The 72,089-nt window shown below is 36.9% G+C and overlaps 4 protein-coding genes across 8 annotated transcripts; 2 read left to right on the forward strand and 2 right to left on the reverse strand.

Moving 5' to 3' along the window:
* Positions 1–31,650: 31,650 nt before the first annotated feature.
* Positions 31,651–33,125, reverse strand: LOC110778163 (uncharacterized). Its single transcript, XM_056833698.1, has 2 exons — positions 31,772–33,125; positions 31,651–31,676 (listed from the first exon to the last, which is right to left on the reverse strand). The coding sequence occupies exons 1-2, from the start codon at positions 33,123–33,125 to the stop codon at positions 31,651–31,653; spliced, it is 1,380 nt and encodes a 459-aa protein (XP_056689676.1).
* Positions 33,126–34,857: 1,732 nt separating this feature from the next.
* LOC110778168 (probable pectate lyase 8) lies at positions 34,858–41,115 on the forward strand. 2 transcript variants are annotated; one of them, XM_021982737.2, is made up of 7 exons: positions 34,858–35,168; positions 35,546–35,599; positions 37,289–37,360; positions 38,897–39,539; positions 39,632–39,735; positions 39,906–40,044; positions 40,196–41,115. In XM_021982737.2, the coding sequence occupies exons 1-7, from the start codon at positions 35,071–35,073 to the stop codon at positions 40,415–40,417; spliced, it is 1,332 nt and encodes a 443-aa protein (XP_021838429.1). In that variant the 5' UTR covers positions 34,858–35,070; the 3' UTR covers positions 40,418–41,115. The 2 variants fall into 2 exon arrangements, with proteins under 2 accessions (XP_021838429.1, XP_021838428.1); XM_021982736.2 differs by having other exon boundaries at positions 34,884–35,168; positions 35,540–35,599.
* Positions 41,116–45,800: 4,685 nt separating this feature from the next.
* Positions 45,801–56,217, reverse strand: LOC110778164 (inosine triphosphate pyrophosphatase). 2 transcript variants are annotated; one of them, XM_021982730.2, is made up of 8 exons: positions 55,936–56,215; positions 55,770–55,834; positions 55,617–55,680; positions 55,456–55,465; positions 54,789–54,820; positions 54,585–54,697; positions 46,271–46,347; positions 45,801–46,193 (listed from the first exon to the last, which is right to left on the reverse strand). In XM_021982730.2, exons 1-8 carry the CDS (start codon positions 56,066–56,068, stop codon positions 46,076–46,078), a joined length of 612 nt encoding a protein of 203 aa, XP_021838422.1. In that variant the 5' UTR covers positions 56,069–56,215; the 3' UTR covers positions 45,801–46,075. The 2 variants fall into 2 exon arrangements, with proteins under 2 accessions (XP_021838422.1, XP_021838423.1); XM_021982731.2 differs by having other exon boundaries at positions 46,072–46,212; positions 55,936–56,217.
* A 5,685-nt stretch (positions 56,218–61,902) lies between these two features.
* On the forward strand, positions 61,903–68,185 carry LOC110778165 (LRR receptor-like serine/threonine-protein kinase RGI1). Of its 3 annotated transcripts, XM_021982733.2 has the most exons (5): positions 61,903–65,116; positions 65,202–66,166; positions 66,255–66,359; positions 67,228–67,328; positions 67,398–68,185. In XM_021982733.2, exons 1-2 carry the CDS (start codon positions 62,248–62,250, stop codon positions 65,723–65,725), a joined length of 3,393 nt encoding a protein of 1,130 aa, XP_021838425.1. In that variant the 5' UTR covers positions 61,903–62,247; the 3' UTR covers positions 65,726–66,166; positions 66,255–66,359; positions 67,228–67,328; positions 67,398–68,185. The 3 variants fall into 3 exon arrangements, with proteins under 3 accessions (XP_021838425.1, XP_021838424.1, XP_021838426.1); XM_021982732.2 differs by having other exon boundaries at positions 67,228–68,185; XM_021982734.2 differs by lacking the exon at positions 67,228–67,328.
* The last annotated feature ends 3,904 nt before the right edge of the window (positions 68,186–72,089 follow it).

Genomic DNA, 72,089 nt, shown 5'->3' on the forward strand with positions numbered 1-72,089 from the left:
CGCCAAAATTCGGGGGTATTTCATGAAAAATCCGTAATTTTAAATATAAATTTTAAATTTTTATGCGATTCGTTCATAAAACTTGCACGCACGAAGCAATGGACGCTTCGTGTTACCCTTAAGGGGTGTTGTATAATGCGGGCATGCGACGACGAGCAAGGGAGCTCGTCGCCCGTGCGGCACGAATGCAATGAGCAAGGGCGTAGTGCACGAGCACAAGGCAGCAGCCCTGCCTTGTGTCGTGTGCCACGAGCAATGAACGAATGGGCATGGGCGAAGGGCGAGCCAAGGCAGTCGCGTGTGGGCAGCAAGCGAGCTGCGCCACAACGCGCGCTGCCTCGCACAAGAGCGCGCAGCCTCGCGCGCAGCGAGCGCAAGCTCGCGTGCCACGAGCGCTGCGCCCAGCATTACTCGCGCGCACAGCGCGCGATGTCGCCCGCCCAGCGAGCGATGTCGCGCCCCAGCGAGCGATGGCTCGCGCGCACAGCGAGCGATGTCGCGCGCCCAGCGAGCGATGTCGCGCGCGCGCACTGCGAGCGATAGCTCGCGTGCGATGAGCGCTGGCGCGCGCAGCGAGCACCAATGCGTGCGGAGGCTTGCGATAGGGAAGCAGCAGCTATGCGACGAGCGCATGGGCTGCGCGCACATGGCCAGCAATGGCTGTGTGCGTACGGTCCATGGGCGTGCAACGCGTAGGGTGTTTGCGTTACGATTAGATCGTTTTGAATGTTTAATTTGAAAATTTCAGTTCACGTAATTTTAATTAATTTTAAAATTAATAATTTGAATTATTTTCTTGGATTTTAATTTTGAATATTATAATTATAATAAATGTTATTTATTCTAATTATTTTACTAAAATTAAAATCATGAATTAATTTAAATACGACTGAAATTAAATTAAATTTTTGGATTCAATTATAAATTGATATGAGCTTTAAATTTTAATTAAATTTGTATGTTTCCGGTTGGACTAGAAATACATTTTTATGTTTAAAATTGGTAAAGCATATGAATTTATTGGTTTAAGTGGGAGCGCTTTTTAGTCATAAACTCTTGATTAGGTCTACAAATCCTTAAGGTTAAAACAACTTGATTAGAATTAATAAGGACTGAATAATTGGTAGATTATTGGTGCCCTTGATTAATTGCTGCAAATGTTTACGTGACGCATAATGTGTTTTACTAACCAGCTATGTGGGCCATTCATGATAATGAATGGGTGAATGGTATATATTGTATATGTACTGTTTTGCAGGTTATGAAGTGACTAGTATGGCCCAAATAGGATAGAAAATATGGTCTGCGTACCATTAATTTGAATGTAATTGGTCTAAAGTACCAAAGTTATTTTTCAATTCAAATATGGTCTGCGAACCATCAAATAGTTGTAATTAGTTATAGCTTATCCTATTTGAAGAAAATGGTGCCTCCCACGGAGATTTTCAAGACGGACTTTGAAGTCAAAGCTTCAAGATGAAGTCGGGCCATACTAGATCACAAATATCTTATGCATGTTTTAAGTTATTTATTGCTTTAAATATGTCTTAAAATGCATGAGATCAAAAGCTTGATTATGTTGCATGATTAAGGATTTTAGTTCACTTAAAATCTAACCAACATAGTAAGAGCCTTAAGTTCCAAACTTAAAAATTGAGTTAAAAGGTGCCATGCCAAAATATACACTTGCTTGGATATCCTTTACATCAATCTAGTAATAGTTTTCGCTCAGCGAGGTGTTACTTATTGGTCCTAAAGGGGCAAGGTACACAAATAATTGTGAGTACATGTTAGTTTTGGTGAAACTCAACGATATAAGTAAGGAGTCCTTTTATGTCGTGGCAAATTCGATAGGTTACCTAATAAGTTCTTAGACGTACCTATCAACCAAGAATAGTTTCTAGACTATTAGCAAAAGGCTTTTGCTTACCTAAGATGTTCTAGGATTAAGTCGACAAACTGTGCTTAGTTCTTCAATGATTTTAGGATCTTGGAATCATTTTATTCACACCTGCCGGAACAATAAATTCGAATAAAATGCTAATAACTTGTTGAAATTGCATGATTGCTTTAATTTTCAAGTTATTATTCATGATAAATGTTTAGACTTTGCATGCTTCAATGTATGTTTTAATTATTGTTTATAATTAAATATCTTGCACTGCAATAAATCCTTTTAGAAAGGTAACAGTAAATTTCCTCGATTGGTAGTGAATCCAAGAACGATTCACGGAAAAGAGAGAAAGTGAGCAATTTAAAATGTACGCTTCTTATATCGACTTTTATGGTTGTTTTCGAATATCAAAATCGAATGGCAAACCGATTGGTGCTTGTGAATTCAAAATACAATGTAGTTTTGAGATCATAAAGCATTGAGTTTAAACGCTCAGCTTTACCAATGGTTAACAACCTAATATCTTTGTCCATTTAATTCTCGAATAAGTCTAGTCCCTAGACATTTGAATAGATCGATGCTTAGAGAACTTTAGAAGCTTCTGGTAAGATCATCTAGTTGAAACAAAATATTCAACATAAATTAAATGGTAAGAACCTTGTTGGGGTGACATTGGACATGTCTAACAAAGTATAAAAGTCAACACTAAAGAATTCAATTCTTTAGACTATAAGAAAGGGTACAAGAAATAGGAAAACAAAGGAACAAATGAAAGGAATTTACGATTCCGTTTCTACCTATAAGTTTATGTTTAAAGAGAAGTGACCTAGCAATCAAACTTCCTTGGTATCATATACCGCTTGAGGTTCTTACTTCGGTAATAACTCAAACAATGGAAGCTAGGATACACTAATGACCTACAAGTGGGAAATGAAGCATGGCAATGCTACATTAATTGTAGGGTCATCTAAGTTTGTTTTAAGTCCTTTCAAAGGCTGGAACTTAATGGCTATTTTGTTCCATAATCAGCATACCTAAATTTCTGCTTCAAACACAGAAAGACTCACATTCAGAAGAACAAAAACAATGCTTGTTTGTTTGTTTATTTGAATGAAATGGTCAATTACTGGTTGAGTCAATATGCTTGATTAAAACAAACAACTCTTTAAAGAACTTTACTAGGTTCAAATCAAACCCTTGATTTGAGTTCCATTAAATCTTTGGCATTGTTGCTTAGACCATATAACCAAGTTAACATTCATAAGCTCTATTTTGATGGACTTTTGAAAGTTGGTTGATTTCTAGATCAACTTAAGACAAGCTAGTCTTACTTGTTGAAAGTAACAAAGAATATGAACTATTGTTAGAACGCCTAGACGATAGAGTTCAAAGCTAAAGAAAGGTTTTATGACTTTATTATTTCACATGGATTTGAGTGAATATAGGTTTATTTACTCAAATGTGATATAAGTTGAATCTGTTTGGCTAGTTCAAAGATTCAGAAGTATAAAATCCACTCGGCAAGAAATCATAAAGATCTAGGTTAGATCATGTTGATGATTACTTGAGACCAAATATGATCATCAATGATTGTGTGTTGTAATTTCACAATCTAGCTCCATAAGATATGGCATATCTACGTTGGAATGATCGAAGTCAATTAGTACTTGATTCGATCAATGATGAATCATAAAGACTTTTCCTATAATTTCTAAAACAAAATGCTCAACTACCACCAAACTAAACCAAATTCGTCAAAGCTATTGAAAAGTAATTTCAGGATATCTTTTCAATTATATATATCTAAAGAGTTGCTAAACTCAGTGGGAGCTTAGTGTTTGTTATTCAACAAACTAAGGCCCAAGTCTAGATATATGTTTCATTGTGATTTATTCAAATGAGACACAAGGGTATTGTTTCTACCACGAATTTTTGAGAACATAATGTTTGTTTGCTCGAAATGATGTCCTTTTGGAGATTCGTTTCCAAAATGACAAGTGGGAGAAAATAGACCTCGAAAGTCTTCGAGACGAACAACAAACATAAACGGACATTCCGGAGGCTTTTCGAAGTGCTTCAGAAAATCCGAACTTATTCTTTAAAGACTTTAGAAGTGGCTTTAAAGAATAGACATCTCTTAGAAAACTTTACAAGTGCTTCAAGGAGAACAGAATATTCAAAGGACTTTCAAGTGGCTATTGATATTCTATTGTTTGATGTTCTATACCCTAGTAGGCATAGAGTTCAAGTCACTGGAACTATGAGATTCTTCTATTAGATAGTGAAGAAACATGGAGTTCAGGTCACTGAAACTATGCAATTCTTCTATTAGATAGTAAAGAAACCTACAACTTGCAGTCAAACTAAAAGAAGTGACTTGTAAGAAAGCTATGACGAAACCCAGATTCCCTAAAATGGTTAGAGGCCATATATAGACTCAAATGTTTTAAGTGGTTAGAGGCCATAAAACATACTCAATGTTTTGATGACAAAATTGAAATTTTGTTGATTTGCAAGAATAGGTTCACACCTATTGGTTGCAAGTTTGTTTTAAGGATAAAAACCATCAAACATGAATTGTGTTCACACACAAAGCTAGATTAGTTGCTAAAAGTTACAAGCAAATTCACGATGTGGATTGTGTTGAAACCTCATGCAAAATCGTAATGCTTCAAGTCTATAATTCAAGCAATGATTGCATATTGGTAAATATGGCAATTGGATGACAAAAGTATTCCTCAATCAAATGTTGGAATAAACTATGTACATGGCATGTCATAGGATTTGTGGATCCAAATAAATGCTTGAAAAGGAAAGCTAGCTTATAAAATCTAAGTACAGATTTAAGCAAGCAATTGGGAATTGGAACTGTATTTTAAGTGAAGCTAATAAGCATTTTAGTTTCATAAAATATACATGATTCTTATAGATGTATAAGAAGTTTAGTAGGAGTACATAAAAACTTATTTGGTCCTATGTGTATCACACACATATCTCTCTATTGTGAAATAACATTCAAATGCTAATGACTTAGATTTGAGATTATTCATCAATGATGGACCATGGCGAAACTTAGTACATACTGGGTATTAAGATCTATTTACAAAGATCTTATGATATTATTTTGGATTAAGTAATGGCATTTACTAAATCAAACACGAAAGTCTCCATTGGAGATATTCGACCCATGTGAATAAATCTAAGTAAAGGATGTTTGAACTATGTATAAGCATTTACTAAGTTAAACATCAAAGAGTCTAAATAAGATTCTTAACCTATATTATATGTCAAAGAATTTAGCTGGATTCAGTATCTGCTGAAATTGAATGAGCTAAAATTACATGAATAGAATTCAATTGGGAATTATTCTGAAAAAGAATTTATCATGTATGATATAATATGAGGATCGCCAAAAACGTATCGTATGACTTTAGCCATGACGAACATATACCAATCTCTATTGATCTAAGTAAAGATCAACTAGATTGAGATCAAGAATACTTATGGTACTTGAAAAGGTACATAGGAATAGTTCTTGATTCAAGGAAATAAAGATATGCTAAATATTGATGCTACACGCATAAACACTGGCAAAGGATCAAGCAAGACCCTTTGGAGTTAACCATTGATAAGGACGAGCTATAGAGCATCGTGTTTTGAAAATGGCAACATGGGTTGGAGACCATGAGTTGTTGCGTGGGAAATTAAAATAATAATTTCTATGTTCTAAGATATAGTTGGAGAATCTTCCACATATCTATGAACTGCCTGGATAGGTAAATCCAAACAAAGCATCACTAGCAACCTATACAGTTGAAGTAAAAGTAATTATTGCCTAAGAAGCAATAAAACAGGGTTGTTTAAAGTTCTTCACTGAACTTGGGTAGATCACCTATCTGCTGGCTTGATGGTTCTTCATTGAAAAATGCGTAGAACCACTCTTGAAGCAAGAAAAACGTCTGCTAACTTGATGGTTCTTCATTGCAAAATGAGTAAAACCACCATCGAAGTAAAAAAGACTAGATCACATAATAAACAAACTCGAAAAGATCTTATCATCATATCTCGAAGAACATTCGATGAAAAGGATATTAAGATTGGCAAAGCATGATAACTAAACCTATGCAACAAGTGAGAAGCAACACTCACGTTGTAACACTGGAAATCAAGCATAGCTTTGAATTCCATGAATTGTTTTAGAAGATGGGTTTGAGGCCCATGGTTATAAAACATTGGGGTTGAACATTTATCATATATGAAATGTATTTTCATATTCCATTTAATCTTGGTTTAGTATTAAATGATGAGTCCCTTCAATTTGACGATATATTCAAGATAGACTGTCAGGACCAGTCCTGTGACTAAGAAATGTCTATCAAGTGAACTTGAATGTCAAAGGTTGAAAATGGTCCCTAGTCGGAGTTTTCTATAAAATTGGACGCATAGAAAACGTTAGACGATTAGAATGCAAGATGACTAGTAGTTCTGTTTCTTGAACTATGTGGACATGGCAATGTCATAATCATTTGCATAGATACTTACTTTGGGAAGACTAGTATCGGACAAGACCTATGAAACTTTACTGTAAGAGATGAAAATCTGTCATAAGTAAATTTCATTAAAATTATTAGACACTAAATCCTCAATACCTGAGTGATTTGAGATTACTTGTTTGAGAACTGGTTGCTTTGACGTTGACCAACCGTCGCACCGTAAAAGGAGGCTATAAAGGCAACGCTCAGGTAATCACCTATCAAACGAAGTCTAATCTCAAGATCGCAAGATAGGGATTGTCCTCCCATAAATCGGGATGAGATGCTTAAAAGTTGTACAAGGCCACTCGGAGAGCTAGAAACTGTGAAATGCATGGCCGTGCTCGGATGAATCATAGGCTATGATTATCTGTTTATTTGATCAGTTAAACTCTAAAACCGAGGAACACCTCTGGACATAATAAGGATGACAACTCTTACCTTATGTTCAAGAGCAAGCATCGAGCGACAAAGGAATTAGGAAATGCACACTTGTCCCTAAGGACAAGTGGGAGACTGAAGGAAATAATGCCCTTGGTCCAAGTATGCATTCTATGTTAAGTCTAATAAATGCGGTTCAGTATTAATTAACAAGTTAATAATTCAGTGAGATCAAGTGAGATGAATGCCTAGCTAGAGGCCGCTTCAGTTCAAGTGGAATTAATGATATTAATCCACAGCTTACTCTTGACTGAACCCGTAGGGTCACACAAATAGTACGTAAACGGATCAAGTATTTAATGGCATTAGATACTCCATCTATGAATATTCGGAACCGACGGATCTTGGTTTCAGTGGGAGCTAAGATCGTCACAGGCAAGAAATGAATACTCCGGAAACGATGATATTTCCGGAAACGGAAATATGGATCGTATCGGAAATATGAATATTATCCAAGTCGTAGATGTTGCCGGAAACGGAAACATGGTACGTATCGGAAAATATTATTGGAAATGGAAATATTACCAGAATCGGAAATATTGCCGGAAACGGAAATATTGTCAGAATCGGAAATATTACCGGAATCGGAAAATAATTCCGGAAACGGAAATATTAAATATTTGTTCGAAACGGAAATTAATTCCGGAATCGGAAATATTAAATATTGTTCGTATCGGAAATAAATTCCGGAACTGGAAATTTAATCGGAAGCGTATCGTACGAATTAGCATCGGACGAGGCCTACCGGACGAAGGCCCAGCACGAAGCCGGGCCATCGCCCAGCAAGCACGCGCGCCACAAAGCCCAGCCAAGGCAGCGCCCAGGCCTACCGCAAGGCAGGCCCAGCGCGCGCCAAGGCCACGGATGCGTGGGCCGCGCTGCGTGGGCTGCTGCTCGCACGCGCATGGGCAGCCCTTGTGGCTGCCGTGTGTGTGTGAGTTTGTGCTCATGCGTGATTCCTAAATCTACAAGAGTTAGTGTATGATTAAATTCCTATTCCTAATTGGATAAATTAATTAAATAGAATTCATGTAGGATTCTAATTTCAATTAATTCGTATCCTACTAGGATTACGATTCCTTTTCCATAACTCTATAAATAAAGGCCTAGGGGTCATTATTTATATACAAGTTTTAAGTATTCAAAACTGAGATTTTTAAGCAGAAAAATCAGCCAATATTCTTGCCTACCTAACCGAAAATATTAGAACCTTAAGGGCGATTCTAGTTGGTCAATCTTAAGGCGGATCCGGACGTGCTGTGGACTATCTACGGAGGGACGACACTTGGAGTCCTAAAGACTTGTTCTTGTTCGGTTCGGGCGCAGCTAGGGAAGGCACGCAACAAAGAGTATGCATCTAAACTATGCTAAATGATTATGTGTAAATAATATGTTTCCTGGCTTTATGGTTTTTCCGCATGATTTATGAACTGTCATATGAATCATAACCTAACAGTTTTCACGTTAAAAACGCGGGCAAGTTTAGCGTACGCGAGTTTCGAATAACAATACACTAAAACTTACTTACCCAATTAAAAAATACAAGGAAAGTTAGACGGATCAATACTTGTAAGTTTACCAGTAGACAAAGTTTGATACGAGTATATACTAGTACTCAGTACTCTATAATTAACATATTTAAGCCCTTAAAACTCGCAAAATTTCACATGCACTCGAGAGTACCTTCCTCCTGGTACTCCCACGCGTCAAAATAATGTCTTTTACGCTAGATTTTTGTGAAAAAAATAACATTTGTTTTGTGAAAAATATCAAGGAAGAGAAAATAAAATATATTTATAGAAAAATAACATAAGTCTACAGGTAAATAACATAGATTTAAAAGTGGTTATCTCTAAATTTTAAGAAACTTATATAAATATATTTCACAAAATTTATAGCCAATCTGAATTAATGGAATAAAATATGATTTTGAGAATAATAATTTTAATTGTGGTTATATACTACTCTTTTTTCTATATTTTTTTGGTTATATGTTCTTTTGTTTATTAATTTTTTTTAATAAAGTAACATTGGAGTTAAATAAAAATAACATTGCATAAATAAAAAAAATAACACGTGTACTATATGAATATAATAAAAACTAACATTATTTGAATGGAATAGTAACTGTTAAACAATTTCAATATATAAAAAAGGTTAACGACCATAAATCTATTAACGTGCTTCTTAAATATACGATAAAGCAATATAATATAACATTTTTAAAAGAAATATGCTAATGAAAATTAATAACATGTTAAAATAAACAAATAACACAATGATACTAGAGAATAAATTTATTAAAATGAAATCATAAGTTTACATTAGATTGCCTCTGTGGCTCATTTGCGCCAAAAAAAATAGTTTACATTATGGACCTAAAAGTATATATTCCGTAACACTTTGCTTCATTTGTTACTTTAGAAAATCTTTAAATTGTTTCACCTTTTGATGAAGATTGAAGAAATGTAAATGGAGAGGAGAGAGAAAGCTCACAAATCGCCCAAAAAATGACGGTTTGTGGCAGTTGTGGAGTGAGAAAGTGGAGAGGAGAGAGAAAAGTGTTGAAAGGGAAATGAAACGTTCTTCTCTCTCTTCATTTTTAAGTCTATTTATAAGTTATAAATTGACTGTTATGTTATGTTATTTTTTCATTTCCTATGTTAATTTTTTTATATTTCGTATGATATTTTAATTTCTATGTTATTTTTGTCGTTTCATATGTTACCCAACGTTATTTGGTCGCGCGCGTTTTATTTTGTTTTCATTGCCTTTTACCCCGGGAATACTAAATGGACGGTACTCTCAGGTGTATGGTTCAGTAATTGAAACATGCTTACCCAATTTTTTTTTTTATGAAGGAAATGTACACATATCTTATGGTCTCCCTATCTCAGGGAAAGACCAATAGATAAAGAGAAATACAAAAGAAAATAAACTACATGAAGTAAACTAAAAAAAAAACCAAGCTTCTCATGGAAGCTCTTCATGTAGTGGTGTCGGAAACCATTCACCAGGCAAGACCAGCAAAACGGAACAACTCCTTGGAGACGGGGCAACAGCGGCAGCGATGAACCACCAACTGGGTCAAAAATCTAGTATTCAAGGCAGACCACCACTGAAGAGAGATCGGTCAAATAACGACACGGCGGGGCGGTGGAAGAAAACCACCTATCCACAGTCGGTGTCGGCAAAGGAAACCGACACCGAACAATCAATCAAGCGAAACCCAAAACACCGGAAACGGACACATGCAAGCGGTCATGGGAGACGGGTATGACGGCAACAACGACGGACCACCAACATATCAAGGGTCATAGCTCTACACTTCACGGCGGCAAGAGATCCGCACCACCGATGAAGAGAAGACGAAGACATAGAAAGAAGACCAAAAAATAGCCAGAATAGAAGAACAGAGAAGTAAATCCAAGAAATTTGCATAAGGAAATTACTTAAAGGCAAAGAAGAGAGGACTATAGGAGGATCTGGGAGTTTTCTGAAGGGGTGGTGGCTGCTATGTTTTCTCTAGAGCGGTGGCTGATGAGATTTGGGGCTAGGGTTTCTAGAGAGAAGGGAGAGCCCCTCTCTCTAGAAAGCGTTCTCTCTAGAGGCCTTTAGAAAGCATGATTGCTTACCCAATTAAAAGCACCATAAAACATGCTTATCCAACTAAAACACCATAAAACTTGTACTTTGTAGGTTTCTTTTCGTTAGGGTAAGTAAAAGAGGGGGGTAAATTCAAAAATAAAAGCTACTCCCTTCATTTCTTATTAGTTGACTTTTTGGTGAATGGATATTAAGAAATACTTCCTCCGTCTTTTAATACTCGCAACGTTTGGACTTTTCCCACTATTCATATAATCTACTTTGACTCTTCGTAGTGTTTTTTGTATAAGATAAAACATAGTCATGTGGGATCTTGTTAGATTCGTCTCAATGTGTATTTTCAAAATATCAACCTTTTATAATTTTGTATAAAGAGAATTTAAGATATAAATGATCAAAGTTGTGCGTTGGCATGCGTGAAACTAACAAACGTTGCGAGTATTAAAAGACGGAAGAAGTATAAAAAGTGTGTAAAAAAAACAATGATTGTGAGTGTTTTTACGGGGGATAAAACGATTATTGTTTATTGATAAAGTACAAATAAAAGAAGATGTGAGATGAAAAGTGGCAAAAGAGTAGAATGTTTGTTTTTTGTTTTTTGGCGGATGGGACGACATATTCTTTCAGTAGACGTGATTCGATCTCATATCTTGAATACCACCTCTCAAAACTTTTGTTAGGTTATGATACATATGACAATTCATAAATCATGCGGAAAAACCATAAAGCCAGGAAAGCATATTATTTACACATAATCATTTAGCATAGTTTAGATGCATACTCTTTGTTGCGTGCCTTCCCTAGCTGCGCCCGAACCGAACAAGAACAAGTCTTTAGGACTCCAAGTGTCGTCCCTCCGTAGATAGTCCACAGCACGTCCGGATCCGCCTTAAGCTTGACCAACTAGGATCGCCCTTAAGGTACTTAGAATTTTCGGCACATATAGGCAATTGTATGACTGAATTTTTGCTCTCAAAAATCACTTTGAACACTTGAAATCTCTATATAAAATAATGACCCTAGGCCTTTATTTATAGAGGTATGGAAAGGGAATCGTAATCCTATTAGGATACGAATTAATTAAACTAGAATTCTAATAGAGTTCTTATTTAATTAATTCATCCTTTTAGGTTTAGGAATTTAATCATTAGTTGAAACCTGATAGCTTTAGGATTCGTACAGCACACCAAAACACACGCACGCACAGCAGCCCACGAGGGGCGCCATGCGCGCGCGCGCAGCCCGCGAGCTCGCAGCCCATTGCAGCGAGGCCCACACGCTGCCGCAGCCTTGGCGCGCGCTGGGCCTGCCTTGCGGTGGGCCTGGCGCAACCTTGGCTGGTGCGTTGTGGCGCGCTGGCTTGCTGGGCGATGGCCCGGCTTCGTGCTGGGCCTTCGTCTGGCAGGCCTCGTCCGATGCTAATTCGTACGATACGCTTCCGATTAATTTCCCGATTCCGGAATTCATTTCCGATACGGACAATATTTAATATTTCCGATTCCGGAATTAATTTCCGTTTCGAACAAATATTTAATATTTCCGTTTCCGGAATTATTTTCCGATTCCGGTAATATTTCCAATTCTGACAATATTTCCGTTTCCGGCAATATTTCCGATTCCGGCAATATTTCCATTTCCGATAATATTTTCCAATACGTACCATGTTTCCGTTTCCGGCAACATCTACGTCTTGGATAATATTTATATTTCCGATACGATCCATATTTCCGTTTCCGGCAATATCATCGTTTCCGGAGTATTCATTTCTTGCCTGTGACGATCTTAGCTCCCACTGAAACCAAGATCCGTCGATTCCGAATATCCATAGATAGAGTATTTAATGCCATTAAATACTTGATCCGTTTACGTACTATTTGTGTGACCCTACGGGTTCAGTCAAGAGTAAGCTGTGGATTAATATCATTAATTCCACTTGAACTGAAGCGGCCTCTAGCTAGGCATTCAGCTCACTTGATCTCACTGAATTATTAACTTGTTAATTAATACTGAACTGCATTTATTAGACTTAACATTGAATGCATACTTGGACCAAGGGCATTATTTCCTTCAGTCTCCCACTTGTCCTTAGGGACAAGTGTGCATTTCCTAATTCCTTTGTCGCTCGATGCTTGCTCTTGAACATAAGGTAAGAGTTCTCATCCTTATTATGTCCAGAGGTGTTCCTCGGTTTCAGAGTTCAACTGATCAAATAAACAGATAATCATAGCCTATGATTCATCCGAGCACGGCCATGCATTTCACAGTTTCTAGCTCTCCGAGTGGCCTTGTACAACTTTTAAGCATCTCATCCTGATTTATGGGAGGACAATCCCAATCTTGCGATCTTAAGATTAGACTTCGTTTGATAGGTGATTACCTGAGCGTTGCCTTTATAGCCTCCTTTTACGGTGCGACGGTTGGTCAACGTCAAAGCAACCAGTTCTCTAACAAGTAATCTCAAATCACTCAGGTATTGAGGATTTAGTGTCTAATAATTTTAATGAAATTTACTTATGACAGATTTTCATCTCTTACAGTAAAGTTTCATAGGTCTTGTCCGATACTAGTCTTCCCAAAGTAAGTATCTATGCAAATGATTATGACATTGCCATGTCCACATAGTTCAAGAAACAGAACTACTAGTCATCTTGCATTCTAATCGTCTAACGTTTTCTATGCGTCCAATTTTATAGAAAACTCCGACTAGGGACCATTTTCAACCTTTGACATTCAAGTTCACTTGATAGACATTTCTTAGTCACAGGACTGGTCCTGACAGTCTATCTTGAATATATCGTCAAATTGAAGGGACTCATCATTTAATACTAAACCAAGATTAAATGGAATATGAAAAATACATTTCATATGTGATAAAGGTTCAACCCCAATGTTTTACAACCATGGGCCTCAAACCCATCTTTAAAACAGTTCATGGAATTCAAAGCTATGCTTGATTTCCAGTGCTACAATGCGAGTGTTGCTTCTCACTTGTTGCATAGGTTTAGTTATCATGCTTTGCCAATCTTAACATCCTTTTCATCGAATGTTCTTCGAGATATGATGATAAGAACTTTTGAGTATGTTTATTTTGTGATCTAGTCTTTCTTGCTACATTAGTGGTTCTACGCATTTTGCAATGAAGAACCATTAAGTCAACAGACATGTGATCTTCCCAAGTTCAATGAAGAACTCATATAAACAACTCTATTTTATTGCTTCTTAGGCAATAATTACTTTTACTTCAACTGTATAGGTTGCTAGTGATGCTTTGTTTGGATCTACTTATCCAACCAGTTCACAGATCCTTTGCCAGTGTTTATGCGTGTAGCATCAATATTTAGCATATCTTTATTTCCTTGAATCAATAACTAATCCTATGTACCTTTTCAAGTACCATAAGTTTTTCTTGATTTCAATCTAGTTGATCTTCACTTAGATCAATAGAGATTGGTATATGTTCGTCATGCCTAAAGTCATACGATACGTTTTTGGCGATCCTCATATTATATCATACATGATAAATTCTTTTGCAGAATAATTCCCAATTGAATTCTATTCATGTAACTTTAGCTCATTCAATTTCAGTAGATACTGAATCCAGCTAAATTCTTTGACATATAATATAGGTGAAGAATCTCATTAGATTCTTTGATGTTAACTTAGTAAATGCTTATACATAGTTCAAACATTCTTTACTTAGATTTATTCACATGGGTCGAATATCTCCAATGGAGTCATTCGTGTTTGATTTAGTAAATGCCATTACTTAATCTAAAACAATAATATAAGATCTTTGTAAATAGATCTTAATACCCATTATGTACTAAGTTTCGCCTTGGTCCGTCATTGATGAATAATCTCAAATCTAAGTATTTAGCATTTGAATGTTATTTCACAATAGAGAGATATGTGTGTGATACACATAGGACAAATTAAGTTTTATGTACTCCCACTAAACTTCTTATATATCTATAAGAATCATGTACATTTTATGAAACTAAAATACTTATTAGCTTCACTAAAATACATTTCTAATTCCCAATTGCTTGCTTAAATCTGTACTTAGATTTTATAAACTAGCTTTTCTTTTCAAGCATTTATTTGGATCCACAAATCCTATGACATACCATGTACATAGTTTCTTCCAACATTTGACTGAGGAAGATGTTTTGTCATCCAATTGCTATATGTACCAATATGCAATCATTGCTTGAATTATAGACTTGAGCATTACGATTATGCATGAGGTTTCAACACAATCCACACCGTGAATTTTCTTGTAACTTTTAGCAACTAATCTAGCTTTGTGTGTGAACACAATTCAATGTTTGATGGTTTTTATCCTTTAAAACAAAGTTGCAACCAATAGGTGTGAAACTATTCTTGCAAATCAACAAAATTTCAATTTTGTCATCAAAACATTGAGTAACGTTTTATGGCCTCTAACCATTTAAAACATTTGAGTCTATATATGGCCTCTAACCATTTTAGGGAATCTATATTTCGTCATAGCTTTCTTACAAGTCACAAACTCATTAATCTATATGATAATAGTTTAACTGCAAGTTGTAGGTTTCTTCACTATCTAATAGAAGAATCTCATAGTTTCATTGACCTAATCTCTATGTTTCTTCACTATCTAATAGAAGAATATCATAGTTTCAGTGATTTGAACTCTATGCCTACTTGGGTATAGAACATCAAACAACAAAATATCAATAGCCACTTGAAAGTCCTTTGAATATTCTGTTCTCCTTGAAGCACTTGTAAAGTCTTCTAAGAGAAGTCTATTCTTTAAATCCACTTCTAAAGTCCTTAAAGAATACGTGTTCGGATTTTCTAAAGAACTTCGAAAAGCCTCCGGAATGTCCGTCTATGTTTGTTGTTCGTTCGCCTCGAAGACTTTCGAGGTTTATTTTCTCCCACTTGTCATTTTGGAAACGAATCTCCAAAAGGACATTATTTCGAGCAAACAAACATTATGTTCTCAAAATTTCGTGGTAGAAACAATACCCTTGTGTCTCATTTGAATAAATCACAATGAAACATATATCTATACTTGGGCCTTAGTTTGTCGAATGACAAACACTAAGCTCCCACTGAGTTTTGCAACTCTCTAGATATATTTTATGAAAAGTTATTCTGAAATTACTTTTCAATAGCTTTGACGAATTTGGTTTAGTTTGGTGGTAGTTGAGCATTTTGTTTTAGAAATTATAGGAAAAGTCTTTATGATTCATCATTAATCGAATCAAGTACTAATTGACTTCGATTATTCCAACTAAGATATGCCATATCTTATGGACCTAGATTGTGAAATTATAACACACAATCATTGATGATCATATTTGGTCTCAAGTAATCATCAACATGATCTAACCTAGATCTTTATGATTTCTTGCCAAGTGGATTTTATACTTCTGAATCTTTGAACTAGCCAAACAGATTCAACTTATATCACATTTGAGTAAATAAACCTATATTCATTCAAATCCATGTGAAATAATAAAGTCATAAAATCTTTCTTTAGCTTTGAACTCTATTGTCTAGGCGTTCTAACAATAGTTCATATCTTTTGTTACTTTCAGCAAGTAAGACTAGTTGTCTTAAAATGATCTAGAAATCAATCAACTTTCAAAAGTCCATCAAAATAGAGCTTTTGAATGTTAACTTGTTGATATGGTCTAAGCAACAATGCCAAAGATTAGTGGAACTCAAATCAAGGGGTTGATTTGAACCTAGTAAAGTTCTTTAAAGAGTTGTTTGTTTTAATCAAGCATATTGACTCAACCTGTAATTGACCATTTCATTCAAATAAACAAACAAGCATTGTTTTTGTTTTTCTTGAATGTGAGTCTTTCTGTGTTTGAAAACAGAAGTTTAGGTATGTTGATTATGGAACAAAATAGCCATTAAGTTCCAGCCTTTGAAAGGACTTAAAACAAACTAGATGACCCTACAACTAATGTAGCATTGCCATGCTTCATTTCCCACTTGTAGGTCATTAGTGTTAGGTTATGATACATATGACAATTCATAAATCATGCGGAAAAACCATAAAGCCAGGAAAACATATTATTTACACATAATCATTTAGCATAGTTTAGATGCATACTCTTTGTTGCGTGCCTTCCCTAGCTGCGCCCGAACCGAACAAGAACAAGTCTTTAGGACTCCAAGTGTCGTCCCTCCGTAGATAGTCCACAGCACGTCCGGATCCGCCTTAAGATTGACCAACTAGAATCGCCCTTAAGGTACTACTTATTTTCGGCTAAAATGGGCAAGAGTTATGGCTGATTTTTCTGCTTAAAAATCCTAGCTTTGAATACTTGAAAACTTGTGTATAAATTTATGACCCTAGGCATATATTTATAGAACCTTGGAAAGGATTTCGAATCCTGTTAGAATACTAATTACTTAATTAGAATCCTATTAGAACTCTAAATAATTAATTTAATCTTTTAGGATTAGGATTTAATCTATGCACGAATCCCGATAGCTTTAGGATTCGTATAGCACGTACACGCACCGCACGAGCATCGCACGCCCATGCGCAAGCCTTGCGGCCCACGCTGTGCGCACGGCGCACAGGCCCACTGCCCGCAGCCCATTTGTGCGCGCGCACCAGCCTTGGCTGGGACTGGCCTTGCGCTGGGCCTGGTCGAGGAATTGGCGTGTTGTTGGATGCGTGTGGCTTGCTGGGCGATGGCCCGGCTTCGTGCTGGGCCCTCGTCCGGCAGGCCTCGTCCGATGCTTATTCGTACGATACGCTTCCGATTAAATTCCCGGTTCCGGAATTCATTTCCGATACGAACAATATTTAATATTTCCGATTCCGGAATCAATTTCCGTTTCGAACAAATATTTAATATTTCCGTTTTCGGAATTATTTTCCGATTCCGATAATATTTCCGATTCTGACAATATTTCCGTTTCCGGCAATATTTCCGATTCTGGCAATATTTCCATTTCCGATAATATTTTCCGATACGTACCATGTTTCCGTTTCCGGCAACATCTACGACTTGGATAATATTTACATTTCCGATACGATCCATATTTCCGTTTCCTGCAATATCATCGTTTCCGGAGTATTCATTTCTTGCCTGTGACGATCTCAGCTCCCACTGAAACCAAGATCCGTCGATTCCGAATATCCATAGATGGAGTATTTAATGCCATTAAATACTTGATCCGTTTACGTACTATTTGTGTGACCCTACGGGTTCAGTCAAGAGTAAGCTGTGGATTAATATCATTAATTCCACTTGAACTGAAGCGGCCTCTAGCTAGGCATTCAGCTCACTTGATCTCACTCAATTATTAACTTGTTAATTAATACTGAACCGCATTTATTAGACTTAACATAGAATGCATACTTGGACCAAGGTGTTCCTCGGTTTCAGAGTTCAACTGATCAAATAAACAGATAATCATAGCCTATGATTCATCCGAGCACGGCCATGCATTTCACAGTTTCTAGCTCTCCGAGTGGCCTTGTACAACTTTTAAGCATCTCATCCCGATTTATGGGAGGACAATCCCAATCTTGCGATCTTGAGATTAGACTTCGTTTGATAGGTGATTACCTGAGCGTTGCCTTTATAGCCTCCTTTTACGGTGCGACGGTTGGTCAACGTCAAAGCAACCAGTTCTCAAACAAGTAATCTCAAATCACTTAAGTATTGAGGATTTAGTGTCTAATAATTTTAATGAAATTTACTTATGACAGATTTTCATCTCTTACAGTAAAGTTTCATAGGTCTTGTCCGATACTAGTCTTCCCAAAGTAAGTATCTATGCAAATGATTATGACATTGCCATGTCCACATAGTTCAAGAAACAGAACTACTAGTCATCTTGCATTCTAATCGTCTAACGTTTTCTATGCGTCCAATTTTATAGAAAACTCCGACTAGGGACCATTTTCAACCTTTGACATTCAAGTTCACTTGATAGACATTTCTTAGTCACAGGACTGGTCCTGACAGTCTATCTTGAATATATTGTCAAATTGAAGGGACTCATCATTTAATAAACCACAAATTCAATGGAAAAATGAATTCTTTTCATTTATTGTGAATGATTAACCAATAATGTTTTACAAAGATTTAAACTCTAAAACTTTAAAACATTAAACAGGGATATCAAAGCCATTCTCCAATATGCTTGATTCCCATAGCTGCAGTGTGCGAGTTGTGCTTCGCCTGCGGCAGAGGTTTAGTCAATGGATCTGATATGTTGTCATCAGTTCCAATCTTGTTTATCTCGACTTCTTTTCTCTCAACGAACTCTCGTAGAAGGTGAAATCTACGAAGTACATGCTTGACTCTCTGGTGGTGTCTAGGCTCCTTTGCCTGTGCAATAGCTCCGTTATTATCACAATACAGGGCTATTGGTCCTTTAATGGAGGGGACTACACCAAGTTCACCTATGAACTTCCTTAGCTATATAGCTTCCTTTGCTGCTTCATGTGCAGCAATGTACTCCGCTTCAGTTGTAGAATCCGCAATGGTGCTTTGCTTAGCACTTTTCCTGCTTACTGCACCCCCGTTGAGGCAGAAGACAAACCCAGACTGTGATCTGAAATCATCTTTGTCGGTTTGGAAACTTGCGTCCGTATAGCCTTTAACATTTAATTCATCATCTCCACCATAGACCAGGAAGTCATCTTTGTGCCTTTTCAGGTACTTCAGAATATTCTTGGCAGCAGTCCAATGTGCCTCTCCTGGGTCTGACTGGTATCTGCTCGTAGCACTGAGTGCGTACGCAACATCCGGGCGTGTACATATCATAGCATACATTATTGAACCAATCAATGATGCATATGGAATCCCATTCATTCGTCTACGCTCATCAAGTGTTTTTGGGCACTGAGTCTTGCTTAGAGTTATTCCATGAGACATGGGTAGGTAGCCTCGCTTGGAGTCCGCCATCTTGAACCTATCAAGCACCTTATTGATATAAGTGCTTTGACTAAGTCCAATCATCCTTTTAGATCTATCTCTGTAAATCTTGATGCCCAATATGTACTGTGCTTCTCCTAGATCTTTCATCGAAAAACATTTCCCAAGCCAAATCTTGACAGAGTTCAACATAGGAATGTCATTTCCGATAAGTAATATGTCGTCGACATATAATACTAGGAAAGAAATTTTGCTCCCACTGACCTTCTTGTATACACAAGATTCATCTGCGTTTTTTATGAAACCAAAGTCACTGACTGCTTCATCAAAACGTATATTCCAGCTCCTGGATGCCTGCTTCAATCCGTAGATTGACTTCTTTAGCTTGCATACCTTTTTAGCATTCTTTGGATCCTCAAAACCTTCAGGTTGTGTCATAAACACAGTTTCTGTTAAAACGCCGTTTAAGAAAGCAATTTTGACATCCATCTGCCATATTTCGTAATCGTAATATGTAGCGATTGCTAACATTATCCGAATAGACTTTAGCATTGCAACTGGTGAAAAGGTTTCATCGTAATCCACACCGTGGACTTGCCTGTAACCTTTTGCAACCAATCTAGCTTTGAAAACTTCAAGTTTCCCATCCTTGTCCTTTTTCAGTTTGAAAACTCATTTGCTTCCAATGGCTTGGTAGCCATCTGGCAAATCGACCAAATCCCATACTTGATTTTCAGACATGGATTCTAATTCAGATTGCATGGCTTCTTGCCATTGCTTGGAGCTAGGGCTCGTCATAGCTTGTTTGTAAGTCGCAGGTTCATCACTTTCAAGTAATAGAACGTCGTAGCTCTCGTTCGTCAAAATACCTAAGTATCTTTCCGGTTTAGATCTATATCTTTGCGATCTACGCGGGGTAACATTTCTAGATTGACCATGATTCTCACCAGATTCTTCTAAAGGTCTCTGAGTTTCATCCTGAATGTCATCTTGAGCATTCTCTAGAGTTTGTTGTTCGACTCAAATTTCTTCGAGGTCTACTTTTCTCCCACTTGTCATTTTGGAAATGTGATCTTTCTCCAAAAAGACACCATCTCGAGCAACAAACACCTTGTTCTTAGATGTATTGTAGAAGTAATACCCCTTTGTTTCCTTTGGATAGCCCACAAGGATACATTTGTCAGATTTTGGATGAAGTTTGTCTGAAATTAATCGTTTGACGTATACTTCACATCCCCAAATCTTAAGAAAAGAAACATTTGGAGGCTTTCCAAACCATAACTCATATGGAGTCTTTTCGACAGCTTTAGACGGAGCTCTATTTATAGTGAGTGCAGCTGTATTTAGTGCATGTCCCCAAAATTCTAATGGAAGTTTGGCCTGACCCATCATTGACCTAACCATGTCTAGCAAGGTTCTGTTCCTCCATTCCGACACACCGTTCCATTGTGGTGTTCCAGGAGGAGTCAATTCTGATAGAATTCCACATTCTTTCAGATGGTCATCAAATTCATAGCTCAGATATTCACCGCCTCTATCAGACCGCAGTGCCTTAATCTTCTTGCCTAATTGATTCTCTACTTCACTCTGAAATTCTTTGAATTTGTCAAAGGATTCAGACTTATGCTTCATTAGGTAGACATAACCATATCTACTGAAGTCATCAGTGAAAGTGATAAAGTAGCTGAAACCACCTCTAGCATTTGTACTCATTGGTCCACATACATCTGTATGGATTAAACCCAATAGTTCATTTGCTCTTTCTCCAACTTTAGAGAAAGGTTGCTTTGTCATTTTGCCAAGTAAACATGATTCGCATTTACCATAATCCTTTAAGTCAAATGGTTCTAGAATTCCTTCCTTTTGAAGTCTTTCTAAGCGTTTCAAGTTTATATGGCCTAATCGACAATGCCACAGATAGGTGAGATCTGAATCATCCTTTTTGGCCTTTTTGGTATTTATGTTATATACTTGTTTGTCGTGATCTAATAAATAAAGTCCGTTGACTAATCTAGCAGATCCATAAAACATCTCTTTAAAATAAAACGAACAACTATTGCCTTTTATTAAAAAGGAAAATCCCTTAGCATCTAAGCAAGAAACTGAAATGATGTTTTTAGTAAGACTTGGAACATGGAAACACTCTTCCCGTTCCAAAACTAGCCCGGAGGGCAACGACAAATAATAAGTTCCTACAGCTAATGCAGCAATCCGTGCTCCATTTCCCACTCGTAGGTCGACTTCACCCTTGCTTAACTTTCTACTTCTTCTTAGTCCCTGTGGATTGGAACATAAGTGTGAGCCACAACCTGTATCTAATACCCAAGAAGTTGAATTAGCAAGTATACAGTCTATAACGAAAATACCTGAAGATGGAACGACTGTTCCGTTCTTCTGATCTTCCTTTAGCTTCAAGCAATCTCTCTTCCAATGCCCCTTCTTCTTGCAGTAGAATCATTCGGATTCAGAAGTTGGTTGACTGACCTTCCTCTTTACAGATTTGGCGCCAGTTTGCTTAGTTGGGCTGGCCTTGTTGCCACCTTTCTTAGCATTCCTCTTCTTTCCAGATTTCTTGAACTTGCCCCCACGCACCATAAGCACATCCTGCTTATCACTTTTGAGCGTCTTTTCAGCGGTCTTCAGCATACCGTGAAGCTCAGTGAGCGTTTTGTCCAGACTATTCATACTGTAGTTCAGTTTGAACTGATCATAACCGCTATGAAGAGAATGGAGGATGGTGTCTATAGCCATTTCCAGAGAAAATTGTTGATCCAGCCGACTCATATTCTCAATGAGTCCAATCATTTTGAGAACATGTGGACTTACGGGCTCGCCTTTCTTAAGCTTGGTCTCAAGAATTTTCCTATGAGTCTCGAATCTTTCGACTCGAGCCTGATCTTGGAACATGTTCTTCAACTCACTGATGATTGTGAAGGCATCTGAGTTGATGAACGTTTTCTGCAGATCTGCACTCATGGTGGCGAGCATTAGACATTTCACATCCTTGTTGGCATCAATCCAACAATTGAGGGCTGCCTGAGTGACCCCGTCGCTTGTGGCTTCGGGCATCGCCTCTTCTAGGACATACTCCTTTCCTTCCTGCATAAGAACTATTTGCAAGTTCCTTTGCCAGTCAAGGAAGTTTTTCCCGTTCAACTTCTCCTTTTCGAGAATTGATCGAATGTTGAATGAATTGTTGTTTGCCATATTTAAAACTACAATTGAAAAGAATAAACAAATAAATAACCATTCACAGTTTCTCTTAATAAACTTAAATTCTAGCATACATGCATAATTCAATGTTTATTAAGCATTTTATTCAAGTTATGTGTTCCGGCAGGTGTGAATAAAATGATTCCAAGATCCTAAAATCATTGAAGAACTAAGCAAAGTTTGTCGACTTAATCCTAAAACATCTTAGGTAAGCAAAAGCCTTTTGCTAATAGTCTAGAAATTATTCTTGGTTGATAGGTACGTCTAAGAACTTATTAGGTAAACCTATCGATTTTGCCACGACATAAAAGGACTCCTTACTTATATCGTTGAGTTTCACCAAAACTAACATGTACTCACAATTATTTGTGTACCTTGCCCCTTTAGGACCAATAAGTAACACTTCGCTGAGCGAAAACTATTACTAGATTGATGTAAAGGATATCCAAGCAAGTGTATATTTTGGCATGGCACCTTTTAACTCAATTTTTAAGTTTGGAACTTAAGGCTCTTACTATGTTGGTTAGATTTTAAGTGAACTAAAATCCTTAATCATGTAACATAATCAAGCTTTTGATCTCATGCATTTTAAGACATATTTAAAAACAATAAATAACTTAAAACATGCATAAGATAAATGTGATCTAGTATGGCCCGACTTCATCTTGAAGCTTTAACTTCAAAGTCCGTCTTGAAAATCTCCGTGGGAGGCACCATTTTCTTCAAATAGAATAAGCTATAATTAAAACTAATTACAACTATTTGATGGTACGCAGACCATATTTGAATTGAAAAACAACTTTGGTACTTTAGACCAATTACATTCAAATTAATGGTACGCAGACCATATTTTCTATCCTATTTGGGCCATACTAGTCACTTCATAACCTGCAAAACAGTACATATACAATATATACCATTCACCCATTCATTATCATGAATGGCCCACATAGCTGGTTAGTAAAACACATTATGCATCACATAAACATTTGCATCAATTAATCAAGGGCACCAATAATCAACAAATTATTCAGTCCTTATTAATTCTAATCAAGTTGTTTTAACCTTAAGGTTTTGTAGACCTAATCAAGAGTTTATGACTAAAAAGGGGCTCCCACTTAAACCAATAAATTCATATGCTTTACTAATTTTAAACATAAAAATGTATTTCTAGTCTAACCGGAAACATACAAATTTAATTAAAATTTAAAGCTCATATAAATTTATAATTGAATCCACAAAGTTTAATTTAACTTCAGTCGTATTTAAATTAATTCATGATTTTAATTTTAGTAAAATAATTAGAATAAATAAAATTTATTATAATTACAATATTCAAAATTAAAATCCAAGAAAATAATTTAAATTATTAATTTTAAAATTAATTAAAATTACGTAAACTGAAAATTTCAAATTAAAATTTCAAAACGATCTAATCGCAACGCAACAATCCCACGCATCGCACGCCCATGGGCCCCACACACACAGCCATCGCTGGTCATGTGCGCGCAGCCATGCGCTGCCTCGCATCGCTGCTGCTCACCATCGCAAGGCATCACGCATGGTGCTCGCTGCACGCGCCAGCGCTCGACGCACGAGCATGATGCCGTAGCCCATCGCTAGGCGCAGCGCTCGTCGCACGTCGCAACACGCACCCGCACGCCATCGCTGGGCGCAGCGCTCGTCGCACGCACAACAAGCACTCGCACGCCATCGCTGGGCGCAGCGCTTGTCGCACGCACAATAGCGCTCGCACGCCATCGCTGGGCGCAGCGCTCGTCGCACGCACAATAGCGCTGGCACGCCATCGCTGGGCGCAGCGCTGGTCGTACGAACAACAGCGCTCGCTGCGCGCGAGCGATCGATGCTTGGCGCAGCACTCGTGGCACGCGAGCTTACGCTCGCTGCGCGCGAGGCAGTGCGCGCTGTGGCGCAGCACGCTTGCTGCCCACACGCGACTGCCCGTGCCTTGCTCTCGCCCCTGCCCACACGCCCATTGCCCACAGCCCACGACACAAGGCAGGGCTGCTGCCTTGTGCTCGTGCACCATGCCCTTGCTCGCTGCATTCGTACCGCATGGCGACGAGCTCCCTTGCTCGTCGTCGCATGCCCGCACTATACAACACCCCTTAAGGGTAACACGTAGCGTCCATTGCTTTGTGCGTGCAAGTTATATGAGCGAATCGCATAAAAATTAAAAATTTATATTCAAAATTAATGACAAATTAATAAATAATATTAATTTCATAATTTTAGGGCAAAAAATCAAAAATTTATTATTTAATTGATTTCCGATTAACATGGATTCAAGTCTAGGTCATAAAAATTTAAAATTTAACGTAAATTTACAATTTTTATGGTGGTTTTTAATCATAGGTATCTAATTAAATTATAACTAATTATGAAAATTAAATTAATTCTAAATTATTCCAATTTTCAACAAATTTATCATAATTGCAAATTAGATTGCATAATTAACAAGGCTAGGCATTCAAACTTGTTAAACATATACAGTAGGTCAATCAAAAATTCAAGATTTATCAACAAGAATCGCAAATATTTAATTTAACATCTTAAATTTACGAAATTTTGCATTCGAAAAACTAAAACCTCCGAAAAGTCATGGTTAGGCTTCGAATTTGAGAATTCTGGGTTCGGCCGAAAAATACTACTTTTCTCAAAATTTTAGAATGCCTTTTACATGCGGAATTGACACAAAAATCACTCGATTTGGATGAGTAACGAAAAAACTGCCGAAAAATTGCTTACGTATAATTAAATAAACGCAATTTGCAATTAATTAACAATTACGAAAATTAATCACCCCTTTTAATTCTTGCAAATTTGTAATATTTAACCATGTTCATGCAATTTAGATTATGAAAATAATAAGAGGCTCGTGATACCACTGTTAGGTTATGATACATATGACAATTCATAAATCATGCGGAAAAACCATAAAGCCAGGAAAGCATATTATTTACACATAATCATTTAGCATAGTTTAGATGCATACTCTTTGTTGCGTGCCTTCCCTAGTTGCGCCCGAACCGAACAAGAACAAGTCTTTAGGACTCCAAGTGTCGTCCCTCCGTAGATAGTCCACAGCACGTCCGGATCCGCCTTAAGCTTGACCAACTAGGATCGCCCTTAAGGTACTTAGAATTTTCGGCACATATAGGCAATTGTATGACTGGATTTTTGCTCTCAAAAATCACTTTGAACACTTGAAATCTCTATATAAAATAATGACCCTAGGCCTTTATTTATAGAGGTATGGAAAGGGAATCGTAATCCTATTAGGATACGAATTAATTAAACTAGAATTCTAATAGAGTTCTTATTTAATTAATTCATCCTTTTAGGTTTAGGAATTTAATCATTAGTTGAAACCTGATAGCTTTAGGATTCGTACAGCACACCAACACACACGCACGCACAGCAGCCCACGAGGGGCGCCATGCGCGCGCGCGCAGCCCGCGAGCTCGCAGCCCATTGCTGCGAGGCCCACACGCTGCCGCAGCCTTGGCGCGCGCTGGGCCTGCCTTGCGGTGGGCCTGGCGCAGCCTTGGCTGGTGCGTTGTGGCGCGCTGGCTTGCTGGGCGATGGCCCGGCTTCGTGCTGGGCCTTCGTCTGGCAGGCCTCGTCCGATGCTAATTCGTACGATACGCTTCCGATTAATTTCCCGATTCCGGAATTCATTTCCGATACGAACAATATTTAATATTTCTGATTCCGGAATTAATTTCCGTTTCGAACAAATATTTAATATTTCCGTTTCCGGAATTATTTTCCGATTCCGGTAATATTTCCGATTCTGACAATATTTCCGTTTCCGGCAATATTTCCGATTCCGGCAATATTTCCATTTCCGATAATATTTTCCGATACGTACCATGTTTCCGTTTCCGGCAACATCTACGACTTGGATAATATTTATATTTCCGATACGATCCATATTTCCGTTTCCGGCAATATCATCGTTTCCGGAGTATTCATTTCTTGCCTGTGACGATCTCAGCTCCCACTGAAACCAAGATCCGTCGATTCCGAATATCCATAGATAGAGTATTTAATGCCATTAAATACTTGATCCGTTTACGTACTATTTGTGTGACCCTACGGGTTCAGTCAAGAGTAAGCTGTGGATTAATATCATTAATTCCACTTGAACTGAAGCGGCCTCTAGCTAGGCATTCAACTCACTTGATCTCACTGAATTATTAACTTGTTAATTAATACTGAACCGCATTTATTAGACTTAACATTGAATGCATACTTGGACCAAGGGCATTATTTCCTTCCACTTTACCAACTAATAAAATATTAGACATTCACAAAGGTAGAATGTAAAACAAAAAATAATCATAATTTAAGAAAAAGCAAAAAAAAAATACGGAGTACATGTCTAAAAATAAAGGGTGTTTTTAATTGACGTCCTATTTTGCTAAAAATGCCCTCATATTAATGGTAAAAGGACAATTATACCCTTCACTTAAAAAAAATGTCAACTAACATTTTTTTAAAACTAACACCGACGTCAATTGGGGGACTCTTTAATCGACGTCCTCATTCACATTTTGTATAACTAACGAAATTGTTAACTAGACTCACATTTTTTTTAAAAATCGAAAATAATAAATAATTTCAATTTTTTTTAATTGTACTTTTAAACAAAAAAATCTTACCATCTTTTTTTCAATTTTAATTAAGAAATTCAGAAATTATTTGAAATTTAAAAATTGGATTTTTTATATATAGAAATCATAAACGAAATAATTATAATTAAAATGAATTATTAATTTTTTTGGTTTGTAATTGGCGCAAAAATAGGAATTAAAAAGTTTTTTTTAATAAAGTGGCCGCCCTCAATTGGCGGAATGGGGCCATGGTGTGCCGCCCAGAAATTGCGGCAGCCACCATGGTTCAGCCGTCCATATTCTTGGGCGGTTGAGCCATGGTGGCTGCCACCATTTCTGGGCGGAACACCATGGCCCCATCCCGCCAATTGGGGGCGGCTACGGGCTACGAAAATTAAATAAAACGCCTGCACCACCACCGCACTGTACCACCCCACCAAACAACACACTGCACCACCCAAGGCCAACCCAACACACTGCACCACCAAACCAGACGCACTGCACCACCAAACCAGACGCACTGCACCAAACGCACTGCACCACCACCGCCGCAGAACCCAAACACACTACCACCGCAGAACCGCCTTACCAGCGACACCGCACCACCTGACACATTCGAGACACCAGACGTTCCTGACATGCGACACTCGGCTTCACCGTCACCTCAATACCACGCGCGCTGTCGTATGCGCAGCCGACCACCAACGCAGGGCAATCCCTGAACACGAACCCTAATCGCCCCTAATCACCCCTAATCACCTCTAAAGTTATTATTATTATTATTAGGATAGTTTTACAATGGCTACCCTAAATTGGTAGCCACTGAAATCTTTTGATCATGGCCGTTCATATTTTTGAATAAAATCAGGACCATTGGTTTAATTAATTAAATATAATTAATATAATTTATTTTTATGTTTTAAAAAAACCTTGGCAGAGTACAGAACTACAGGACCGGCTGTTTCCATGGAAAATTTTCGCAAGTTTCTTAGAAACTGTAGACAACGAATTATTTACGCTTCACTTCATGGTTGTCAACAATAATTATCAATTCTCAATTTCTTTAACTTCATCAACATTCATCGCCTCACAAGATACAATCGCAGAATCATCAATATGTATATTATCACAAAAGAATTATAATTTTTTAATTTTTTGGGTGAATTGAAGCACATACGATGATTTGTGTTACAATCTGAACTTTAGAGAGAAGAAATGAGGGAAGAAAATAAGATACCATTAATTAGTTAGCATAATACAGCTTATATACTTGGAGAAGAAGTAATCTAGAACCTACTGTTTGTTACAGTTTGTTATTACAAGCTCCTGATTCTTAGGGAATCAGTTATTCTAAATGCTGACTCATCAACTAGAATGACTGCATTGCAACTGATTGCTTGATCATAACTTGATCAATATACACCATAGGCTAGGTTACGATTTGTAAGTCTAACAGTCCCCCTCAAGATGGAGTGGTAGAAACTCCCATCTTGGACAGAAGCTTCTGAAACTGTACTGATGGTAAAGGCTTGGTGAAGACATCAGCTAGCTGCTGCTGAGTAGGCAAATAAGTCAACTGCAGTAGACCTTCCAGAACTTTGTCACGAGTGAAGTGACAGTCAATTTCAATGTGTTTTGTTCTTTCATGAAACACAGGATTTTTGGCTATGTGTAGAGCTGACTGGTTGTCACAATGAAGTGTGATAGGTCTTAATCCATTTATTCCTAAATCTGTCAGAAGATTGACAATCCAGGTTACCTCAGCAGCAGCTGCAGCTATTGCCCTATATTCAGCTTCTGCTGATGACTTGGAGACTGTGTTCTGTTTCTTGGATTTCCAAGAAATTGGTGAACCACCAAGTAGCAAAACATATCCAGTAATGGACCTTCTGGAATCTGGACATGAAGCCCAATCTGAATCAGAGAATGCCTGTAAGCTGATGTTGTTTGTTGCTTTAAGAAGAATGCCTTGCCCTTCTGTATGAGCTAAATATCTCAGTGTATGGTGTAGAGCTTCAACATGAGGCAATCTTGGGGCATGCAGAAATTGACTAAGTGTTTGCACTGTGTAGGATAAATCTGGTCTGGTGTGAGTTAAGAAGTTTAACTTCCCTACCAATGACCTGTACTTCTCTAGATCATGGTAGAGTGCACCATCATAGTTAGTCAACTTTATATTCAGAGGTAGAGGAGTGATAGCCCTTCTAGAAACATCAAAATCACAACTGTTGATGAGTTCTTTTGTGAACTTCTTCTGACTAAGTATGATTCCTTCTCCTGTGTACCCAACTTCAATACCAAGAAAGTAATTCAGCTTTCCCAAGTCTTTAATACTGAATTCTTTGTGCAAGAACACCTTTAAAGCTTCAAGTCTATTAATATCTGTACCAGTAAGAATCACATCATCAACATACACTGCTGCAATGTTGATGTCTGTATCATGTTTGTGAATAAATAAACTGTAGTCATACTTGGATTGAATGAACCCTTGACTCTGTAATGCAGTCATTAGCTTCTCATGCCACTGTCTAGATGCCTGTTTCAGTCCATATATAGACTTGATCAGCTTGCATACTTTGTTGTTGGGATTTGGAACACCTTCAGGTACAGACATATACACTTCCTCCTTTAAATCTCCATGCAGGAATGCATTATTCACATCCAATTGAAACAAAGGCCAGTTTTTACTTGCTGCTACTGCAATCAAACATCTTATGGTGCTCATTTTGACAACTGGACTGAAAGTCTCTTCATAGTCAATGCCATGTTTCTGGTTAAACCCTTTTGCTACCAACCTTGCTTTGCATCTTTCTAGTTCTCCAGTGGACTTTAGTTTAACCTTAAACACCCATTTGCAGCCTATTGGTTTTTTTCCTTTAGGCAACTCTACTAGTTCCCATGTGAAATTGTCATCCAAGGCTTGCAGCTCCTTTTGCATAGCTTCTACCCAGAGTTGTTGTTTTGCAGCTTCAGAATAATTTAGAGGCTCAACAATGTCACAAGACAAAGATAAGAAAGCTTGAAACTCAGTGGGAAAATCATCAAATGAAACCAAGTTACACCAGTGACTTGTATCCTGAGTGTTCTCAGTTCTATTGGCTGTGTAGCACTTGTAATCTTTTAGGTAGGATGGTGTTTTATGTAATCTAGAAGACTGTCTAATTGGGATTGAATCAGGTGTGTGAGGAAAGACATGAGTGGAAGTGTCATGGTCTGAATCATTGGTGTGAATAGGTTCAGAAGGGGAAATAGAATCAGTTGGAGAGTTGGGAGAAGAAGAAATTGAAGAATTAGGAGTAGGAGAAGAGAGTGGAGATGTTTCATTGGAAGGAAAGGTAGTTTCTGGTGTGGTGAAGTCTGGTATGTCAAAGATTTGAGGGGAAGAAATGGCAGGGAGATAAATGGCATTGGTATAATTTGAAGTTGGTGTTTTGTATTTATGGTAAAGGTGGAAGGGAAAATGTTTCTCATGAAACTTAATGTCCCTGGTGACAAACTGCTTGTTAGTATCAACCTCTAGAACTTTGTATCCCTTTTGTGTAGTGGAGTATCCAAGTAGAACACAGGGTGTAGCCCTGCAGTCCATCTTTGTTCTTCCAACTTTAGTAGTGGAAACATAACACAGGCAACCAAAAGTTCTCAAGTGGTCCAGATTAGGAACCTTTCCATACATTCTGCAGTAAGGTGTATCAAGATCTATAGCTTTCAAGGGCATCCTGTTAATCAAATAAGCAGCACATAGAACACAATCTCCCCAAAACCTATCAGGTACCCTTGACTGAATGTATAAAGCTCTAGCAGTCTCTAATAAGTGTTTGTGTTTCCTCTCAACTACTCCATTTTGTTGAGGAGTATGACTGCAACTAGTTTGACTTAAAATTCCAAATTGCTGATACAACTTCTTAAGATCACCTTCACATAGCTCTTTTGCATTATCAGATCTTATGCACTTAACCATGACACCAAACTGTGTTTGTATCATATTTAAGAAGTCAGTCATAACAGAAACAACATCTTTCTTATTTTTCAGCAAATGTATCCAGGTAAACCTACTGTAGTCATCCACTATTGTGAGAAATTGATTACATCCTGTGGGTGTCTTTACAGAATGTGGACCCCATACATCAATATGGATCAAATCAAAGGGTGCAGAAGTACTGATCTTACTATGTGGAAAACTAAGCCTGGTTTGTTTTGATACAGGACAGACTTGACAAATAGTGTCTTGTATACAATTATTGACTTCACAACCTGGGATTATTAACCTCAACTGACTAAAAGGTAGATGTCCTAGTCTTAGATGCCACAATTTAGCATTATCTACAACTGAAGAACAACTTGCATTGCAGGCATGAGACTGCATAGAGATTGTTTCTGGTGACATTTGTTCCCCAACATTGTATAATCCAGAATTGACTTCACCAAGAGGAATCAAATTCCCTTTCTGACAGCAAACAAAACATTTATTGTGAGTAAAATGAATCTCACAGTTCAAGTCCTTACACAACTTGTGCACAGATATCAGGTTGTATCTAAAACTTGGAACATGAAGCACATTTTTCAGAACAATATTATCACTCAGGCTGACTGAACCAACATGTTTCACTGCAACCTTAGTTCCATCAGGTATTGTTATGCATTTTCCTTGATGTTCAATGGATTTATAGTCAGAAAATTGTGTCAAATCATGGCAAAAGTGATCTGAAGCACCACTGTCAAGTAGCCATCTAGAATTATTCTGAGATAATAAGGAGAGATTACCTGCCATCATAGCTAGGTTGTTGGTTTGTGTAGTAGGTCCAGCTCCTATATTCTGTTGTTGTTTGTTCAGCAGATTCAGCAGCTGTTGATATTGATCTGCTGTGATTGCTGGAGCAACATCTGGCTTTGGCAAAACTGATTGCTCTGCATCAGAATGATTGTCATAGGACATTGCAGCAGTTTTCTGTTCTCTAGGTTGAAATCCTGGTGGATATCCAATAATCTTGAAACACCTCTCAATGCTATGGCCTGGAATTTGGCAATTTGTACAAAAGTAGTTTGCACCTGCCTTTCCTTGCCTATTGTGTGCACCTGCTCTGTGATAACCAGTTGCCTGTGATTTGTTTCTGTTATTCCAATTGTCACCACCAAACCTCCTTTTCTCAGCAGCAAAAGCAACTGATTCTGAAACATTGCTAGTATGTGAGACTTCTTGATGCCTCTCCTCTTGTGCAAAAAGTCTGTAAACTTCTGAAACCTTTGGTAACTCTGGCACCATCAGAACATTGCCTCTTATAGTTGCATACTGATCAGCTAACTTCATCATAAACTGCATCACCATCTTTTCTTGCTGTCTCTGAAAGAATTTTTTAGTTACATTGCAGGTACAATTGTTGCAAGTACAGTATGGCATAGGATGTGCTTCCTCAATTGCATCCCATATTGACTTAATCTCAGTGAAAAATTCAGAAACTGACTTGTTTCCTTGAGTGATTTCAGATAACTTCTGTTCTAGTGAGTAGACTTGAGCCATTGAGGCAAAGCCAAATCTCTCTTCTAGATCAGTCCAAACAGCTCTTGCTGATTTAAGAAACATCACACTTTTGGATATTACCTCATCAAGATTGCAAAGAATAAGAGAGCATACCAAATCATTACATCTCTCCCAAGCCTTGCACTCAATTGTTCCTGGATCTGGTTTCTCAATGCTACCATCAACAAAACCTATTTTGTTCTTTGCAGATAAGGCCAACAACATAGACCTCTTCCAGCTTGTGTAGCCCTCACCATTGAACTTGAACGAAATCAGTTGTACTGAATTTGCATCTGATGGATGAATGTAATAAATGCTTGCAGGATCTTGATTAGGAGGCAAAGTTGATCTTCTTTGGTCACGATTCTCAGTGTCCATTTTTCAGTGATCAAGAAGGAAAGGAAAAACAGCAATCTCAGAAGTAAATGTTGAATTTGCAGGAAGCTTGATCAACAATCAAACAATTCCAGCACGATTTCCAGACTTAAAAACCAGAAATATCAGCTCAAAAACAGGAACAATCACCAAATATCTGATCAGTTTTCAGCAAATGAAAGAGAACAAATCGATTTTCAGAAGGAAAAATCAGGAAATAGTTGAAGAATATTGCGGAATTTCTCAGGAATTGAGCTCACTGCTCTGATACCATGTTACAATCTGAACTTTAGAGAGAAGAAATGAGGGAAGAAAATAAGATACCATTAATTAGTTAGCATAATACAGCTTATATACTTGGAGAAGAAGTAATCTAGAACCTACTGTTTGTTACAGTTTGTTATTACAAGCTCCTGATTCTTAGGGAATCAGTTATTCTAAATGCTGACTCATCAACTAGAATGACTGCATTGCAACTGATTGCTTGATCATAACTTGATCAATATACACCATAGGCTAGGTTACGATTTGTAAGTCTAACAATTTGGATGGAAGAAATTAAGATCACAATATCTGAATTATGATACTCCTCGTTTAATTACTCCGTATTCTAGTTTAGATATTATTGGTTTAATTTGATTGTTGGTTTGACGGAGAATATGGGTTTGAATATTTTGATAAATCAGTTTTTTTTTTTTTGTGATAATTATCAAGTATAATTTTTTTTGTTTGGTCAAGTAAATGAACGGACAAGATTGCTCTTTGAAATTAAAAGGTTAAGATTGATTGTAATTATAGTGGCTACCATTCTTTGGTAGCCATTGAAAAACCTTCCTTATTACTATTATTACTATTATTATTATTATTATTATTATTACTACTATAAACGTTACAAGCTTAACAAGTTACAAAGATCAAGTAAACTACAAGAAGTTGGTGGGGAGCCGAGATACAATCTAGGCCCCCACTCCTCTAGCTATGGCGAACCCGATCCTGCTGAAAATGTGGGCAGCTGCCCGTGCCCCTATGTCTTGAGCCCTGGAGTACGTCTGGACCCGCTTCAGCAACGAAACAGCCCCTTTCTCTAACTCTCCAAAAGTAGAGAAGGAAAAAGGAAAGAAACCGTAACCCAAAGCCCTACAACGTGCCGCATACTTAACCTGCTTCCGCTGCGCAGCAACCGCCACAACCCGACCCGGAACGAAGTCTGACAACCCAGATTGCGTCATAGGTGAAGACCCAGTCAAGTCAACACACACATCTACACCGCCATCCCAAGAATAAAGCAATATATCTGCAGGACGAAGAGCTCCATCACTCTCACTAGTCAGCCCAACATCAACCTCCTTACGAGCAGAAATCCCCGACCGATAGCAAATATCCAAAAGGGTATCACGAACAACATTATGTCGATGCTTAATACCCACAATCCCAGCACAAGACACGGCATGATCCCCATAAATATCTCCATCGAAAACCCGAGAACAAGCAGAACACGGCGTCGAATCAGAGAACAACGTCCTTGCATAACCGTCCTTGCATGTAAAATACGCGGGGGGTTTTATCGAATGAAGACGTCGAATAGCGATACCACAAAATAAAAACAAGATATTCCGTATGTATTTTAGAACGCCCAATTAGAAATACGGAGTATTGGACAACTAAAGGGAGAAAAATCAATATTAGTACTCCGTACTTGGTAAAGAGTAGCAGCAGACTCAGCAGGTGGAAGAGTAGCAAACAGCAGCAGCAACCGCAAGAGGGACCCACTCCCTTTTCTCTCTCCTCTTTCTCAGTTTCTCTCTATCATTCATTCACTCTATAAAATCACTTTTTCGTTACAACGTATCTCCGACTCTCTCCTCACACACACTCTCTCTACCTCTCTCCCCTCTGCGGTTTGAACTTTGATTTGAGAAGCTTGGTAAAAATTTAAGGAATTTCAACAATGGCGGTTTCTTCTAATACATGCCTCGCTTCTCTCTCATCTCTTATGCTTCTTCTCCTTTTCGTCACTCTGGCCGTCGCTTCTCGCACTGCTCCTAGGTAACCTTTCTCTCTCTTCCTTTGCAAAATGTCGGCAACTTTTCAGGCTTTTTCTTTTCCTCACTATTTCTCCCATCTTTAGCTACATTTTAGTTCAAACCTCTCGATTTCACCTCTAAATTAATTTTGAATTTCTTCACATTATTGTCCTACCGCTCAATTCCAACTCCAAATTAGGTTTTATTGCAACTTTTATTTTTTTGAATTTTTTTGCATAATTATTCTAACGCTCAATTTCACCTGAAAATTAGGTTTTTATTCGATATTGTTTTAAACTTCTTTCATAAAACCGCCGATTTCTGTGAAAAAAATTGCGTTTTCTAGAATTCGTGTTGTAAAATGCTGAAATGGAGGTTTATTTTTGGGGAAAGTTACAGGTCAGAAGAAACAGGGGAGTTTCAGAGCTTGAAGAACACAACAATGGCGGATAAGTGAGTATTAAAAATGGCGGATGTTGCTTTCAATACTTTTTTTAATTTTTTTCAGTTGAACTGTACAGACGTCAAGTCAATCTGAACCGTTGGATTCCCTGAGATCCTTATTATAGTATGAAACAAACAATAGTAACCGTTAAGATATTTTTCTAACTTCTTCGTTCGATCTCATCCGTTATTCTGTTTACGGTTACGCCCCTTTCTTTGTATTCCCATTGGGTGTTGCACTTTATATTTTCTCCCTCTTACTTTCCATATTTGCCACTCAATTAATTTATTAATCACATTCTTACTTGGAATTAGGGATGGTAATCTTGGGTACTTTTGTCATTTCGGTCTAATACATTATTTGTACTTCCCTGTTTTTCTGATTATCGAGCACTGTGGTCTGTGGCGATCTGCGGGGTACTTGGTTTTTATCGGGAAATGATAAATCCAAGGAAGAATTTTACTTCTTCCTAGGAAATCACCTTTAAAAAAAGGCAAATTTGCCAAAAAGGACCTTTTATAACTCAAATTTTGCGAGAAAGGACCTTATATAATTTTTTTTGTGAAAACACACCTTAAATTATTATTTTTTGCGAGAAAGGACCTAAGGGAAGTTTCCGGCATTGATTGAGCTTTTCCGGTCATTGATTTGCACGTGAGCAGCACGTGTGGCTTACGTTGGCTAAAGACATTGATTTTCCCGAGTCTTGAATTTTCAAACTTGACTTTATTTCGATTTTTTTTTTCAACTTTAGGTTTTAAAGCTTAGAATTTTGGAGGAAAATTGGGCTGTGATTAGCAAAATAAAGTCACACGTGCTTCTCACGTGCAAGTCAATGGCCGAAAAAGCTCAGTCAATGCCGGAAATTTACTTTTGGTTGTCTTTCGCAAAAAAAAATTACATTAAGGTGTGATTTCACAAAAAAAATATTATATAAGGTCCTTTCTCGCAAAAAAATTTACGTTAAGGTGTGATTTCACAAAAAAAATTATATAAGGTCCTTTCTCGCAAAATTTGGGTTATAAAAGGTCCTTTTTAACAAATTGGCCTTAAAAAAATGTGGATTTCCTTGGAAGAAGTAAAATTTTCCTTGGATTTATCACTTCCCGTTTTTATCCCTAGGTGGATAGTGAGTAAATGTTTGTCTTCTCCAAATGACAATTTTACCCCTGTATATTTCCCCCTTTTTTTTCAATTAAAAATTCCCAAATGCGTTTCCTTTTCCTCTGCGTTACTTTGAGTTTGGTGTAGCGACTAGCGATAACCACAAAAGGCATGATGGAGACGGACTTGATTCGAGGGTCTCGGTTTAGTTTGGGTATTTAATTGTACTATTGAATGTGAAAAATTTATCGTTTCCTATAATGGATCAATTACAGTATCTGGGTTATAACCCAAATTGTTCTTCAAAGTAAAAAAAAATACCAAATGGATGTCACCATCTATATTCAATAGGTGGGTAGCTTCAAGCTTAGGCTGTTATTGTGTTGCATTAATGGTGAGGGAAACCGGGTGCTTTTCAGATTTTCTCACCATGTCCATGTGTATGGTGAACTCTATAGACATGAATAGGAAATTTGGATCAGTCTGTTTGTTTCCCTAAATTTGGTAAAAATAATAATTATTTGTGTGAGTGAGGTTTTAATCTTCGATTTTAACTTTTTTTTTCTTCTTTATTATTGATGGGTGTTTTTTAGGTTGGAGGAGATTGATACATTTAATGAACATGCTGTGGCTGACCCAGAAGAGGTTGTTGCCTTGGTTCACATGTGAGTCACTCTCACTCTCTATCGCGTTAATCTGCATTTCTTGTTAACAACGTGTCTTTAGGCAAGACGAATATACAATAACTTATGTTACGCATTGATTTGTTGGTTATCCTTACCAAAAGTAAGAAGTTCGCTTTGTACAAGATGTTTTTTCCTATTGTGGAATTTCATCCGTTTTGGTGACCGGTGTTACGCAATAGTGTAATTGAATTGTTGTACAAGATTGCTTTCCTGAGAAGCTAAATAATTGCTGTTTGATATATCGTCAGTTCATCACACATTTTGTACCTACTCATTCGGCGGTGACATAATATATGGGTCACGTTTAATTATTTTGTTTATGGCTTTCTCACTTTACTTGCCCTTTTTTCAACTTTAACGGAGTAATTAATGTGCTCTCCTTGTACTTGGGCTATGATAATGTCACTGTGTGATTTATACCAACTGACTTTCCTGGTTTTAATGTCACCCCTTTAATGAGTTTATCACCCGCATTGTGTGTACACATTCTCATATTCTGTCTCATCCGTTTAAAATTTGGATGGTAGATTTAAATTTCTATAAGGAGCATCTTTCTTTTCATTGCATCTGTAAACTTTAAGATTTGGTTAGGATTAATTTGACTGTTGTAGATCACATTTACAGAATCAAGTTTAATGGGTTGATTTCTGTCTGTTGGAATAATGAATCGATTCTGTTTGTGCATTAATGGGGTACGATGGTACAATCAGTAGCTGTAAAGACGTGGGTGGCTTCAATAATCAGCATATGTGATGTGGTGTATGTGTCTTGTCATAGAAAACATAATCACTAGATGGATAGCTGTTATTTGGGATCTCTAACCGATTCTGTCTCATATGATGATGGATCCTTTTCTTGTCTGCCTAACTTGATCATGTACAGTTATGCTCACTACATAGATATTCTGCAATGTATCTCAGCATATATGCAATCTTTATATCCTATCCTATACTTGGTCAAGTGCGAAAGGTGGCAAGGTTTGTCTACACCTGGATCATAAGTTGTTGTGTCCCGTCGGTGGTTTTAGGTGTAAACTGTCATATTGAAGCCATGTGCGGCATATGCCCAAGAACAACAGATATTTCCCACTTTTGCCTGTTTTATTAACATCAAGCAAACATAGTAATTTGATATTTACAGGGATATACAGTTTGGACCTGTTACCACTGATGTAATGTGTAAAAAAAGATTTGTATGAAAGATCCAAATATCATGAAAAGTATTATAAAAGTATTATACGCTGACAGGGGAAGAAGCATGAGCCAATGTTTGTAATCATCACGTTCATCTGTTTTTTCCTTAATACTTAAGGATGACACCTGATTATGAAGATAATGATAATCATATTCGGAGTACTTTTAAGATTGAAGGATCACACCTGATTATGAAGAATGATAATCATATTCAGAGTACTTTTAAGAAATGTTTCTTACTTTAAGTCCAGACTCCTGATGTGAAGCTGCTGCAATTGCTGAAATGTGTACTGATACTATATTACTATGTGCTATTCTGCAGGAGTATCCAGAACAGCACTCAGCGGAGGAATTTGGGTTATTTCTCATGTGGGACAGGAAATCCTATTGATGATTGCTGGCGTTGTGACCGCAACTGGCACAAAAACCGTAAGCGCCTAGCTGACTGCGGTATAGGCTTTGGCCGAAATGCCATTGGTGGCAAAAATGGCCGATTCTACGTAGTCACAGATCCTCGTGATGACGACCCGGTCAACCCCAGGCCTGGGACTCTGCGCCATGCAGTTATCCAGGAAGAGCCTCTCTGGATCATTTTCCAGCGTGACATGGTGATTGAGCTGAAGCAGGAGCTTATCATGAACAGCTTCAAGACAATTGATGGTCGTGGAGCCAACGTTCATATTGCTAACAGAGCTTGCGTCACAATTCAGTATGTGACAAACATCATCATCCATGGCATTCATGTCCATGATTGCAAACCCACGGGTAATGCTATGGTGAGGAGTTCCACTACTCATTTTGGATGGAGAACAATGGCTGATGGTGATGGCATCTCAATCTTTGGTGCCAGTCATATTTGGATTGATCACAATTCACTCTCAAACTGTGCTGATGGCCTTATTGATGCTGTCATCGGTTCGACTGCCATAACAATTTCCAACAATCACTTTGCTCACCATAATGAGGTATAAATACTGCATATTTCTGTTACCTTTTTCTTTATACCAGCTTCCTTTGGTGGGGAAGCTAACATTTTTTTTTATGTAATGCAATATAGGTGATGCTGTTAGGGCATAGTGATTCTTATGTGAGAGACAAGGCAATGCAAGTTACAATTGCATTCAACCATTTTGGAAAAGGCCTCATCCAGAGAATGCCAAGGTACGGAACAAATATATGTGGATGTTTTCAGGATTTCTCTGTTTAAATTATCCATGAGCGGAAAATCTCTATTGCGATCTCTCTACTTTATTGCAATTTATGACTATGTGTTCGGATCAAGCTAGGCTTATGGTTCTTAGTAGTAAAAGAATGCTGCCTTGAAATTGTAGGTGTCGCCATGGTTATTTCCATGTGGTGAACAATGATTACACCCACTGGGAAATGTATGCAATTGGTGGAAGTGCAGACCCCACAATCAACAGCCAGGGAAACAGATATGCAGCCCCAGCCAACCCTTTTGCGAAAGAGGTAAACTCTTGCCCTGTAAAAAAATCCACTTTGTTTTGTTCAATGTATACAAATTTACACAAGATCAATGACCAACTGAGGCTCATACATTGCAAATAAACTTGAATTACTTGACTGAGTGAGTATGGCTTAACTTTTGCTGAAACTTTAGGTGACAAAGAGGGTGGAGACAGCTGAAAATAGGTGGAAGGGTTGGAATTGGAGGTCTGAGGGAGATCTCCTGTTGAATGGTGCATACTTCACCCCATCTGGGGCTGGAGCCTCAGCTAGCTATGCAAGAGCCTCAAGCTTGGGAGCTAAATCATCTTCCATGGTCGGAACCATCACAGCTAATGCAGGCCCTCTCTCCTGCCGCAGGGGCCACCAATGCTAGCCCTTGTTATAACTCTGTGTTTATAGGAAAGACTCCAAATTTTCCTTTCTTTTCCTTTTCCTTTTCCTTTTCCTTTCCCATTTTTGGTTTTCCTTCCATAGATTTTATACCACCACATAGCATTGATCCATGAAGTCACCCTTTACCTTATTGAACCATTTCCCACAGTTCATTGGCAAGTGTACATTTTTTACACATTGTCACCATATTATTTGATTGAAGCCTCATTCATCCATTGTCAAATCAATCATACTTTTTGGATTGAAGCCTCATACATGATATATCCACTGGTTGAATCAAATCTGTGTGGTTTTTATTTTCTCAACCTCAGCCTGCTTCATTCCAGAAGAAATTTTTCGCGATGACAGCAAGGTCAGAAGCGTTGTTCCTTTCTTCTTTTTTGTGTTTTTTTCACCTTTCCTTTTCGGAATTCCCTCCGAAACAGATCAACCCTCTTCCAAAATTTTAACCACCTTTGCCTTTTTTTCTGAAGTGTCTGGTTTCTACAGTCCTTGTTTATTTATTTATAGGAACTGGGAATGGTTTGTAATCTTCTTTTACTTTTCTTTTGTGAGTCTAAGTTACACAAAGTACTAGTATGAAAAAAGTTACAATTGTCAAGAAACCCATAGATTGAACTATGGAAGTGTGTATTGCAGATTAGTACAGCAGAACCAATTAATTAATTAATTTCTTTACATCTTTCTATGCATTCTTTGGGCTGAAAATATCATGGCAAATCCAACTCCACCAAGTACGAACTCTTTGAAGTTCTCATTAAGTGCTGTTGATTATCAATTATACCCGAGTCTTATCCATGAATGGTGGGTAGGAGCCACAACATTTATGAGAGAATACAGACATTAATGGTTCAACTCCCTATTGCATGTTAGTCTTCAAATGCAGATGGCCAGAATTTTATTGATGTGAACATGAGGAATTCAGCAAAGATTGTTAAGGAAACCTGGAATAATACCAGGTACCCTTAGCATGTGAGGTAGGTCCAATTGCTGCATATTGCCCATGTGATTAAGTCGATGTGCGATGAATTTTAAGCCATCAAATTACAAGCTGATGTTTCCCACTATATTAGTTGTAAACTTGTAATTGTATTGTACTATGAATTTTATGACCCAATTTGGGGACACAGTAGACTATTTGCCAATTGTTCTTTATTTATTTTTTATGTTTTACAAATGGACTAGAAAAGCAACAACAAAACACAACACTAAAACCGAAAGTGAAGACATGGCGACGACGAGTTGAGGTAGCCATGACCAGGAAGCACCAAACACCGGGATACATTACATAGAGAATTACATAACAAGGAAGTAAGCAGCTTGTGCAACTCCGTGTCGAATTGCCATCCGAACACCCCATAAGCAGGTCATCAACTCAGCCTGAACAACCAAACCCAAAACACACGCCTGCGCTCCCCCCGCAAACAAGATTTAGGGACATAGGATCTTGAAGAACCCAACCAATTCCAGCTTCATTGGAAAAAGATAACCAAGCCCCGTAAAATGGTTGGAGCAGCCACGCACAGAATAACATGGATCATGCGGACTCTGAATAGAGAAAGTAATAGTCGTACGGTGAAAAGTCTGACAAGCTCTCTTAGTTCTCTAGGTAAGGCAAATAGCAGAACAACGCGCGAGATTGCACTCAACAACCACCGTAGAAACGCATCAGGATCCTAATTGATATCACGAAACCTAATATTATTACAAATGACCCAAATTGTCTAGAGCATAGAAATGAAAAAGTCCAGAAGTCGTAACCGAGAGGGTGAACCCAAAAGATTGGAAACAAAACAACACACCAGTCGATAAAGGAATCCAAAGCTAACGAAGGCAAGAAAGACTGAAGTGGACCATAAGACCAAGGTTGATAAAGCATGGGACAATCCCTAAAAATATTAGAACTCACTTAGGTTCCAGATGAAAAATTGAACAAGTAACGTCAACCAACATTCCCCTTTGATGAAGGGAAAAGCAAGGCGAAGGCCATTCTAAAGCAGTTTCAATATGAAAACCTTAAAACGAGGAAGAATATTAGACCCCATAATCGTTTCCACCAGTCAGAAGAAGGCACCGTAGAAAACGAAGCGACGTTTTGACCCCTAGCAAGAAGCATTGAATAAGCCGAGCGGACAGAGAATATTTCGTCAAGCTAGTACTTCTAGTAGACGAAATCATTTGTTGAAGCAGACAACCGCTCCAAGGACAAAATATGGATGGTTGTGCTATCCAGAAATATGCGATGTGACGAAAATATGTCCTTCACCCAAGGTGAATTGGTCCATTACCAAGGGTCAGATTAATTAAGAATTATTAATTCAGTAAGATCAAGTGATCGGAACAGCTAGCTGGAGCAATGTTTCCTTTCAGTGAGTTCTAATCCTTATTAGGCTCACATCTTACTCTTGTCTGAACCTACAAGGTCACACCAATGACATACAACAGATCGCCGAATTAAATGAATCGAAAATTCATTTAATGGTTTTTCGGAAAATTAGTTCGAAAAACATAATATACGATATGACGTTGGATCGGAATCGTATATCGTAATAAAAAAACGACAAATTATGTAATAGAATTAATTCAATTTCATAATAATAACAAAACAACAAATTCAATTTAATAATAATAACAAAAATTATACCACTATTAGGTTATGATACATATGACAAAACATAAATCATGCGGAAAAACCATAAAGCCAGGAAACATATTATTTACACATAATCATTTAGCATAATTTAGATGCATACACTTTGTAGCGTGCCTTCCCTAGCTGCGCCCGAACCGAACAAGAACAAGTCTTTAGGACTCCAAGTGTCGTCCCCCCGTAGATAGTCCACAACACGTCCGGATCCGCCTTAAGCTTGACCAACTAGAATCGCCCTTAAGGTTACTAGGATTTTCGGCTAATAGGTTGCAAGTGTTTGGCTGATTTTTGCTTCAAAATCTTACCTTTAGAATAATTCAATTGTGTCTATAAATTGTGACCCTGGGCACTTATTTATAGAGATATGGAAAAGGATTTGTAATCCTACTAGGATATGGATTTATTAATTAGAATCCTATTAGAACTCTAAATAATAAATTTAATATTTTAGGATTAGGATTTAATCAATGCACGAATTCCAATAGGATTAGGATTCGTTACGAACACGAGTGTTGCATGACTACGAGCATCGCACCACCCGCGCAGGCCTTGCGGCCCACACGAGCAGTCGCTGCTCGCAGCCCACGAGCACCTGCTCCGAGCGCGCCTACGGCCTTGCTGGGCCTGGCCTTGCGCTGGGCCTGGCTTCGTGTTGGGCCTTCGTCCAGCAAGCCTCGTCCGATGCTAATTCGTACGATGCGCTTCCGATTAAATTCCCGGTTCCGGAATTCATTTCCGATACGAACAATATTTAATATTTCCGATTCCGGAATTAATTTCCGTTTCGAACAAATATTTAATATTTCCGTTTCCGGAATTATTTTCCGATTCCGATAATATTTCCGATTCTGACAATATTTCCGTTTCCTACAATATTTCCGATTCCGGTAATATTTCCATTTCCAATAATGTTTTCCGATACGTACCATGTTTCCGTTTCCGGCAACATCTACGACTTGGATAATATTTATATTTCCGATACGATCCATATTTCCGTTTCCGGCAATATCATCGTTTCCGGAGTATTCATTTCTTGCTTGTGACGATCTCAGCTCCCACTGAAACCAAGATCCGTCGATTCCGAATATCCATAGATGAAGTATTTAATGCCATTAAATACTTGATCCGTTTACGTACTACGGGTTCAGTCAAGAGTAAGCTGTGGATTAATATCATTAATTCCACTTGAACTGAAGCGGCCTCTAGCTAGGCATTCAGCTCACTTGATCTCACTGAATTATTAACTTGTTAATTAATACTGAACCGCATTTATTAGACTTAACATTAAATGCATACTTGGATCAAGGGCATTATTTCCTTCAGGCTGAGCATGGTTTGGTAAGGGAGAAGAGGGAAAGGCAAAACTCGTACTTTCATGTGAAAATTGAGGGCATTTTTAACCAACGTGGGCGTCGAATAAAACCCCCCCTAAATAATTGATCTTAATACTGAATTTTTGTATAACATCCTCCTTGAAAAACCTTCTTGTTCCTCTACACCCATTTAGGAAAAACACATTCCATTAAGCTTTTGTCGGCATTGCTTCTTTCGGCAAGCCTCAGCTTGCATACTTCAATATCAAAGCGTAAACACCCTCTATTGATTCACAAAATTTGTAGCATACCTCGCGAAACTCTGTAGAATAATAGGGACATGAGTTTCTTTTTGATGGACCATATATTAGTTAAACATCTCATATGCTTCTTTCTCAACACAGAAAATTATTAAACGCGCAGGTATGGATAAAAATAAATAAAAGTGGATAAAACAGTTCTATTTGTTAGGAGAGAAACCACTAAGGATTATTCCAAACTACTCAATAAATATAAATAAAATGTCAAACGAATTTGTTCCAAGAGTTATTCAACTTAGCACTATACATATAAAAGTGACATTGTAAAAAAGAGCAAATGAAGATTTCTTTACCTTTATGTAATCATTTGATGATTTTATTGTCTTATTTAATTGGTGATTATGCTATACTAATTCACTCAACTGAGATATTTGGGAACCCGTAAGACAGCATTATAGAAAGGTTAAAAGCACAAGAGTGTGGTAATTGGTGAGGTAGAGTTAAAAATAAAGCCAAGAGAAAAGGAGAGAAAAAGGAAGACAAAAGAACATCCATCTTTTTCATTCCCTTTAAGCTGTATGCCTCTATTAGAGAGTAATTGTATAGTTTTAAAGGTTTGAAAGGTTTAGTAATGAGATAAAGTAACACATAAATTGAGTGATGTGGCTCAATTTGAGGAAAAATATTAAGGGTTCTCATCGCCTGTCGGTGCTTGTGAGTCTTGTGACACTTTCAAGACAACTAGCTTTTGAGCTCGTTCAAGGAAAGAACGGTTATATAGTGGTCGTTTAAGCGTCTTTAAAGTTCTTGTGTACTTGCGAGTTTAATGAGAAAATATGTTTTAGATAAAGGTAGAATTTAAAGATTGAAAGAATATATAAATTAAACGGTACATTAATATTGAGTGTTAGAGGGGAGATGAGGGTGGAAGAGTATGAATGATATATTAGAGTATTGGTAAATTGATATTAAATGAGGAAGATAAAACAGAAGAGGAGTTTGAGCTATAAAAATATACCAAAAGCAAAGAGAAAAATTGAAAAAAATAAATAAAAAGATAATGGATGAAAGAGAGACGACACAGGCTTCTAATTATCTCTGATTTCGCTTTTAATACTAGGTATAGATAGACAGTGAAAGTAACAGAGGGAAGAACGAGCTATAAAAAAGGCCCAAAATTGGGTACTACAAACGAAATCTTGGAATAGTTAGAATTAGGATGGTCTTACTAGAGTACTAGACCAGACCCCTCATGGATCAACTCCACTCAAATTTCCTCATGGATAAAGGAAATCTTGTTACATAGAAACATGTTCAAGGTTGTTTCAATACTATTATCATCTATTCTTATTAGAATAGAGTTTAAGCTAAAAAGAATTTCAATAGAAAATCAACTAGGTTGTGCGAACATGTTTTTAAGAGGAGTCTGGGTGAAAAGTGTATCCAGCCTCAGCAAAATGGGATTTAACCAATGTAAGAGCTCTGTAGCGGTGAGAAATCTTGTTCTTTTCTTCCTTAGGCATTTCTGCGTACCTGTCATTTACCAACCAACCTAAATACACTGTAATACGCGAGCACAAGAGTCATGAAACAGACAAAAAGAGGCTTACGTTTGCTCATATCCATCAGGCTGAAAGATAGGATCCCAACCAAAGTCATTTGGCCCTCTTGCTTCAACAATCTTACCCTGCAGTAATAATAACACAAAATTAAGGTTTGTGCTGAAACATCTGATGCTCAGAGAGCAGGTCTAAGTGTCTAACAACTAATTTTAAGCATCATCGAGCTTCTGTTTTAGTGTGGAGGAAAATATTTGTCCATTAAAAAGAAAACAAATACACATTACTTCATCCGAACCCAAGTTCTCTTCTCTCAAAGCTTTATACTTGAAGAGACAGAAAATATAACTGGATCCATCTAGTACAGCATTCAGGACATGACTCGTTTTGAAAGAGTGAGAAAAGAACCACACTAAGGAGAGTAAGCCGACTTCTACATCACATATTCTGAAATTGATAGTTTCCTTCTATTAAGAAGACCCCAACTTTATTATTTACGTAGTGATACCAAATAGTAGTGTCAGAGAGAAGAAAAATGTTTTCATGCTTTCAAGATGGAAGTCATCTGTGTAGCCAAGGCAGGGTTGGTTAATCAAATTTGGAGGGAAAGAAAAACTGCAGTTCGGGAGGGGTCTGTTCCAACAGCAGTTACCCTAGTTCAGACAATCAAATTTGATGTAAACCATAGAATTCAGAAAAGTAGTGGTAACAAAGTAAGTGATATTGATAGGGACTGGCTGCAGAGGGGCGGTTCTGGGGCGGCGCGGGGGGAGAGACGGAACATGAGCCCCAACTTGAATTTTCAGAAATAGTGTAATTAGTTTTCTAAATATAAATAAAAATAAAACTGGAGTAGTGGTTAAGGTGTTATTGTATTATATCAAAAGTCTAGGGTACAAGTCCTAACAAGTACTCCCTCCGTTTCTTTTTGTTTGTTACGTTTGGACTTTTGCATGTTTATTAACGTATAATAAAGATACTTTTTCTTTTTTATTTTAAATGCTTTAGATTCCATCATTTATATTAAAAAAATAAACCAAAGTAAAACCTCAATCCACTAATCATTACAACAACCAATAAGATTGTTTTATTTATCAAAATGAACAAATAATGGAAAAGCAAACAGATTGTTAACTTAACATGGGAAATTGTAAAGAAATTTAATGAGTTAAAAAAATTGGACCAATTAAAATTAAAAGCTGGGACAAAAAATGACAGTATAATAAGTTTATAAAAGGAAAGATTCTCCCACGTAACAAACATTATGAAACACCCTAAAAGTAATACGTAACAAATAAAAAGAAACGGAGGGAGTAATTATTTATTGATTTATGAAGATTTATTATCATGAATACAGCTGCTCTATTTATTGTCACTTTGACTTTTTCTTATTGGGAAATTAAACAACAATCCTAATTTTCTTTGACCCATTCAGCCATTCCTTCCCCAACTTGGATATTTGATTTGAATGAGTAATTGAGGGTCTCATTTTGAGAAGTTGCACAGGCCCAAATGCCCCATAGTCGTGGCGTAATCGTATCCCCCCACTGACTGACTGAATGTTTTGTAATCAGAGTTGGTTGTTCTTTAGACTTAGTGTGTTGAGTCTAAGCTGTCTGTTGCAGTTTTTGCTTTAGGGGGGGTCTTTCCTAGAAGGTTTACCCTGAGTCATTTCTGCGTAGGTTGTAAAACTGTTCCTTTCGGTATATAAAATCTTAGTCTTGCTTGTCAAAAAAAAAAGTTATCCACCCAATCAACACAGTACAGTTCAACTGCTCAAGTGGGCAACACTTTCAGCAACTGAACTGTCAGTTTCTACTATCTGGCCCTGAATCATGGATCACCAAACATTACTTACAATCTTCCATACATTTCAATAAGGTTGAAACAATTTCTGAAGAAAATATTTAATCCGCAATGCGCAGGTATGGATGAGAAAGGTTTATAAGGATTTACTGAGTCCCGAAGAAAAGGAAAGCTGATTGCAGCTCTTCTTGCTCCAAGACAAAGGCGTTATAAGCATTACAGATGAATCAGAAAAACAGATAACTCAAATGGGGCATAGTGAAGCCCACACAGTTTATGGGAGTTTTAGTGATTAAACAACAATAATAGGGTAGGTCCCAGGACAGCTAAGATTAAGTCTCACTCAAGAAGAAAACCTCCATTAACTTCTCCATTAAGAAAAGATAGTTCATGAACGTTCTGCACTTCTGCTACCACAAATTACATTGCTAGAGGAACAGCAGCAGAACTACGACATTTCAAACCTTTTGCAAACATTGCTAATCTTTACATATCAGCACCAGTGTACTTGTTCAGAAAAGCAATTTCTACAAGAAAAAGTACTGAAATGAAAACTTGGACTGCAGGGAAACAGTTCTTTTCCCAAGGTTTGGAGTTGAGATTGGGCATTCCTCAACAAAATCTTAATGGATTTTGCATGGAGATATTTTACATTTGGAAGAGGGATAAAACAGTACTTTGAAAATTGAAAAAAAAAATCCTTCTTATAAATTTACCTTCTACAGGCATGCTGATAGCCTAATGCACTCACAATCATAAATCAACCGGTCAAAGGACATATATTTAAGAATTGACACTGTTCCAACTTCCAAGTTCTTAATATACTGGCCCCACTTTATTAGAAAATTCTTTTTAGAAATGATAATGAAAGATCCAAGCCGTTTTCTCTTTTATTTTTTTCAAGTAATGGCAGGAACAGTTTGGATTTATGCCTGGGAGATCGACTATGGAGGCCATTCATCTTATAAGGCAACTAATGGAGAATTATCGGGATAGGAAGAAGGATTTGCATATGGTTTTCAATGATTTGGAGAAGGCGTATGATAAGGTACCAAGGGAAATTCTTTGGTGGGCATTAAGTAGGAAAGGAATTCCGAGGAAGTATATTGATATCATCAAGGACATGTATGAGGGAGTTAGCACGAGTGTGAGAACTAGTGTTGGTAAGACCGAAGAATTCCTCATTACGATTGGAGTGCATCAAGGTTCCGCACTTAGCCCGTTTCTTTTTGCTATAGTCATGGACGAATTGACGAGGTCAATCCAAGATGGTATACCCAGGTGCATGATGTTTGCAGATGATATTGTGTTGATTGACGAAACAAAAGAAGGAGTGGAAAGTAAGTTGGAGTTATGGAGACAAACTTTGGAATCTCGGGGTTTTAGGCTGAGTAGAAACAAGACGGAATATATGCAGTGTAAGTTCAGTGGAGTCCAAGATAGAGAGATAGGGGGGATTACCTTAGATGGGAAAATTGTCCAAGGCTCAGAAATGTTCTGTTATTTTATGATCTATTATCCAAAAGGATGGAGAATTGGATGGCGATGTGGCCCATAGAATCAAAGCAGGTTGGTTGAAGTGGAAAAGTGTCACATGGTTCCTATGTGATTCAGGCATGCCCCAAAGATTGAAGGGAAAATTTTACCGCACGGCAATTCGACCGACTTTGTTATACGGCACGGAATGTTGGGCAGTGAAACATTGTCACGTGCACAAGATGAATGTGGCGGAGATGCGCATGTTACGTTGGATGTGTGGGCATACAAGAAAGGATCGTTTGAGGAATGAGATTATTAAGAAGAAAGTAGGGGTTGCACCGATTGAGCTTAAGATGATGGAAAATCGTTTAAGATGGTTTGGACATGTAAGCAGAAGATCAAGTGATGCCCCGGTTAGGAGGATAGAAGGGTGGCAAAATGATAGAATTGCAAGGGGTAGGGGAAGACCTAAGAAAACTTGGAGGAAGGTGATTGAGCACGATATGAGCTTTCTTGGGATTGAGGAAAATATGGCGTTGGATAAGACAAGGTGGAGGGAGAGAATATATATTGATGACTTCATTTGACTTATACAACTTTCATGTTTCTGTTTCTTTCTTTTATAATTTATTTTTATTCTTAATTTATTTTTTATTTTATTTTTAAAAATCTTTTGAATTTTTATTTTTACATGCTATTTTGAAATGTACTTATTTTACTTACTCATTTATTTTAAACTTTACTTATTTTTTTTATTATCTCTTACAATATTTCTTCTATATTATATATATTTTTATTTTTCTCTTATCTTACTTTCATTAATTCCACCTTCACTTCCTTGCTTTTTCTTTTTACTTCCTGCTCCTTTCTGGTTTTATTGGTGACAATGACGATCTCCTACGACGATTCATGTTAGCCGACCCCAAATCATTTTGGGACTAAGGCTTTGTTGTTGTTGTTGTTGTTGTTGAAGTAATGGCAGGAACAAGTAGCAGACACTTTCATAACCCAGTGTCAAACTCACCTCCTTTTAATGAAAATTTCCGTGTTCCTGATTTAAAAAGAAGTGTCAATTGTTTACGCTTCGAACCCATGTTGGAGTGTTGAGATTCCGATACAGCCAACATGTACTTTACGTCAAATCTAGTGTCGTAACATCGAAAAAAAACATAACATCGGGAGGGTTTGCATAAAAGTCTCAAATTGTAGTACTGGTGTAACAACTTTGGGTTTGCATAATTGAGACTAATTTTTTCTAGAAGTGTACTAACTATTAAGATTTTTTAATGTTAATAGGCTCCAAAACCCATAATTTCATTACTCAGTAGTAACACTTTGTATTTCATGCTTGGACCCTTTTTGCTGCAATTTTGAACACGCAAAGACCCCCATGTGGCCACATACTCTCTTAGTGATCAGCCAAATAATGCCACCAAATAACCAACCAAACACCAGGAGAGATTCGCATACGAACTACTATCTCAATGCACCCTCTATCTTGCATGTTCTGTAGCTAATATGAGGAACTGATTCCAGAATATGTTTTCAGCAACATTTGGAAAGAAATCAATTCATAATCTACAGAATTAACTGCTTATATCTTCATGGGAGATTACTGGTATGTCTAGCCCGTTAAGTTTTCAGCTTCAGCCAAGGAGACTAGGGTTTTGTGGAACCTACAAACCCTAGCTTCAACACCCTTACAGTGTGTTTGAATATTAATGATTAGGGAAAGGAAGAAGAGGGGGAGAGGAGGAATATGTGGGTTTTATGTTTATCCTCCAAATATTTCCAACATTGGTGGGATTGGGTTCATTAAGATGGAAAGGAAGTTGGACCCTTCATTCTCCTCCCTTTCTATTTGCCCAACCCATAAATAAAAGTGGGTTTATCACTTTCCTCCGATTCCTTTCTCTTCAAATCTTCTCATCCAAACACATGGCAAAGTTTTTTCTCTCTCATACAGTTTGAGCTACTCCTCTCCCTTAGATAGTAATTACAAGTATAAAAAAAAAAAAACACAATCCAAGACATATATATGTGCAACTCAGCACCCCCCCCCCCCCCCCCCCCCTCTCAATTTACAAATTAGTGATGCAAATAGGTTCAACAGTTACAATTTAGGGTCTTCATTATATCCTACTTAATTCTCTCTCCAAATTAACGACATAAACCCTTTTGCTTCTGCATGCCTCTCACCCACTATTTTTGCTGCAGGGAGTTTATTTGTGGCCAACCCCTTGTTTTACCACAGTGATTTCTCATCTTTCCTTCCACCACCTATTCGTGGCCATCCACCCAGCTTGAAAGCCTATTTCTAACAAGATGGTACATACTACTTGGTAATACTGTCCAATGTCACTCCTTCAATTCTTCCCAAACAAAGGCAGGTCATCAACGTATTGCATTCCCGATAGCCTTAACCTTTTTCTTTTGTGTCCGAAAAGCTTATATCTTATGTTTGAGCAATGAACAAACAGTCGCGATTGCAAATGGAATGTTGTAAAATACATACTTGCTACTACCCATTTTTAACACTAATAGTTCACTGTTAAATGTGCATACTGCCTCACTATCATAAAAAACTAGGATAAAAAAATTTGCTTTATGTTTGAATGTACAGCAATGATTAATACCATTAAGTATCAGTTAGTACAAATGTGCCATTTTCTTGATACTTTTTGCCTGTCTTGGGGAAAAAGATCAATGACACTAATAATCATCTAACTTTCTTGGCCAACACCCTTGTTCTCCATAAGGCTCTTTTCCAACAAATTTCGAACATTAATGAAATTGGGGACATTCCTCTCTATCTTCGCATGCCTATAACCAAAACGCCCCTCTAAGAATGAAATCCATTTCATGTTAATAGGGTCCATAGCTGTCTTGTAGATGGAAAGACAACCACCTCTCATCAGAGTGGGAAGGCTATGTCTCATCCATTCTACGGTTCTACCCTTAGCACAATTTCCTCTTATTACATCCATGCTTCCCACCTAGCTCTTTCCATGCTTAGAAAGCTAGGAAAGATATCCTCCAACTTTCTTTGTAGGGAGGAGGATGGTAAAAGGAAAATCTATTTGCTAGGGAACCATTTTTAGACCAAAAGATAGAGGGGGTTAGGAATGAGAAGCCACCTCATGGAAGATGTCTCATGGTAAGAATAACCAAGCTCAAGAATGTATTATTCAAAGCATGTCCATCCAAACTATATCAATACTTTTAGAGAAGGCTCTCCCCGCCTGAAAGATAGGGGAGAATGACAACTTCTAGTTTCTAATTGTCATTTGGTTGTGGGAAAAGGAAATGAAGTTTCCCTTTGGCTAGATATTTGGCTAGTTGTGGGTAGCTTTAGAAGTCTTGTGTAAGGGCCTCTTACTCAAAGTGACAAAAATCTCAAAATCTCCGACTGCTTTAGAAATGGGTTATCTATTAAACTTCCTATCCATCTTAAACACATAATTAAATTCTTGCCCAAACCCCAACTTAGATGACACAAGTTCAAACTCTGTCGTAGTTGGAAGGATGAGTGCTTACTGTAAGTTGTCTGTGAGGAAGGATGAGGAAGGAGATGCTATCTTGAGTGGATTTGAGAACCAGAAACATTCCTCCCCCCCCCCCCCCCCCCCAATTGCAATTCTTTCTCTGGATCCTATGGTGGCAACCTCATTTTGTTTAACTGTAACATCGTCATTAACCACAATTGCCCTCAAGACTATACGGGAGTCGGAGACTCCATGCATGTGCTTTAAGAGCTTCCCACTGCTTCTGAATTATGAAAGCTTTTAAATCCTTTCTACACTTTTCTCATAAATTTATAACCAATGGATCAAAGACAATTTGGAATGCAATGTTTATAGATTTGCCCATCCTTGGAAAACCATATTCCCTTTGCTGTGTTTTAAAAATTGGAACATCAAAATAAACTTAGGGTTCAAAAGTCCTGCCCCCATTCTCCCGTTGAGAGCCATTCAGATTGCCCTTAACCATCCAAATTCCTAAAATAAACCCAATACACCCAACCTTAACTGAAAATTCTTGGTTCCATGAGGTGATGAGACCATGATAAAAGGTCTAAATCTCCCTCATTGGTTTGATGTCCATCAGTCCATGTGGATGTCGCTTTAAAGGACCCTTTCAAGAGTTTCAACCCAGTTGGGTAAGGAGGTGTAATTCGAAATTGTGCAGGAATCTGGATAGAGGGTTTTCAACAATTATCCTAGGTTCCATCCTCACTTTTACAGAGCTCTTGAGTACCAGAATAGGACTTTTGTTTGCACAGCAAGCACGTCTTGAAAATCAAGGATTGCAAGACAACAGTAGACATGCTTAGCCAAGACTCTTTCACAAGGGACTTTACACTTTTGATTGTGGGATACAGGACCATCTAACATGCTTTGTTGATGTCTCATTTAACTGTCCTAATCACTTAGCAAATGCATATTACTATTCATGATGTTAAAACACTATAACTTAAAAGAACCTGCTTGGTTAATTTTTTTTGTAAAATGTTTATAGGACAGATACGAAAAGCGAAGCAGTCGTTAAAGAAATCACATCTTTTTTTTTCCTAATGCAAATTGAGCTATCTTATTCAAAACAAAAGGTAGCAAATGTACGTCGTATTTGATAAACAAACAGCTTTCTTTCAGCAAGTTAAAAACCTACACTTCAAAAGATAAATCACAATTTACCAGTAATCATTCATTATCATTATCATTACCCCATTGCCTCAAATAGGCTCCCGCAAGAAGCGGGGTAAGGGGGGGTCGGACGTACGCAACCTTACCCCTGCAATTGCAGAGAGGTTGTTTCCAATTGACCCAAAAGCGATAACGGGACAACAACGGGACGGCCATCTTCTACTTCATGGAAAGGAAGCGAAGAGGTATTAAGAGCCATTTTGATTTAGTCCATTACATCCCACAGCCAAAAGAACAAATGAATCTTTGGCTCCATCAGAAATGGACATAATGATAAAATATCAGTAGCGTAGTAGATAACTAGATACTTATTTCTCAGCCTCTTAAACAGAAGAAAAAAAGAACTAACATCGCAGATAAGAAACAAAAGTACATACCATAGTTTTTCCCACAAAGGTGATAGGATCTGCACTTGGTCCAAGGGCTAGAGAAAATACACATAAAGCATATGCTGACTTATCTTCATACGCCATCAATACATTATTTAGACCTACAAGAAAATCACAACATAAGCAACAAGTCACCTGGATACACTCAACCATATTGCACAGAAATTAAACCACGGATGATGAAGCAACAACCTTCGTGACCAATTTTCTGGAGAAACCATTTGCTTCAGATGTATATTTTGAAGAGCACCATACGACGACCAACGGAGCAGACATCAAACGAAACATATGTCAGGAGAGCAAATTCAGATGAAATAAAATTTCCAAATTGAGAGTTCAAGATCACCATAGATGACTTCGATAATCAGGCTACGCCCAAGTACTGTATCTCATTTGCATTTCTTGATTAAGTCCTGACTATGGAATTGAGATCCCTTGTTTTTCCTCAAATACACACAATGACACAAGTATACAGCCTTAAATTTCAGCCCTGGACATTTAGTCTATAAACAAAAGACTGAAATCTGCTAACTCGAATTCACATGGTTGCACTAGTACATCCGTGATTCCAACTATTTATCTGTTTGAAAACCCAATGTATGAGAATTTGAAGAAACAAGGAACTTTACATAAAAAGGATAAATTCCAGTAATCTCATAGCACTCTTTAAAGTTTGATTTTTTCCTAACAAACGATCTAGTTTCCCCATTCATTAACCATTATCTAGCGGTCAATCACATTTTATCCCACAATCCCGACACTACAAATGCAACACCATGGACAAGCACAACATTCAAACCACAAGAGAGAGGCAAAAAAATTGGAACCTCAACTCAACAACAGCATTGGAGAAACTTACATGTAAGGCCCTGCATTAGAATTTGCCATTATTAGTATTCGAAAGAAAATCAACAACTAAACTAACCAAGTAGAGAATCATCAAAAACTACCAAAATAACACAAAAACAGAAATTAGGATTCCTTGTTTTCACAAATTAATATTTTTAAAAAAAAACATACCAGGAAGTCCTTTAAGAGAATTGAAGCATAAACATGTATCTTCAACAAGAACAGGTCCATTAACCTAACCCAGTAATCATCATTAATAAGAATAAATAACACATATTCTTCATACCAAAAAATCAAAACAAACTAAAAATTAAATTAAATTACCTGAATTGCAGCCAAACGAGCCTTTTCCTTTGAAATTTCTTCAGGCTCCCCTTGCAATTCTGGCACTGCGTTACACAAAAAGATTAAATCAAATAAGATTAAATACTGAAATTATACACAAATTAAGAACTAAGAATTTCTGGGGGGTGGAAATTGGTCAAATTACGGTCGAGTTTGAGAGATTGAAAAGGGATGGATTGGCCAAGAATGGCTTTAACTTCCTCCAACTTTTTTGGATTTCCAGTCACAAATGTTACTGGTTTTGGTAGCATTAACCCTCTTACAGTTGTCCCCGCCATTTTCAGTTTCTTGAACTTACAGCAAGCTACTGCTAAAACCCCAGAGAAAGGCAATACGGGGTGTTTCACTGTTTCAGTGATTGTTTTTTGTAGGAGTAGGGCTGTAGGGGTAAAAGTTGAGAACGGCGCTTTGGGAAAGGAGGAAGTATTTTCGGATATTTGATACTCCTATTTAATCCCTCCGTCCCAAATTATTTGTTACACTTTCTCTTTTCGTCTATCATAGATTAGTTGTTACACTTTTAAATTAGAAATGACCCCAAAATTATTATATTGTCTATCTTTTTTCACCATATTTTTTTGTCCTTTCGCACTCTCTCATTTAATTAAAAAAGTACCCCACTAACTCCTATCACATCTATTTTTTCAATAAAATAATAATTGATAACCAAACAACCACTTATCACCTAAAACTTTGTGCAAGGGTAAGTGTAACAACTAATCTGAGACGGATAGAGTATTTAAGAGATACATTTGGTCGGACGCGAGTATTAAGAAAAAGAATTGAATGAAATAAAGTAAAGTAAAGTGGGGTTGGGTAGATATTTTAATAAGTAAAACAAGTGGGGACCATGTCATTTTAAGGGATTGGGGTGGGGATGGGGTGTAGAGAGATTATTTAATTAGATGGTGGGGTTGATAAGTTACTAAAAATGACAAGTGTATCTCTTAAATAAATACAGCCGGAAAAGGTAAGTGTATTCCTTAAATAAATACAGAGAGAGTGTGTGTTTGTAAATGCATATTATAGCAATTAGCAAAAGATAAAATAGAAAAAAGAGAAAAAAATTGAATGGTATTTTTTAAAACAAAAATGATACTTTTTTTTTTATGTCAAAATGATACCTTTTTTTTTAACATGGATGATACTTTTTTTTTTTTTTTCCTATTGTCTTTTAGCTATTTGTCTTTTACTCTGATATGTGTGTTACCACACATATCAGATATCCAAAAATACTTCCTCCTTGAGAATATACCCTCTGTAATTTCTCCGGATACAAAATACAAATGGGAAAGAGCGTTCAAACTAGAGCTGTCAAAACAGGTTATCAGGTTGGTTTGGGTCGGGTCATTTCGGGTCTCGGGTCATGACCAGGTCAGGTCATGTTAGATTATTTTATCACTCGGGTGCATGTCGGGTTGGTTTTCGGTCGAGTCATGTAGGTTTTTTTTCCCATTTCGGTTACAAGTCGAGTTCGGGTCAAAATTTGGGTTTGGGTCTTATATAGTCGGGTTTGCATGTAGCAGTTTATCTCGGATTTGGAGTCAAGTTCGAATCGGATAATTTTCAGGTCGGTTACAATTCCGGTCGGTTTCACTCCCGGACACGGGTTAAGATCGAGTCAATAACTTATTTGGTGATCTTAAGATATTCAAGCGTAAAATATTTACTCCACAGGTCGAGTCACTAGCAGGTGCGTGGCAAAAACGGGTTAAGGTCATTGTCGGGTCGATTATCGAATCGGTTTCCGATTATTGTTCGAGCGGGTCAGTTCAGTTATCGTTCATCTTTCGGTTAGGTGTCGGGTTCGAATTCGGGTCATACAACATCAGGTTAAAATCGATTTTCAATTTTTTCGGGTCGGAAACAGGTCGGGTTTTGGGTTACCTGTTTTACCAAAATTTCGGGTCATAGTCGATTACGGGTTTGATCGATTCAGGTCGGATTTTCGGATGAATCAGGTTTTGACATCTCTAGTTCAAACGTGAGACCTACACAAAGTCACAAAACCTCAATTTTTTTTTTTTTTGGCAATTAAAACCTCAATCTTTAAGATTGTGTGAGTACGTCATTGGCAGGAACTTGGGCATATCTCAAACAACTACAGAGTTACTCTCTGCGTCCTATAATTATAGTCTCGTTTGACCAAAAATACGAATTTTAAGAAAAATGGAATATAGTACATGAAAAAGTGAAATAAAGTACAAATGATAATTGAGTAGCATGGAAAAGTGGAATAAAGTACATGGAAAAGTGGAATAAAGTACATGGAAAAGGGAATATAGTACATGGATAAATGAAATATAGTACATGTGTGGGGTTTTCAATGCATTTTAATTAATATAGTACATGGGAAAGTGGGGACCTTAATAGCCAAAATTAGAAATATCACTATAAATCTGGGACGCCCGATTTAGAAAACAGGACAATAATTTTGGGACGGAGGGAGTATATCAAGACTCCAAGATGAGTCGGTAGAGAGCGCCTCTGCCCCCACAAACTTTTTTTTGACACTATTAATATATCTATTTTAAATGTGAAATATAGTCATGTGAGGTATAGTTACAACGTAGTTTGAAATAAAGATTTAAAACTCATCAACACCAAATCAAATATTTTGAACACCACTTGAACAAATACATCATCATTTTAAAATGAATAAAAATATTTAACCTTTCGAAAATCCTCAAACAATTTTCACAAATCCAAAATCAATTCAAAGTCGGTGATTCACAATTTCAATTTGAAAACAATTAATAATTCGAAGTTAATGTAAAACCATACATAGATTTCAATCATATAATAATTTAGCCACATACACGTATCTTGCATGATTAACTAGAACCTCTCACAAAGATTAATCTGATCCTGCTACAGATTACTCACGAGTTCCTAAGAATTAATAAATATAAACTCTAATTAATTCCTGAATTCACGAGTTATGCATGCATAATAAAAATATTATTAATTATAATTCCGGACTCATGGTTTAAAATATACTTTTAAAAATTATGACATTAATTTAAAATAGCTTAATTAGTAAAAATTGGCCGTAAAGAGATAAGGCTTTGAACCAATTGGGTTGTGAAAGTCACGGCACCAAGGGGTAGGCGTCGGCGGCAAGTAGTGCACGACGGGGTGTAGTGGTGGTAGTATTGGGGTTTTAGGTAAGAAGGTTTAGAGCTAGAGAGAGAAGAAGAATTTTAAGAGGGGCATGGAAAAGCTCGCAACTTTTGGTGTGAATAATAATGATTGAGGGAGGGAGTATTTATAGGTGTAGGGTTAGGGTCAAAATTGAACCCTAAGATATAGATTCGAACTTGGTGTTTAAGCTAGAATATAATTCCGAATCTAGTCATGATTGTGGTGATTTTCGGTTTGGAGTAAAACTGATTTAAAATAAAAATAAAAAAGATAATATCATGAAATTTAACTAGATTCTTGGATAATTATTTAGGAGCCATCCTGACATTTTCAGAATTTATCTTGAAGTATTCGGATTTTTTTATTGAATTTTGATTTGTTAAAACTCTTAAAATCCAATTTTGAGTAAAATTGCTTTATTTTTGCAAAATAAATACGAAATATATTATCATAATTATCTTACCATATAAAAATAATTTAATAAAATAATAAAACTAATTTTAGGATTAATAAAAGAATTTAAAGTTAAGTAAAACTCTTTTTTTCAAAATCAATTCCTATTGAAATTAGAAATTTAATACCAATTTAAAATTAAATAAAATATGAAATAAATATAATATTTATAATTTTTGAAAATAATAATTCTTCCAAAATGTTTTCCTCCAAAAATATTGAATACTAGATTTTAGCCCGTGCGATGCACGGATTCTATTAAATTGTTTAGTTTAAATAAAACTCTTATGTATATACCAATTTTATATACTTCGTATTAGATTAGATTAGTTTTTTATTTTGCATTGAATTCTATTTTAGATTTTTTTTTTAATTATGAGATTGTTGGTTTTTGGATGAAATTGTATATGCGTAATATTAATAATTAATTAATAAAAATATCTACGTGGCACTTAATTATTTATCTACGTGGAACTCGACTTTTTTTAATTCAAAATTAATTTTGAAATCTTATTTTTCATTGGCCGAAACCATTAGATTTCCTACGTGGCGCTCTAATATTGGATTAATGTTTGATTTTAAATTGATTTTTATTTATTTTATTTCAGATTAGTGTTTGATTTTGGATGAATTTTATTTTAGATTTATTTTTTAATTATTAGAGAGTTTGATTTTAGATGGAGTTGTATATATTAGTAATTAATTAATTAAAATATTTATGTGGCACCTAATTAATTATATACGTGGCAATCGATTTTTTTAATTCAAAAATAAATTAGGAATCTTATTTTTCATTGGCCGGAACCATTAGTAATCCTACGTGGCGCTATAAGAATTCAGCAAATATGCATATTGGATTAATATTTGATTTTAAATTGAATTTTATTTATTTTGTTTTAGATTAGTGTTTGATTTTGTATAAATTGTATTTTAGATTTTTTTTAAAAATTATTATAGTGTTTGATTTTTGATGGAGTTGTATATAGTAGTAATTAATTAATTAAAATATCTACGTGGCACCTAATTAATTATTTACGTGGCAATCGATTTTTTTAATTCAAAAATAAATTAAAAATCTTATTTTTCATTGGCCTAAACCATTAGTAATCCTATGTGGCGCTCTAATAATTCAGCAAGCCTCCTTTATATATATATATATATATATATATATATATATATATATATATATATATATATATATATATATATATATATATATGTATTAGATTATTGTTTGATTTTGGATGAATTTTATTTTAGATTTATTTTTTAATTATTGGAGTGTTTGATTTTAGATGGAGTTGTATATATTAGTAATTAATTAATTAATTAAAATATCTACGTGACACCTAATTAATTATCTACGTGGAAATCGGTTATTTTTTAATTATTAGAGTGTTTGATTTTCGATGGAGTTGTATATATTAATAATTAATTAATTAAAATATCTACGTGACACTTGATTTTTTTAATTCAAAAAGAAATTAGAAATCTTGTTTTTCATTGGCCGAAACCATTAGTAATCCTAGGTGGCGCTCTAATCTTTCAGAAAATATACCTCCTTTATATATGTATATTAGATTCCCCCCCCCCCCCCCCCCCCCAAAAAATTTAATATCAAATATATATTGAAAAAATGCATAAAAGAATTAATAAAATGCCTAAAAATATGGGGTATTACATGCAATTTTATCCTTTGACAAATTAAAATCTATCTTGTTCGGTTTTTATATTTAGCAGCTATTTAGCTTAGCAGTTACTATTTTTAGCAATTAATATAAATAGATGTTTTTCTACGGGCTATTTTTTCAGTAAGTTGCAGGATGCTCGTTTGCTTAATTAGGAGAACATTAACCGAAAACGTCGAATGATAGTATTAGTCAAACAAACCAAAGTTATAAGATGATTAAATTTCAAAAAGCTTTAAAAGATACTCCCTCCGTTTCTTTTTGTTTGTTACGTATTCTTTTTAGGGTGTTTCACAATGTTTGTTACGTGGGAGAATCATTCCTTTTATAAACTTACTATACTATTATTTTTTGTGCCATCTTTTAATTTTAATTGGTCTAATTTTTTCAACTCATTAAATTTCTTTACAATTTCCCAAGTATGTTAAGTTAGCAATCTTTGTGTTTTTCCATTACTGGTTCATTTTGATTAAAAAAACAATATTATTGGTTGTTGTAATGATTAGTGAATTGAGGTTTTACTTAGGTTTATTTTTTTAATAAAAAGAAGAATCTTTATTATACGTTAATAAACGTGCAAAAGTCCAAACGTAACAAACAAAAAGAAACGGAGGGAGTAGCAATTAACAAACCACTACAATCAAACATGTAGTGTTTAACAAAAATTTCAAAATTTATTAAGGGAATAAGTTTAAAAAATATAAATTTAAAATATTGTAATTATGAAAAAAATCCATATCATAATAACTCTTTAAAAAATTAAATAATTATAAATAAATAAAAAGGTGCAGTTGTCTTCTTCCACTCCCTTGTGTTTATAATAAACACTCCCGTTCCCACTTCACAGAAACAGAGGCATTCAAGGTGCTAAACTGCTGTTCCATTGCAAATCTCTAGGTATTCCTTGCTTCACTCCCTTATTTTTCCTTTTATTAATCAACACCTTCTTTGGTGTCTCCCTTTTTATTCCTTAATTTATTTCTCCCCTTTTTTCACTCTCTGTTTTTGGTTGGTTTTTTGAGTTCATACCAAGCAAGACATATTAACACAGAAACAGAGGAGAAATTTTAGACAACAGAAGAAAGAAATTTTATTTTTTCCACCCAAACACAAACCAATGAAGAAATTTGTTGGAATTTGAGGCAGATGTTTTTCTAACGGAGAGCCATATAATGTTTAATTCGAACCCAAAACATCACCATTTCACATTCTCATTTCACTTGCTTTTCTTTATCACCGCTTTCGCCTTCTCCGCCGCCGCCAACGATGAAGCTACCATCCTCTACTCATGGCTCTACCACCGTGACAACCACCTTGCACCACTACCGGAGCTTTCTAATTGGAATTCAATGGACCCCACACCATGCAAATGGGCTTCAATCAAATGCTCACCTCAAAAATTTGTTACTGAAATCAACATTCGATCTCTCTCTCTTCAACTCCCTTTTCCTTCAAATCTCTCCTCTTTTAACTCTCTCCAAAAGCTCACCATTTCTGGGTCCAACTTAACCGGGACCATCCCAAATGAGATTGGAAATTTTCCTTCATTAATCTCCATTGATATTAGCTCAAATTCCTTATCTGGGTCAATCCCAATTTCTATTGGGAAGCTCAAAAACCTTCAAGATTTAATCTTGAACTCGAACCAACTCACTGGGTCAATCCCACCTCAACTCGGTGATTGCTCGAGTTTGAAGAACTTGTTCCTTTTTGATAATCAGATTGGCGGTAATTTACCCCCTGAACTAGGGAAACTTTACAATCTTGAGGTAATTAGAGTCGGGGGTAATAAAGACATTGTGGGTAAAATCCCAGATAATTTTGGTGATTTGAGCAATCTTACTGTTCTTGGTCTTGCTGATTCTGGGATTTCAGGTTCATTACCTTCTAATTTGGGTAAGCTTTCAAAGCTTCAGACACTTTCAATTTACACAACATCTATTTCTGGTGTGATTCCTGCTGAATTGGGTAATTGTTCTGAGCTTGTTAATGTTTATTTGTATGAGAATAGTTTATCTGGGTCAATCCCACCTGAGTTTGGGAAGCTGAAAAAGCTTGAAAAATTGCTGCTTTGGCAGAATTCTATCGCGGGTTCTATCCCAGAAGAAATTGGGAATTGTACTAGTTTGAGAACTGTTGATGTTGCTTTGAATTTGATTTCGGGTTCGATTCCTTTGTCAATTGGGGGTTTGTCTAAGCTTGAGGAGTTTATGATTAGTAATAACAATGTGACTGGTTCTATTCCTACGGTTTTGTCAAACTGTAGTAATTTGGTTCAGTTGCAGTTGGATACTAATCAGATTTCGGGTTTGATTCCACCGCAACTCGGCTTGCTTTCGAAGCTTACTGTGTTCTATGCTTGGGCTAACCAGCTTGAAGGGAGCATTCCTTCAAGTTTAGCTAGTTGTAGTAACCTAGAGTCTCTTGATTTGTCTCGTAACTCTCTCACTGGTAGCATTCCACCAGGGTTGTTTCAGATTAAAAACCTTACTAAACTTCTGCTGATTTCCAATGACATTTCTGGTATTCTCCCTCCTGAAATTGGTAACTGCACCTCCTTGATTAGGCTTCGACTTGGACATAACCGGATAGCTGGGGAAATACCTCCAGTGATTGGGGGTCTTAAAATGTTAAACTTCCTTGATTTTTCTAGTAACCGCTTTTCTGGCATAGTTCCTGATGAGATTGGGAGTTGTAGTGAGTTGCAGATGCTAGACCTTAGCAGTAACAACTTAGGGGGTTCTTTGCCTTCTACATTGTCATCCCTCTCTTCTCTACAAGTGTTGGATGCTTCATCCAATGGATTTGTGGGTGAAATCCCGGCTAGTTTTGGCCGTCTTGTGTCACTAAACAAGCTTGTTTTGAGCAAGAATATGATCACTGGATCAATACCATCATCTTTAGGGCTATGTTCAAGTCTCCAATTGCTCGATCTTAGCAGCAATAAGCTTAATGGAGAGATTCCAAACGAGTTGTGCAAGATTGAGTCTCTTGGAATTGCTCTCAATCTGAGTGGAAACATGCTTTCTGGTAAAATCCCATCTCAGTTATCAGCATTAAACAAGCTCTCAATATTAGACCTCTCACACAACAAGCTCAGTGGGGGTTTAAGCCCACTTGAAGACCTTGATAACCTTGTTTCCCTCAACATTTCCTACAACAACTTCACTGGATTCCTCCCTGATAACAAACTCTTCAGGCAACTTCCTTCAGCATCTTTGGAAGGTAATGACAGGCTGTGTTCAGTTGGGAAGGACTCGTGTTTCTCTAGCAATTTCGATGCTGCTTCAGAATCTAATGATGAAGTAAAAAAAGCTCGGATTCTCAAAGTATCCATTGCTTTGCTTATTATTTTAACAATTGCAATGGTGATAATGGGTGTTTTTGCTATGGTTCGAGCACGAAAAACTGTAACAGACGAGGATTCAGAGTTAGGTGATTCATGGCCTTGGCATTTTACTCCTTTCCAGAAGCTTAGTTTCTCAGTTGATCAAGTGCTAAAATGTCTAGTGGACTCAAATATCATCGGTAAAGGGTGTTCAGGTATGGTTTATCGAGCTGATATGGAAAATGGTGAAGTCATCGCTGTGAAAAAGCTATGGCCTACCGCATCAAAGAGTGAAGATGAAAAGAGTGGAGTACGAGACTCATTTTCTACCGAGGTTAAGACCCTGGGATCAATTCGCCACAAGAACATTGTTAGATTTCTTGGGTGTTGTTGGAACCGAAATACAAGGTTGCTTATGTATGATTACATGCCAAATGGGAGCTTGGGGAGTTTATTGCATGAGCGTTCAGGGAATGCCTTAGAGTGGGGCCTTAGGTATCGAATCATACTTGGTGGTGCACAAGGTCTTGCCTATTTGCATCATGATTGTATTCCACCAATATTTCATCGGGACATCAAGGCAAACAATATACTCATCGGCCCAGAGTTCGAGCCTTATATTGCAGATTTTGGCTTAGCCAAACTTGTTGATGATGGTGATTTTAATCGCTCCTCTAACACAGTTGCTGGATCTTATGGATACATCGCTCCTGGTTAGTATAATTAAGAAATTTAAACATACTGCAATTTGTTCCATTTTAAGTTTGATAAATTATAATGGTTGAATTTTTGCTGCAGAATATGGTTACATGATGAAGATAACAGAGAAGAGCGATGTTTATAGCTACGGAGTAGTAATGTTGGAAGTCCTGACTGGAAAACAACCCGTAGATCCCACTATCCCCGGAGGAATGCATATCGTTGATTGGGTGAGGCAAAAGAAGGGAGGGATTGAAGTCCTGGATCCATGCTTATTATCTAGACCTGAAACCGAGATTGAGGAAATGGTGCAAGCGTTAGGGATTGCGCTGCTATGCGTAAGCACTTCACCAGGAGAAAGACCGACAATGAAAGACGTGGCAGCAATGCTCAAGGAGATTAAAGATGAAAAGGAAGAATATGCCAAGGTTGATATCTTGCTTAAGGGCTCACCTACAACAAGAAATGATCAAGGAAATAAGAGTCCAAAAACTAGCGAATTACCAGTCGGAACCTCAACATCAAGACTTACTAATGTGGAAAGCTTCTACCCAGAAAGCAATAATACAAGCTTTTCTGCATCCTCATTGCTTTACTCATCTTCTAGTCCTAGGTTGAGTTGAGAAATAATGAAATGTAAAACCAAAGTTTTCAACTAGAATTTGCTCATCAATACTACTATTTAATAACAGGGATATTTAAAGCCCATCTAGAGAGCCACGTGTCCCGTTTTGTTTTTCCTTTTTCTCATTCTCCATTCTCCATTCTCCTTCTCTGCTTCTTCCCATGTCTCTTACTCTCCCCTTCCTCTCTTTCCTGCTACCCACCTCCCAAACGACACCTTCCTTCAGATTTCAATTTCCTGTCTTTTATGAAGTTTTATCCTTCCCTCCCCAATAATTAATTTCAAAAACTGCTCTCATCAAATTCCTCTCCAATTCATTAATTAATTCCTCTTCTATAATATCCCGTGTTCCTAAATTCCTCAACTTTTCAAATCTCATCCTCTCTGATACTCGAGTTTGTTTTGGCCCTAGAAAGTGCTATACAGTAATGGGATTTTGGTAAAATCTTCATTCTCGGTTTGGTTATAGATTTTGATGTTTGGATTTTAATTGCAATATAATGGTGTTGTTATTGTTGTTGTTATAGGTTTATGAAAAAAGATGAAGAAAAGAGAAGGAGTGTAGAGCTTTTCAATTGCGAATAATGAAGAATTTGGTATCTATTGTGTCATTGAAGAAGAAGAATAAAATGGTATTGCATTTTTATAATTCGTTTTCCTTATGTTTTGTTAAATTTGGCATACTTATTTAGGGCGGATTTAAATCGGAAAAGATTGTGCTGTTGATTTGATTGTTTAAGGTTTTAGATATTTTACATTAATTAAAGGTCTAATTTGGAGAAGAATGTTCTAATCCTTTTGTAATTCTTGATACTTTTTCTGGGTACTTATCATTTTTTAGGATCAATTTGCAATATTGGTGATATGTTCTTTGTTCTATTGATTATCCCGTAATTATCTATTGGAAAATGAACGGGAATTATCTGTTAGAAATTTAGAAAAATTAGTCTATTTTAGCCGAAAATTAATCGAGAAGTTCGGGCTTCTAATTGCAAGTAGGTATGAAATTTGGGGTGTTTGAGATTTTGGATGACTTTACAAAATTATAATCTAATTTCAAGATCAATTTTCTACTGAGTTATTCTTTCGAATTTTGAAGAACTTTTCGGGGTTACCGACTTACAGATTGCCAATGACTATGTTTGTTAATCATGTTTGTTGTGTGATTCTTTGATTTCATTCTACTAAAGACCGAACCAGAATCCACATGTCCGGTTTCGGTTTATTTTCCGATCCGGATCGGATTTTGAACACCCAATGGCTCACCGGGATCAGACATTTGTGTATATTAAGGGTCCAATTTTTATTATTAGAATAGAAGGTCCAAAATGTTTAGAACGATCCTAGGGAAGGGGTGGTGGCTATGAGTTTTCCTTTTCTGTTTGGTAAAACAAAGTAGGAATAAAACTTTGCAAGACACCATCAAATTAACATTAAGGCATGTATAGAAAATTAGTATTCGTGTCCTATCTGATAGCTAGCAAACTTTGTGAATGACAGAAAATGTTTTAAGGTTGCTGCTGGAAAAGAATCCAGATCTTTTAGACGCAGTTGATAATAAGGGATTCAATGTGCTTCACCAATGGGCAGAAACAACACAAGTTTGGCCATTAAACTTTCTTTTAAATGGGGATTTTCCTGCTGCAAGGTCTAAACTCTAAAGTGTTCAGGCATGACAGATAAGAAAGAGGGTGATAGTCCATTACATATTGCAGCAAGGTCTAAGAATGCTGTTGATATTGTTCGAGTGCTTATACATGGTTACCAGCAAGAAGCATGGGAAACTCTAGAGCCACTATATGATTTCCCTCCTTGGAAAACAAAGAACAAAAATGGGGATACACCATTACGTACACACCACTCTATCTTCAAAACATGATGAACAACTTGCGTTGTACAGTATCTTTTATCGTTGGATTCAACATTATGTGAAATTCATAACAATAAGGGTGAGATCCCTCTCCTTCTTGCTGTTCTGCTCTTTTTTTTTTCATTTTATATATCAGTTGTCGTGCAAATAAATGATACTCGTATGACAGTGTGATGCTTAATTGAAATTTATCTCTGTGATGGATATTTCCTTGAATCATTTGCATCTTTAGCTTTGTGCATATGTTTTTGTAGTTCTTTACAGAAGTAATTCATTTTGATGCCTATATTGATAAGAAGTTGGACTTGATGTACAAAAAGAAATGGGATTAAGGTTTGAAGTTGACTGTAACTGACCGCAAAGCTGTATTATATCGCCCAGAAGAACAGAAAAAAAAATGAAGGATTATAAACTACGTAGTAGTAGGAGGAATGTTTTAAATTGGATCACTACATAGTATGGGAGGGATAAACTTTTATGTAACTATCAGGCCCGGCCCTGAGGGTTGAAACGAGGGGCGGCCGCCCTGGCCCCCGGATGCAAAGGGCCCCAAATTAATAGTCTGTTAATTAAAATAAAAACGGCAATCCCAAACCTTAAAAATGTATGAACTTTAAACACTATGCTTAAGCATAGTGTTTTGAGTCACATATAGGTGATTTTCACTATTCATAAGAAAAAATTCCCAAATTGCTTGCTCAATCAACCAAGGTTCAAACCTTGGTTCTTGCATATTTCCAAAAAAAAAAAAAAAGTTCCCTTCTTTATTTCCTAATTCATTGCCCCATGTGCTTCCTTATTCTTTCCATCTCCTCCAATTTTCACTTTCTCTTTCAACCTAGCCCTCATATGCGGATCTGCCCCTTCTCCTCTCTCCTCCATCCTCCGCCGTCCGCCCCTTTCTCCACTAGGACCACCATATTTTTTCTTCTCATCACTCTCCATCAGAACTTCAGTTTCTCAATCGCGAAATCTCTCTATGTATCTCTCATCACTTGGACATGCGAAATATCTGGTCATCTGATCGATTTTTTTGGGTAATTTGTTCTTGTTCATCTTTTATAATCATCTGATTGTATTTGATTTAATTTTTCGCAGATTTGTTGATTTATTAAATGTTTAATTTGTTTTTCAATTGTTAATATGTTTACCGTTCTTCTTTTTTGATTTTATTGGATTTTCGTTTTTTGTTGATACTTTTCCCAATACTGCGCACTAACACCATCAATTATTTGCTAAAATGGGTACTGCGGAGGATTTAATGGAGAGTTGTCGATGGCCGAACAGGGTGGCCATTATTGCTCCCAAAAACCGGTAGATTGTTCAAATATTGTTGGTGCCAGGTAATTACTTTATCTCTCTTATTTTTACCGATTTTGGGGATTATTTTTGTGATCTGGGTTTTCTATGCATTGTCTGCATTTTTTGATTGTTTATTTTAATGAAACACCTCTATTTGTTTGTTTGAAATTGTCTAATTTTGTTGATTTTGATTATTATTTTTATATGGGTATTTGTGAATATTTGAATATTTTCCAAATTTCTTTGAATTTTCAGCTTACGATTACTAGAATTAACCACATTATGTTCCCCTGATTATAGACTTCACTTTGGATATATTTAGGTCTGGTTCAGATTTGGGTTTCTTTTAGATTTTCCAATGTTTTCCTTCGAAAAAGTATTGTTGTGTTTAACTTTCTGACAAAGAAGTAAAATCTGAATATTAAGAAAATTAGGGTCGAATTAGCTTTAAGAAATTAATGTGTGCTTATGTTTGATCTGTGAGTAACAAATTACGACCAGGTTATGGCTGACTCAACGTTAATGTTGAATAGCACACCATTGTGGTGGAAAAGAGCGAAATTTGATAGGATTTTGTGAAGTTTAAGGGAATCTATGATTCTATGAACTGGATAATTGACAATTTGACTTGTGAGAGGGTGGAAGATAAGGATTAGGAACAAAATGGGAGGTTATAGAAGGGATGTTAAGGATTTGATGACAGGAGAGATGAAGATGTGAAAAGAAGAAAATATGTGATGGTTCTGGTGGAGGGGAGGGGATAGGAGAGCTAGGATTAGTAAGAGAGACAAGGGTGAAAATTTAGGGGAAATGGTCTACAATACTTATTTGGAGCTTAAAAAAGCATAGTAGTGTTTCTAACAATTTTTAGATATACTGTTTTTAAGAACAAACAACGCAACTCTTGGGACAACTTCACATGCTTTGAACGGATGTTTGAGACTATAGGTTTTCAAAGAGGATACTTTGAAGTGTACAATTGCTTTTCTGGAGTTTTGATTTAAGCTTGTTAATCTGATTTATATTTTGACAATGCAGGCACTTGTTGAATGTGGCTAAAGTTCACTTTTGCTGACACACATTACTGGGACAACAGTACCTGTAACTCTGTAAGTCATTTGATTATTCTCGTACTTTTGTTAGCATCATTGCATCTTAGTTTTTGTTCTGCGTGGATTTTTCTGGTGCACAGATTCCTGTATGGTTTACCGTTTCACAGTGCAATAATGACTGTGTAGTTACTGTTTAATTTTCTTAGGTTATCATTGTCGTCCTCTGATGGCGTACCTTTTTACTCAACTTCTTAGATTAAGTTCAAGAGGCTAGACGCGTCAAAATTCTCCATGTGCCTAACAAGGTTAGCGTTCTAGATATTTTCTGTATATTATAAATTTGATAGCTTTCTGCCTTTTTTGTATGTCCTACATATGTTTGTTATACTCCATGTATCAACTATAAATATCTATTTTTTAATGGGAATAAAATCAACTTTGGTTGTCATTATATCTCCATTTAAAGTTGAAACAATGCAACAATATTATGGGTAAATAACAAAACCATGGTTCAGCGCTTTTGTGCATGTCATTATGCTATGTGCCTCTATTCCTTTATCACTTAAAACCAATGTAATTGCTTCAATTTCATATCATCAGCCCCGTATCTCACTCTCTCTATTATCTCCAAGTCTTTGGATTCATTTACTCTTATTCATTACCCCCCATTTACTAATGTTCAACCTTCTATACTAAATATGACTGCAGTAATTATAAAACGCAAAAAGTGAAAAGGAAAGGATGTGGGTGAGATAGAGTGAGATAGAGAGAGATAGAGAGAGAGAGAGGGGGGGGGGGGAGGGAGAGGGAAATGCAGAGACACAAATAGCACTTTTAAAGTCGTTATTCTTTTAAAAAGATCAATAACACAAGCAAGTAAGCATATTCTTCCTCTAAAATGTGAAACCATAGAAACGTGAGTGAAGGAGTAAGAGAAAGCAAAGAGAGAAATAAGGGGGAGAGAAGGAAGGAAAAAGAAAGTAAAGACGGGGGGGGGGGGGGGGGGGGGGGGGGATGTCAGACTGAGGGGTAAAGAGTAAGAGTATTGCTTACCGGCTAAAGGTCTAATCTCTAAGCCCTAATGTCTATCTCTTTTTAACCCTTGCTATCTGTGGTGCATGACCTTTGTTTTGTTAGTAAAAAATTATTTGTCTTTGCGGTTATCCTCCGTAATCTTGATTTGAGACATAGTTTTATTTTGCATCAGATGCTGTCATGTGGATGATCGTGGGACCACTCTTATACCCTTCGAAAACTATTTGAGACCTACGCTGGTCACTTCATTAGATGAAAGAAGAAAGTCAGTGTTAGTTGAACATTCAGATAGAATGAAACACATGTTTGATAACTTGCAAAGGAATTTGATGAGGTTTATATTCATATACGTCTATGGTCTTGCTGGAAAAAGCTTTTAAGTTTCTTTATCTTCAATTAATTCACCGTTTGTCAATTAACCTGGTGGGTGGGGGGAGGGGGGGATAAGTTTATTAGCGAGCTTTTGGTTCACTTATATCTAGATATGTTTAGTTTACAAATACATATATACATGGATCAATGTTTATTTTGTTTGACAGTTTCTGCCTATTTATGTATTAATCAGGGGCTCTGGTGTCTTACGCCCTAGATACAAATACATCTATACTTGGGTCATAGTGTCTGGTGCCTATTGATAGTTTTTGCCCTGATTTCAAATGTGTTATTGCATGAGAATATAAGTTCCCTAATGGTTGAAAATAAAAATTGCGCAAGTAGATTACTAGATTTGTGTCATCTTAGAGGAAACTTATGTGGTTCAGGATAGGATATGTTACTTAAGATTTGGCTCGTTGTGTCGTTTGGTTGCGGTGGTGGGTTGCCTGTTCTGCTGAGCTAGGTTCCTGAATGTTTTTGGGTCTGATTGGCCTGTTTTTATTATGGTTCTTGTCAGGCTAGCTCTACTATGTTTTCAGGTGCGACATTATGGGTGATATAGGTATTTTACAGATTGTTGTTGGTTTCTGGTGGCTGCAGAGTTTCTGCATAAGGATGTTTGTTTTGCAGCTGGAAGGATTGTTGCAGTCAGTCAAAGGTGGTATGCTTCCAGTGATTGACTGTTGCGCAGCTGTTCTGCTCTGTTTGGCTGTTGTTGGCAGTGTTTC

This window comes from Spinacia oleracea, chromosome 1 (genome assembly GCF_020520425.1).
Source record: "Spinacia oleracea cultivar Varoflay chromosome 1, BTI_SOV_V1, whole genome shotgun sequence".
Taxonomy (NCBI): domain Eukaryota; kingdom Viridiplantae; phylum Streptophyta; class Magnoliopsida; order Caryophyllales; family Amaranthaceae; genus Spinacia; species Spinacia oleracea.

What these genes read in the sequence shown, in the direction of transcription:
- LOC110778163 (XM_056833698.1), bottom strand. Translation starts at nt 33,125, where the DNA reads ATGGACACTGAGAATCGTGACCAAAGAAGATCAACTTTGCCTCCTAAT. An exon ending in AAATGTGCTTCATGTTCCAA is followed by an intron (nt 31,677 to 31,771) that starts GTTTTAGATACA and finishes GTTTGCTGTCAG; the next exon opens with AAAGGGAATTTGATTCCTCT.
- LOC110778168 (XM_021982736.2), top strand. Translation starts at nt 35,071, where the DNA reads ATGGCGGTTTCTTCTAATACATGCCTCGCTTCTCTCTCATCTCTTATG. An exon ending in AACACAACAATGGCGGATAA is followed by an intron (nt 35,600 to 37,288) that starts GTGAGTATTAAA and finishes GGTGTTTTTTAG; the next exon opens with GTTGGAGGAGATTGATACAT. An exon ending in GTTGTTGCCTTGGTTCACAT is followed by an intron (nt 37,361 to 38,896) that starts GTGAGTCACTCT and finishes GCTATTCTGCAG; the next exon opens with GAGTATCCAGAACAGCACTC.
- LOC110778164 (XM_021982730.2), bottom strand. Translation starts at nt 56,068, where the DNA reads ATGGCGGGGACAACTGTAAGAGGGTTAATGCTACCAAAACCAGTAACA. An exon ending in CCAGAAAATTGGTCACGAAG is followed by an intron (nt 54,698 to 54,788) that starts GTTGTTGCTTCA and finishes ATTTTCTTGTAG; the next exon opens with GTCTAAATAATGTATTGATG. An exon ending in CCTGATGGATATGAGCAAAC is followed by an intron (nt 46,194 to 46,270) that starts GTAAGCCTCTTT and finishes GGTAAATGACAG; the next exon opens with GTACGCAGAAATGCCTAAGG.
- LOC110778165 (XM_021982732.2), top strand. Translation starts at nt 62,248, where the DNA reads ATGTTTAATTCGAACCCAAAACATCACCATTTCACATTCTCATTTCAC. An exon ending in TTATGGATACATCGCTCCTG is followed by an intron (nt 65,117 to 65,201) that starts GTTAGTATAATT and finishes TTTTTGCTGCAG; the next exon opens with AATATGGTTACATGATGAAG.